Source organism: Cottoperca gobio, chromosome 3, assembly GCF_900634415.1.
Source record: "Cottoperca gobio chromosome 3, fCotGob3.1, whole genome shotgun sequence".
Lineage (NCBI taxonomy): Eukaryota > Metazoa > Chordata > Actinopteri > Perciformes > Bovichtidae > Cottoperca > Cottoperca gobio.
Window position 1 is genome coordinate 13,856,670 of NC_041357.1, and position 72,089 is coordinate 13,928,758.

The 72,089-nt window shown below is 39.5% G+C and overlaps 2 protein-coding genes across 2 annotated transcripts; one reads left to right on the forward strand and one right to left on the reverse strand.

Moving 5' to 3' along the window:
* Positions 1 to 519: 519 nt before the first annotated feature.
* On the reverse strand, positions 520 to 30,440 carry cdkl5 (cyclin dependent kinase like 5). The gene is given in 22 exon segments (XM_029462383.1): positions 520 to 1,610; positions 2,511 to 2,567; positions 2,570 to 2,773; positions 5,628 to 5,789; positions 6,447 to 6,552; positions 6,915 to 7,050; positions 7,752 to 7,857; positions 8,172 to 8,273; positions 9,466 to 9,806; positions 10,585 to 11,618; positions 12,330 to 12,505; positions 12,604 to 12,684; positions 13,378 to 13,464; positions 14,003 to 14,105; positions 15,982 to 16,072; positions 16,935 to 16,994; positions 17,208 to 17,328; positions 17,771 to 17,907; positions 17,992 to 18,037; positions 25,902 to 25,936; positions 27,816 to 28,173; positions 30,200 to 30,440. Coding segments are annotated over 21 exon segments (3,627 nt in total). The 5' UTR covers positions 27,853 to 28,173; positions 30,200 to 30,440; the 3' UTR covers positions 520 to 1,205.
* Positions 30,441 to 32,917: 2,477 nt separating this feature from the next.
* scml2 (Scm polycomb group protein like 2) lies at positions 32,918 to 59,173 on the forward strand. Its single transcript, XM_029454502.1, has 14 exons — positions 32,918 to 32,991; positions 36,988 to 37,065; positions 37,301 to 37,366; positions 38,431 to 38,501; positions 39,215 to 39,449; positions 41,318 to 41,406; positions 41,935 to 42,178; positions 53,696 to 54,006; positions 54,314 to 54,443; positions 54,627 to 54,833; positions 56,710 to 56,883; positions 57,007 to 57,222; positions 57,607 to 57,761; positions 57,959 to 59,173. The coding sequence occupies exons 2-14, from the start codon at positions 37,044 to 37,046 to the stop codon at positions 58,082 to 58,084; spliced, it is 2,046 nt and encodes a 681-aa protein (XP_029310362.1). The 5' UTR covers positions 32,918 to 32,991; positions 36,988 to 37,043; the 3' UTR covers positions 58,085 to 59,173.
* The last annotated feature ends 12,916 nt before the right edge of the window (positions 59,174 to 72,089 follow it).

Here is a 72,089-nt window from a genome sequence, read left to right on the forward strand (position 1 = left end):
ATCTTGTACACTTAGATGATGTATTTGAAATAGTCAAACCTCATTTCAAGAGGCTAACTTTTCACCACCAATGTCTTGAAGTCCGTTACTTGCTGTTAAGGCTGTAGACAAAACCAACATGGCAGCTTAGAGCTGGAAAGCTGTTGTCACTGATACAATGAACTGAGAGACTGAAAATGGGGCTTTTAAAAAAATAAATGGTGACGCCAAGAGTGGGACATAAAATGAGCGGATAATCACTGTATGTGAAGCACAGAGCCTAACAGTCTCAATCTGGCTGTTCTGCTACCAAACCCTGTTGACAAATAGCCCGACTTGTCACAAAACATCCACACTGATGTCATGAGGGTGATGATTTGTTCTAGGTGTCCGGGATCTTTTTTTCCACTTTGGGCAACAGTAGTCATCAATATTTCTTTACATTTTGATGATAGAAACAGAAAAAAGGATAAAAAATAACATGATATAATGTGAAAATCTGTTAATAACATATCAAATTGAACAAAAAAGGACATTCACCATTATTAAATATTTATTTTGACATATTGTATTATCAACACATAAATATCTATGATTTTCTTTGTGTTGAAACTAAAGCTTTTGCAAGTACACATTTAATTCTATATTACCTTATAATATTCCCATATAGCCTACATACTGTGTCATTTATAGCTTATATCCTTGAATTGAAAACAAATAAATATTTAATAAATAATGTTGATATAAATCTTTTTTTTTTTGTTCTTATCAAATATCAGAGCTTGAAAAACATTTGACTTTATTGGCCACCGGTGTGACAGCGGCTGTCTGATGTGTTGCTTTGCTGTAGAATCCTGTGAGCAGAAGATGGCAGCAAAGAGGCCACGTGGGCAGTGTCTTCTTGACAGGAAAGATCAGCTTATTCTGATGCTCCCACTTTGTTAAGTAGAGAGAGAATAACATACAACTGATACAGTACTGGCATCCCAAGAGGGAGTGAGCCCTTTCCTGTCTTTGATTCCCTAAACAACACTGTTACTGGTGTTTGTGTTTCAACGTCTGGTCTTTGTAGATTTCAGAGATATGAGCATCAACAAGTAACTACGTTTCTGAATGAGGACTCGATCCAGTGAAATAGGCTTTCATGTAAACTTTTACTACAGTATCATGATGTCTGCATCTGGCAGGCGCTTCTAGGGGTAGAGCCATACTGGAGGTGGGGGTGTTTACAGCGCAGTTTCCTTCAGGTCGTTGAGGTTTGGCATCCTGGTGCGGGAGGCTCGGGTAAAGGTGGGTCCGTTCTGCCCCGGTTTGATGCCCAGCTGTTCGGGGGTGAACTGAGCGCCCTCCGCCCGCTGTAAAGCAGACACGTGCCAGCTGGACTCGATCTGTCCGGGGAGGGGGTAGCTGGCCTTGCGGCTCTTAGCCTGGGCGGTGCTGCTCACCCCGGAGTGCCCCCTGCTCTCGCCGTGCCCTCGACCTTCAGGGTAGCCTGCTTTGGAGGAGGGCTGAGGGGGGTTGGGGATGGGGGCTTGGAAGCGAAGGTCTGGAGGAGGGGGAGGAGGCTGTCCTTGATTTGAGGAAGAAGGGGAGAGGTGAAGGAGCCTGCGGAGTGACTTGAGTGGTTGACTCTGTGAGGAGCGAAAGAGATACAGTTGATGAATGATCTTAAAGGAAAAGGTCCCACACAAACATCAAACCAAACAAAACAAAGTGTTTGTCCCTCTTTTAATAATCAATACTTTGCTACCCTGTCTGTGTTCTTTCCTGCTGAAATCTCAAAAGTTAAATGGAGGAATAATTGTTGCAGTAATTGTGTACATAATGAACACGACCAAAGCCAATTCTAGTTTGGTATAAGGACCTGTAATGGACTTGGCCTTGATTGGCTTTCCCATCCCACACCTTCTTTGTTACTTATTTATTCTATCCTTTTTTGATTTTGCTCTTTTTTAACAGGCTGATAACAATAATAATAATAATAAATTGAATTTATATAGCGCTTTTCGAGACCTCAAAGCCGCTTTACGAGACCTCAAAGCCGCTTTACAATAGTAGGGGAAGTGGGGGGAGGGGTTTGGACGAGGGAAGAAAGGGAAAGAGAAAAGGAAAAATAAAAATAATAATAATGATGAAAACCTGGTAAGTTTTCTGTGCACACAACTGTCTCTCTACAATTGTACACATTCACGGACGCTGGCATTGAAATGTATGCTATATATATATATATATGTTTTTTTAATGTAAAATATTTCCATTAAAATAACTCAATGAGATCAGGCTCAACACCTTCTTTGCCACACTTCCCGGTGGTGACGCCTGTATTTCTGAATACAAATACAAAGTATTTCACATTTCATAGGATATTATATGCACATAATTATGTGACTTAAATAACATGATTTACATATAATTATTTATTTATGACTGATACTAAGGAGCTGTTCTGGTTAGAAAACAACATGGTATTATGTATAGGTCATTTTGGTGACGATCTTCAAACTAAAGTCTCCAGTATGCAGGCGACATACCTGAGAGTGTGAGTCTACTGGTTTGTCTGGTGGCCAGTCATTCACTCTCTCTCTCTCTCCCTCCCTCTTTCTCTCTCTCTCTCCCTTTCTCTCTCTCTTTCTCTCTCCCGTTCTCTCTCTCTCTCTCTGTCCCGGTCTCGGTCTCGGCTCTGTTCCCGCTCCCGGTCTCTGGATCTCTCGCGGTTTTTCCGTCGACTGCCGTGGTGAGAGGACGACTTAGAGCTTCTCTGCAGCGACAGGTGTTCTTGTCCGTTACCAGGAACCTGACGTTTCAGAAACAAAAATACAGAGACATTATTATTAATTATCCAAAATATTTACTTCATGTAAATGTTGTTCTCTCTATTGTGATGCTACCACATTCATCTTCATCACACAACACATCCGGTGAGGTTCCTCATGCACCCCTCAGGCAGCAACAGACTAAACACAAGGAGGTGGTGATGGGGATGACTTTACACCAGTGGTTCTCAACCTTTTTTGGGCCAGCGCCCCCCTATCCATTATCCAGGTCCCTTACCGCCCCCCATCAAATAAAATGTATGCTAATTGTCTCCCCTGAATTGTAATGTTGATTATTATTCTGTTTGTTTTATTCTGATTATTATTCTTAGTATTTATTATCTATATTACATATTGATTATATTAATTTAGTATTTAAATATTTTTCTTATCATTAGATTGCTATATTATGTAAATATAAATTAAATATATTATTGATATATTTTTTTTTGTTGTTGTTGTTTTTACCTTCAATTGCCCGAATACGCCATGTTCCCAGGGAGCAAACAAAGCCATTTTATTCAGGAGTGTTAAACAAATGCAACGGTAAGAAGTTTGAGATTCAAACTTTAATCGGTGTCACAGACTGCAGCCAATCAGAAACGGGTCAGACATTCAAACTGTAATTGGTGTTAAACACAGCAGCCTCAGAAATGCGAAACAAGTTGCACTCTTACGTGTTTCAGCGGAAAACGAGCAGCCAACAAAGGAACAAGTCTGAGACTCAGTTTTTTAAATATATATATATATATATATATAAATATAAATATATAGCGCCAAATCACAAGTCACTTTTCACATTGAACAGGTGCTCTTTTATTAAATAAACTAAATGCTTATGTTATTTATGCATGTTTCCGTGTCTACTGCGTTGCTTTGCGCATTCACATTCTCTCCTCTGTTCTGTTTCGCGAACACCTCCAGTCAGAGACAGAGCGGAGGAAAGGTGAGGAGAGAACTACAAAGTGCAAAAAAGTAAAAAATCCAACACATTATTATAAATGGAGCGACGTCGATCCCAACGTTCAGAAACAGCCTGAATCAGCAGCAGTGATGCAGATGTTAGCTCTGCTGATGTTAGCTCTGTTACTACGAGCAGCCAGAGTGCAGCTCGGCTGCTGCTGGTCCAAGTCCCGACCAGAGCGTCAGTGTTTTAACATTAATTTAGTTTTATTCATGGTGTATATTTGGAATAACATTAATGCTTTCGAGCTGGGGCGGCTGATGGGGGCAGCGCTTGTTTGTTTTTTTCAAGCAGCACTTTATCGCTCAGCAAAATAAAAATAAGTGTAAAAGCACACAACGTCAACTTTATCCAAACGCACTCGTCTTTTCAGCTCGTCCAGTTTGGCATTTTCATGCTGTAATGATGCTCGAGAGCCTTTTTCATGACCGCAAGCGCGTCCGCACAAACACTGCCATTTTACTTCCACAAAGAAATAATCGTTCGCCCATTTCTCCTGGAACATTCCGCATCCACCTTTCTCTTTGTTACACTCACCATGCTGCGTTCGCTGATGTCAATGACAGTTTAATATTGACGTTTTTTGACATGACGTGGCCACGTGATGACACGTTCCGCTTGTGTTGTGTTCAAGGACCCTGACCTTGGCCAGGAACAACACACAGTCGCCTGTTTTATTCTATTGCTGACTAGATTTGGATTCATTTTTTTGGAGTAGAATTTTTGTGTGTGTTTATGAATTACCTCGCGGGCCGTACACACAAACGCCCCCCAAAGACACGTGAACGCCCCCCTTTTTAAAATATTCCTTCCAGCGGTAGCGCCCCCGACGTTCTCTGAACCGCCCCCGTTGAGAACCCCTGCTTTAGACAGAAGAAGGTTCTCCAAAGGAATGTGTTTTCACAAACATCAATATACAGTTGGGCTGCAACTGAAGATTATTTAACTTATTAATTAATTGTAAATAAAAAAAAATATTAATGGATTGAACGATTAATCATTCATTTTCCAGAAGTCAATATGAGTTCTTCATGATGTCTTGTTTTGTCTGACAGTTCCAAAACAAAAAGAGATTAAATTAACAATAGTATAAAACGAGTAACAGCAAATTATCATATCATATCTTATTATATTATATATATATATATATATATATATATATATATATATATATATATATATATATATATATATATATATATAATACAATATTTGGCTTGATATGTATATTTTTACTTGATAATTGACTTGAAAGATTATTCAATTATCAATTACTTAGATGAGAAGAAGCTCTTTAGAATTGCTGCTAAGTAGATTTTATTACCTTTGCTAGCTGTATCCCCATTTCCGGTCTTTGTGCTAAGCTAACCGGCTGCTGTCTGTAGCTTCATGTTTAATGGACAGATATGAGAGTGGAATCGATCTTCTCATCTAACTCTCGGCAAGAAAGCGAGAAAGAACATTTCCCAAAATGTGAAACTATTCCTTCCTACAGCACAGAGCAGAGTCCGTAAATGTGGACAGAATGAGTTTGGATAATGAGCTATGTTCACGGCCCTCATATCATACAATGACGTTTGATTTGAAAAGGATGAGTCTCGACGTGCAGAAGTGTTAGCCTCACAAACGGCACACGTGTCTCACAATGCAATGTGAATACAAGGTGACTGCATTTGACATACATTATAGCAACGACATAATGAATGCACAGACGCCGTGCAGTATTAGACTCAAAATGTATTTGAAATCCTTTCAATTTGGAATATTTCTCAGTCACTCAATAATGAAGCACTTGAGAGGATTTCAAAGCAGGTCATTCTGGTGAGTGCGGTGTGAGGTAACATGCAGCCGTAGTGTTGAGGTTAGATTACTGGTGAGGCAGGGTAGGGCACGGTAGGCTGGTGTTGTACCATAGGCGAGGCGACTACAGGGAGGACTTTGACAGCTGAGTTGTGCTTTAAGCTATTCTTAGAGCTAAAGAGGGGGAAAAGGCTTTTCTTGATGCTGGGGTTCCTCCCGTCCTCCATGTCCGTCTGTGGAGCAGAAGACGCACAGCCACAACTCTCAACACAAATCTCTGACAGCAAACAGAAAAACAACTGCAGCACCTGATCCTCAACCATCTAAAGAAATACCACTCAACAACAGACACAGAGAGAAGAATCAATAATAGCTTGAATATTTGGTTGTTAAGATAAACAGGGAAGAAAAACAGAGGGTGGAAATTCAGACCAGCATTAAAGCATCATTCAATTTATTTTGTGTCCTATTTTTGTAATTTTGGCCATCATTTATATCTGTTATAATGACACAGGCGACATCACTACAATGAAGTCCAACAGGGCAAGAAATGAGTAATAATAAACTGAGCGGAAATACTGAAAATAAGAATACGTTTTTTACACTGAGATAGAAAAGTTGTCGTATCTATAAAAAGAAAATGCAACCAAGTGCAGTGGAAAAAAACAGAGCTAACGAATCAATCATGACGTACATTAAACATGTGATTGCTCCACTGGAGAGACGAAAAATGGCGGCAGGCTAAAACATCTATGTGGACGAATGATCATCTTCAAATGCACCGGTCTAAAAAAGCCTATTGATCAGCACTTACTACACTACATAAACTTTATAAACAAGGGAAACCAAAGGAAATATTGCTAAATGTGTTGTATAAAATGTGATCTTACTATTTGTGTCTTCTTCTTTTTCTTTTTCATGGCTCTGAAGAAGCCTTGTTTTTCCTTCTCTTTGGCGGGCTCTGGAGGATTCATGACCATTGCTTCTGCGGCGGTCCTACGTGGCAAATGTGGAAATATTGATCATACTGTGTGACTCATGTTTGTAATTACAAGCTCAGGAATAGATGGTGACTTATTCTCCGGTGTGTCTTAAAGCGCTGCTGCGTCTTTGCGGTGATCACATACAGTGAGTAAAATATGTGAGGTAGTTTGAGAAGCACAAATGTTTCTTCATCATTTCATCACAAAATGTCTACTTTTGAGGTCAAAGCACGTTGTTTTGTACAAGCTCAGTTCCTGACAGTATAAACTATAAATGTGGACACTTCAAACGTCTGTGTCCTTGACACAAACGTATGTGTCCTGAAGTCACAGTTGAGAAATATGCCATGCCAGTTAAAAAAACAAATTTCTCACCAGTCAAAAGCAGTCTGCCGCTTGGAGTGGTTGACCATGACAACAGGGTCTCCGGGTATAACGGGTACAACCGGCCCTCGACCCTGACCGATACCGTCATGGAAAGAGGAGGAGTTGTCTGGTCTGGGGGAAGGAACTGAGGAGACACAAGGAGAGACAATTATTAAAAGTGTATGTCTCTGGAGGAGTGCTGGTTGGTAAATCTGTCTTGTCTATTGAAGCCCAAGTTGATATCTTTACCTCTTTTAATTATTACAATTATAATCTATTGGTTATATTTTTTCATGTGTAATTGTTAGCAAGTGTAGGAAGAAATACTTGTTCCTTGATTTAAAAACCTGACATTTACTATTCATCTGTTAGAAACCCAACACTTTTGTTTGAAGTCATCTTTATAGAAGGATACACAGCTAAATAAAAACCTAAGCGGAGTGATGCAAGTGTTAACACTTGTTTTAAAACTTTAAAGTGTGTTTAAATGGGTTTTTCCTTTAAAACCTTCCTTTTTTTCCACCTTGGTTTATTATTATTTTATTTCTGCCTTGATTTATAAAACACTGAATAGTTTATACGCGTCTGCTTAGTATCCCCAGGGTCAATAGGCATATAGAAGCAATTTCTCTGCACCATATTTCTTTTAATCCTTTTTTTATCCTATTTATATATATATTTTTATGTTGCCTTGTATTTCTCTTAAATCTCATCTAATTGTCTAATTATGTAAAGCATTTTGAATCACCTTATTGTTAAAAGGTCGTGTTAACATGCCTTGCCTAAATAATTTCCTTTTCCACACAACTACACACAGTTTGTCACTTGGTCATTCCTGTTCGTTACCTCGGTAGAAGCTGCCTACTCTCCGAGGCATGGACTCAGTGAAGATCATCCGGTTCTCCTTGGAGGAACCTCCCTCCTCAACATGAGGGTCGTGATACATGCCGACCTAATAAAACACACACATCAGGCGGACACACAAACGTACACATGGACACAGGACCAAATAATTTTCCTCAGTATCTTCATATTTGTGATTGATCATTTAATTTAAGCTCACTTAATTTCTTATCGTTAGCTATCACATTCTTCGCTGGTTCACATCACAAGACAATCGGGACAATCTTAAAGCTTTTCAGCGAGGTTACATTTATACCAGCGACAACGTGCAGTGAAGCTGTTGACCTGAGTTGAAACAGAAACAAAGCTATGGAAACCAGCGGAAAGAAGAGCTGAGTTAAGAGAGGAGTAAGGGGGTCGGACCTCGTTTTTAGAGCGCTGTGTATGAAAAGCAGCAGTGTTGTCCCGCGTAGAGTCTTTGATGGGTGCACAAGGGTGGCTCATGTCTTTAGGGGACTGCTCACTCTGTTGAGAAGACGGACAGGTGCAGGTCAAAGCAGACTGGAAAAGCAGCATGAAGCAGTGGCAATGATAATGTGAGACAGTGACAGTCCCTGTACACACGCATCAACTCGTGAAATACACACAATTTCAAAACATGTGTTAAAGAAAAGATTCACCCCTAGACACTCATGTATGTCAGGAAATGTGCTATTTTTTGCTTTGTATGCACCCATTTTTCCTCCTGCTTCATTCATTTACAACCAGCTTCAGTGATATAGTAGGCCTATAGGTTTTCCAATCCTTCCTAAAAAAACTCAACATCTTGTGGATGCATTGCATTGTGGTCTCTTGGGGCTACTGTAATGTTGTGGAGTATTTGAGTTAAATTGTCTGGTTATAGTGAAAATACATAATAATTGGTGCCTCCTGCTGCCCACACTGTCATTGGTATATTTATTTCCTCTTGCCTTGTGCTTACTTATGATTTGCAATTTATCAGTTGATCAGTTGTATTTATACAGTTTTCTTATCTAGATGTGGGGCTCCTGAGCTAGCATGAACATGCCAGAAGAGAAATAATGATATGAGTCAGGATTTAAGAAATACTGAGGTCAGAAAAAGTGCTTTATTTTACAATCTGAGCTATCAACTCCTATTTTCTTTATTTACATAATCTAAAAACATTTAATTTATCTCGTATACATTTAGATGTTTAGTTGTTAAAAACTCTGTTTTACAATAACAGATAATTCTGGTTAATTTCAATGCATCTATTTTTATTATTATATATATATAGTTTAAAAATGTGTATTCTGAAAAACATCATAATCATTCTTAGACAAACTCTTGATGGCATTAAATTGTTGAAGATGTAACCTGAGAGTTTTCAGTGTCAGACATCATGTGTTTTCTTAAGGATAAATAATGTTGCACTTTAGTCAATGATCTCGAGCTCATTAATCACTCGCAAAACAAAAGGCAAAACAGATCTTTGTGTATATGAATCATCTTCTTCAATTAAGCTGATCATTTCTTTTAAACAAACATTTTTTTGTCCCAGTATTTGTGGTAGAAGACATATATTACATATTCCCTTTTTCATGGGAAAAATAAAAATACCCTAATGGTCTCTTTTTAAAGTGTTAGTGTCGGTGTTTCAGGGTGAATGCTTCTTTTAACTACCACCAGGCTCTCAGGACTGTCTGCCACTAACCCTCGTCATGTCATCAGTGCAGTCCTCTCTCGAAGAGCTCACTGAGTGTCCGGTGAGGGTGGTCCGGTGCTGCAGTTGGGGGGAGAGGAGCTGCAGGCTACTGGCACGTGTCGGTATGGCCTGCCCCGGCGATGGCAAGACCGCCAACCCACCCTCGTTCCCGTGTGGTCGGTGCCGCTCCCTCCTCACGTACATAGAGTGGCGTTGAGGCCGTTGCTGAGAAGAGAAGGGCGAGGTGTAGCCCAGGCCGTAATGATAAGACTCATGTGGGGAAGGCAGAGTGTGAGTGGAGGGTATCCCTGCTCCTCCCGGGTCTAAGAGCTCCGGAGCACCGGCCTCCTCTGGAGAAGAGCGAGAAGATCAAAGTCATTAGAGCTTTGAGTGATGATTTTTTTCATTAATGATTAAACTATTACTTTGTTTGATCAGTCGTTCAATCTACAAACTATAAAAAAGTATTTCATTTATAGAAACATAAAACTGAAAAGAACCAGGCATTAACCAGGTAATAATGGCAGCACTACATGTCAAAGTTGTCATGTGTTCCACGTCAGCCACTATAATAAAGTTACAATTACACAAACAGATAATATATTGGGAAATGCTCATAACGCTGACGCCATTTTTCACTGTTATTTTTCTATTTATGACAAAGAAATGTGCAGGTAGTTTAAGAACTAGTTGTATCCTCAAGATGCTTGTTGACATTCTTTAATGTATAGAAAACTCTGACATTTTGTTATGGTTCCCAGCCAAAACACATGCATTTGTCCCCCTGTTATTTATTAAACTTAGTATAGCTGGAGAACATTTGCTATGATAGAACTTAGACTTTCAGCATCTTAGTGTTTTCTGTACAGACTGTGAATGTAAAAGGTGATGTTGATCATTTTAACCGCTGTCTCGCTTTGTGTCTTTTGTCATTTTTCTGTTTTTGTTGGGTGATGATGGGTACTGAGATCTAGTGTTTGATGCACTGGATATAAATAATTTTAAAGACCTTGAATATTATTGGAAAAAAAGGCTGATTGAAGCCTGAAGCCAAAGGCCCATTTCATTCTTAATTCGGTGGACAATGACGTTGAAACTTAAGCATCCAAATGTTACTCTTAGACCTACCTGGTGCTAAAGGTTTATGTCTGGATTTGTGTCTGGATGAGGAGTCCAGTGTGCTGCTCTCCATGCGGACATTGCCGCTGCTACGAGAGGCGGGGCTGTGCCCGGATCGATCACTGTGCCGAGCAGAAGGGCTGCCAGGAGGCCCCTGGGGAACTGAAGGGGCATTCAGGTCTAGACAGCTGGCAGGGAAGAAGCGGGCCCCGGGTCCCACCCCTACTGTCGTGTTGGAGTTTGGGTCATCTGGGTGGAGTCGACCGTCGCTGAGGTTCCCTACAGATTTGGCATCACTTAGCGCACTGTGGCTCTTGGATAGGCTGAGATAAGACGCTGAACTCTTCGAAGAGGAGGACATGGAGCCGTGAGAAGAGTCTGCCATACTGTGGGCGTGTCGGCCATGTTGCTTCTCTGCTCCAGACTGCAGTGTGTTGTTCTTGCCTTCCAGGAAGGTGTGCCGGCCGGTCTGCTGCTGCTGCTGCAGTTGCTGCTGCTGCTGCTGCAGTTGCTGCTGCTGCTGCAGTTGCTGCTGCTGCTGTTGCAGTTGCTGTTGCTGCTGCTGCAGCTGCAGCTGTTGCTGCTGCTGCTGCTGCTGTTGTTGCTGCTGCTGCAGTTGCTGCTGCTGCTGCTGTTGTTGCTGCTGCTGCAGTTGCTGCTGCTGCTGCAGTTGCTGCTGCTGCTGCAGTTGCTGCTGCTGCTGAGAGCGAGTGGAGCTGGGTTTGCTGTGGCCGTACTTCGCCCCGTGGTCCGGCAGCTTTTGGGAGGGTCCCATGCTGAAATCAAACTCTGTCTTGCCTTTGGCTTCTTTGGGACTAAGGAGGTGTGGCAGGTTGTTGTTAGCCAGGTCTTTGTTGGATGAGACAGAACGATTGAGGGTCTGGGACATGTACTGGGCCTTGGGGTGCAGCGTAGGACTTAAACTGGACGGGGCTGGTTTGTTACCATTGAGGAAACTCTTGTTGCCGAGGTGATGGAGGTCGCCATGGCGAGGGAGGCTGGAACATTCTTTGGAGCGGCGGCTCGTGCTCTTAGTGTGACTCCTGGAGGGACAGACATCACTTGCATTATACTAGGCTTCATCCTAAAGTCCTAATCTTTGTAAGTGTTGTACAAACCTGCATTAAAGATCATTCCCTCAGCTCTAACTCCAACAATCCTACAACAGCTTGAACTGCTCAGTCTTTTGAACATAAAATACTCTCTTAAATTGTAATAAATCTTTGGAGGGGACATCTTCTCTCAGGAAACAATGCGTGTTTCAAAAAGTAATGATTGCAGCCATTATAGTAAATTGCTACAATTTATTCACTTTAATAATGAAAAGAAAGGGCTTACAACAGAAAAGAAAAGTCAGAACAAAAGCTGAGAACTGCATCAAGTATAACCTAGAAGTCAAATTGTTTTTTATAAAAAGTCTTCTTGTAAAGTGTGTGTTTCTCGTATACACAGCATCAAGATGATGATGCTGATGATGCTGATGATGATGCCTCTGTACAGGGTGAAGAGTAAATATGGGACTTGAAAGGTTGTATTCATTTTAATTTTAGTACAAAACTATATTTTTAAAGGGAGCAAGCTCCAAAGGACATCTTTCTTCACTCACTGTGACTTTCACTTGCTTTTGAGTTAATACTTTCAGAGCTACAGCTCTATATGGATGCTATTGGTGAACTAGGATCCCAGTTTGGGTCGGGTGACATGATGACTGCATGTAGAAGCTGTGACAGAAAGTACAAATAAAGGAGTCTGACCTTGTGGGAACTGTGTTCTCTCCATGATGGTGTGTTTTCCTCTTGGAGGAGCGCGGTGGGTTGGGAGACGCAGGAAGAGTCCTCTCTCTCTCTGCCTGCCTCAGAGGCTGGAAGGCTGGATGGTTTAAACTCTGCTCCGTCAGATAACGCTCAGTCGGGTTTAGCAGCAACAGGTTCTGATGGGAAAAGATGTGTTTAGTGATACAAATATAAATGATTAACAAAGGTTAACAAAGGTTTTCATGATGTAGATTTAGAGTTTGAGTACTTTTACCTTCATCAGATCCAACATCAAACCACTCAAGATGCCTTGGTACCGTCTCTCCAAAGTCTGAGGATGAGTAACTGAGGGAAACTGGCACACACATACACACACACACACACACACACACACACACACACACACACACACACACACACACACACAACAAAAACACACACAGACATACACAAACACAAGATCAAATTGGTGTCAAACTGAACTTTTTTGCGAATTGAAAATTACAGTACAGAGTATGTCCAACATACAGTAGATGTTCCTGGCAGTAACAAACTAGCTCTCCGTTCAAATCACACATAAATCAATCATTAGGTCACTCTAAACCAACTACAAAATCACACACACACACACGTATACCTATACCTTTGACCCAAACACACACACACACACACCCACACCCACACACCCACACACACACACACACACACACACACATACACACACACACACACACACACACACACACACACACACTTGTTCGGCCTTCTGGGACATTTTCTCTTGCTGCTAAACTGAACACCAACCACCTATCTCATGAGTCATAGCAATCCACTCAGTCATGGTGCTGGGAATACTGCCACAAGAGAGGGAGAGAGAGAGAGAGAGAGAGAGAGAGAGAGAGAGAGAGAGAGAGAGAGAGAGAGAGAGAGAGAGAGAGAGAGAGAGAGAGAGAGCTGGAGAGAGGAGGCAAGGAGGTAAACACTGGGATGCGGTGGAGGAGGGGTAAGAAGAATACTGTAGAAAGGATAAAAGAGAAACATTTCCTACTCTGATTCCATGAAAGCGAGGGTTGTTGTAGAAGAGTTTCATCTGTTCTGCAGGAAGTGACCCCAAAACCTTCTGAATGGTGAAGAGCTGGAGATACATAAAATGAAGCAGAATCATAGTTAACTTAATTTGTTCACCAACAAGACTCTATCTCTTTTAAAAGTAAAACATTTAATTATATGAATATTGAGCATCATCTCACCTCAAAATCTATTTAGTGCACACATTTAAAGGTGAGAACGGCTGTTTTCAAGGTCAACAATGAATTTTCAATCTCAACATTTAGGCCATGTTGGACAGGAAGTCCATAAAGTGCTCAAAAAAACAGTGCATTTCCATGGAAACTGGTCAAACTGTATACCTGATGATGAAGATCATGTGACACGATCAAAAAGCTACTGAATAGACCTTGAGGTGAATTCTTTGTCAACTATATTTTTATCTAAATTTCATTACATTACAAAAAATAATATTTCAAGCCCAAATTAGCTCTTTGTCGGGTACAAAGAGTCCATTTATTTTGTCAGAACAACAGTTAAAAAACTCCATATGAGATAAGCTGAAACTCCTCACAGTGGAGAAGCTAAGATCTGCAAATACTTGCCATCACTCTTTCATCACCTACCTGATCGATCTCACTTTCCCCTGGAAACAGTGGCTGTCCGTCACTCAGCTCCCCGAGGATGCACCCCACCGACCACATGTCCACTGCCTTTCCATAGGGAGCCCTGAGATGAAAAGAGAGAGAGACAAAATAATATTTAGAGATGATTATGAGAATGATGGTGATGAGGATAATGTTATTCATGGTGGTGGTGCAGTAAGACAAAAGGATGGATGCTGTGTTTCTGGTGGTCATAAAGAAGATGGTCATTTCTGAGGGAACGCAGCTGAGGAGCCTGGTGAGAAATGGCGAGAGATCTGGCAGCAGAGACGCAGAGGAGCGGTGGTGTTGGAGGGAGAGAGTATTTGAGTGGGCGGCATTCAAACGCTGTCTCAATAAATGTTCCAGGGCATTTACTAAATCAGGCTACAGCAGTGAGGCTACATGACATTCAGCTGTCTCTAAGCTAGAATGGACATTCAATGCAGCAAAAAGCAGCAAAAACAACTGCGAAGAACAGAAATGTGGGACACCGTACCCTACGGTGTGTGCACGATGGCTTGTGTCATAATGTTGAAGCAGGTGAATCACTGCCTCTGGAAGTAAATACAACTGAATAATAAGCAGCTCTACAGCTAGTGCTGTCGGTCGATCGATCCACAAAACATTTCCCCATCATTTGCCGGCTATATTCTTTGTCCTCGTGGCTGAAATTTGCCGTAATGGTCAAGTGTTTGTGAAGTTATGTGTGTGTGTGAATGCATGAACGCGTGGATGCACATAGTTGTCGCAGCTACTGCCAATTTGCGCTTGTTTAACATTGACTTAACTTCCCACAGACTTTGTAAACCTTTTAATATAAAAAACCTTCCAAATACAGTAGATCCATTTTAGAGATCAATAAAATAAAATAAAGTGTCCTGTTTAATTCTATTCGAGCTGAAACTCTATATTTTCATAATTAAATACTTGTTAATACTTTGGTAATTTTGTATTTTCAGATAAAGTAAATGATTAAGTGTTCCTCTACAGCTTGAGAAGATTCATAATACTTCTTAAAATAAAGAAACTAAATAAAAACACACTGGATAATCTGAAAATGAAGCCTGAACACAAGTCTATCTTTTTTAAAAGGTGATGATTTGGAGACACATAATTTCACCAGACAGTGGCAATATGTTAGCTGTGACTGGACACATATCCGTAGAGCTGTCCTGAAGGCAAGGTGACGTATTAACAATGACAGCCAAGAGCAGAGTAGTCGTTTCCTTGCATGTTCTTAGTGGAGTAACTTCTGCTGCCGATCATTTCTCTGGGGACTTCCTGTAATTCTCTCATGGACCCCTGGAGGTTTGTTGAACCCAGAACTGCGAATGTTACCATGGTAGCATATTGTTGTGTGTCAAACAACACTATCTCGTACTGCACTTAGGACTGCACTAAAAGACACATTTAGGATCTTTGGTCTCAGTTTGTTATGACTGGCACACTTTATTTACAGATTCTTTGGTATTATTATCAAATCCAGTGTTTTCTCTATCACTTACTTTAAATCAGTAATGGCATGCCGTTGTGTTTTTACTGCCACTGAAATCCTTGGTCTCATGTTACCTTACATTAAAAAAAACATCCTAATGACTTCTATGCAGTGAGTTTGACAGATTTTGATTTTGGGAGTATGAGAGCACTGATTTTGGATCTGTACTCTGTATCCTGAATTTAGTTATTGGAAATGATATCGGGGGAGAAAGTGATGGATCAAAATGTCCCTGTGTGATACAGAAGATAAAGCTAAATAAATGCTGAGAATGAATGATTTTCCAGTAAAGAAAGAGGTCCCTTTCTCTTTTTCCTTGAATCTCAAGTAGTCTCCTTTCCACACACACCCACGCACACGCACGCACACATCCACGCACACGCACGCACACGCACACACACACGCACACACACACACACACACACACACACACACACACACACACACACACACACTCACTCACCCCAGCAGCAGCTCAGGCGAGCGGTACCACCTTGTCGCCACATACTCAGTGTAATTGGCATCTGTTCCTTCAGACAGGTTACGAGCAAAACCTGAGCCAGAGAAATATGGAAATGAATAAATCACATAGATACTGACATTGTGTTTTAGACATCGAGTACTCTGTGATAAATATAAATGAATAATTAGTAAGAGTAAAGTACACTCAGCACTCTTGGAAGCTACAGTAACAACATGGCCAACATCCCATGTGACCAGACTCTAATTAGTTATGTCACTGCAGGCGGGCTGAGACCGTGGTGCTTTAGATAAATGGTGTACAAAAGTCCATTTTAAGCACAAAAAGTCACAATAAACAGAATGCCAGCTCCAACAGTGAATAACAAACAAATCTCACCCCAGCTGACTCAGTAGGCTTGCATTAGAAAAAAGTATGCAAAGCAAACTGACTGTGATTTTGCAAATAAGCAAAGAGATACACGGCTGGGAAACTGTGAAATTTAAAAGCGATGTTATATCAAATCAAATGAGTATTTTACGGGGGAAACAGCTAACATTAACCAGACTTTCCTGAAATATAACTTTGGTTAGTTAGCTGCTTCCCAGTGGTAGAATTGACCATTTACAAGGTGACAAAGTAATAGTGGGATTTTTCACAGAGAACTGAGCTCAAGAAACCAAACTGGCAAAGCTGAAATCTCAGATATTACTTCAGAAATCACAGATTCTTTGACAGCAATACGAAGAGTCAGCGCATACAGCCGAATGTCTAATAAATCACTGTTACAAGCTGATTCACTGCGTTGAACAAAGGCCTTTATTTTACAAGCGATTACCTTTTATTTGACAAGGCAAACGTGCTGGAGACTGCAGGGTTTTAGGGCAGTGCACATGTCAATCTCAACAACTCAACGTGACAATATGGCTGCAGTGAGGAGAAGACCAAAGACTCACCAAAGTCACAGAGTTTGAGAACATCCTCCGAGCTGATGAGGAGGTTCTCCGGCTTGATATCTTGAAAAGAGACGCAGACAAAAGTTAGAAACATGTTTCAATGATCGAAATTCAATCTTAACATATGCCAATTCACTGTTATGAAGCATATTTGAAATACATGACAACAACGCTGGGTTTAAATGACAAAAAGGGTATTTTGTGGTATTTTGTGCCAGGCTTAGTGACATTGATGTAGAGATATACATCTAGCAATAAAGATAAACTCCTCACCTCTGTGTACTATCTCATTTGTGTGACACCAGTTGATGGCTTTGATGAGCTGGTAGATGTAGCTGCGGACTTTATCAGGCGGTGCACCGTTTGGCAGTTCCTCTAATAGCTCCAGCATGTTCTGAAAACCACAAGAAGGAGCTAAGATGTGTGACTGCAGGTTTAACGCTTCGGCTTGGTGAAAATGTGCTTTGAAATATGAATGTTGCTGAACTTTATCCTATAAATACTTAAAGTGGGGATTCGTCTCCCTGGTCTTGCGTTTCTTTTTTAAACCCTGACCAGGGGAGCGAGAGGGAACACCATGCTAAAATGACTGGAGTAGAGTAAGAACATAAAATCCTGTCATGAAATAAACTCTTGGCTGGATACCCTGGCAACACAGTGGGGAATACCATTATTCACCAACAGCATAGTTCATATGTTGCCATGGTGATCCTTTTTTTATGCTTAACTGAGCAGTCTCAACATCCAGTAACTTGGAGCCTAGATACAGCAGAGTGGAGATATGCAAGAATCAATGTGTGGATGGCATGACATAATAATGATAGTGTTGCGCTGACCCTCTCCACATATTCAAAGACAAGGTAGAGTTTCCCCCTCCTGCGAAAAGCCTCCTTCAGCTCCACGATGTTATCCTGCTTCAGTGTCCGAAGCATCTTCAGCTCCCGAAGCGTCGTCTCCTTGACCTCCTCATTTTCTGTGCGGAAATGAAAGAGTCCGACTTAAATTGTTTCTTTTTTTTCTCTCCCTCCTTTTCTCCCTACCTCGCTCCTTCACTCACCTTCGCTGTCTTTGAACTTCTTGATGGCCACCAGCTCATTGGTTTCCTGTGAAGACATCAGGATGGGAGTTGCGTTAAGACGAAAGAAAAAAACCTTGAGTTTAACAAAGGCCTCAGCGACTTTCTAAAATATAGAGACGGATACAAAGATGCATGAAACGTCAGAAATAGAAAGTATTTGTAGAACGAAAGGTGAAAAAGACAAATAAGAGAAACGGTGAAGATATTTAAATTCATTTCCTGTCCACTCTTAACATGAAAAAATAAAAAGTGTGCCCAAGTTGCAGGCAGTGGCAAGAGAAGAGCCTTGCTGTGTGCTCTCATTTGAATTATTTTACCACAGGGCGTTCGCACACAAAAAAAAAAGCACATCCTTGGCATAGTTAATATGCATGGTAGGTTTCCTTCAGCCTCTTGCAGGTTGCTTGATTGACCTTGCTGAATTTTACAAGCTGATGTGGTTGCAGATTCAGAGGTTTACACTAGCGTTGTTTCAAAGGCTGTGCTGCCGCTTTAAACATCAAGTATATTGTACAGTTTTACTGGAAAACAATAAAAAGGTAGGTTTTGTTACAGCTTTCCACAGGTCAATATGATCAATTTTGGTCTTCAAAAAACATCAGATATGTTTTTACAAACAGGAACTCGGATGATTGCACGTCTTTATATATCAGGTTGCTTCTACTGGCTACATCCATGCTGGAGTCTGAACACAACCACATATAAATCATGCTTTCACCAACCTTTTTTCAGTGGAATATATAAAGAAAAATCAAGCTTTAATATGAGCTCTTTATTACGGAACATATTAAAACAGGTTTTGAAGGCCTATATAATTATATGATTACCCCACTGGACTGTGTTTAACCCTTCAGCAAAAAGGAAAATATTCTCAGAACTAAAGCAACTGAGGGGATTGAGCTCTACATGTTTGTAACTGATGTGAATCCACATTTTAATGCCGTGTAACTTGAGATTTAGTCTAAAGTACACTGAAAGGACTAACATTTCGATGCCAGGTGCGTCTCTAGGCGTGTGAAATTGACTCTGATGATAATCTCCTTTATGCTCCAGTGAAGCACGTTCAACATCTTCCTTCATTACAAACAGTAACAAGCAATCTGGTCAGAGCCCTGGACTTTGATGAGTTTTGCCAAGAAACTAGTGAGGAAGAAATATCTGGTTCAAGGTGAGATTACTGTGTTTATGGGCCTTTTTTTGAACAGTGCAAAAGTTTGTGAGGCTTTACATTGAACTTGGTAAATGAGGAGGGAGACTGAAGGAATGGAAAATGCTTCATGTTAAATAAAGGTCACACACAGATGCAAGTTAGGCAGTTATTCACAGGTGAGTCTCTTTTCATTTTGAGTGAAGCTTTGCATACATACACTTCAGACATGAGCTTTTCCCAATACATCTAGTGTCGGGCACATTTTGCTGACAACAGCAGCAGTGTTATACATGCTTCTAATACTAAGAGCCTCTGTGTTTCTGATCGCTGCCGCTCTTTTCTTATGTAAGTAAATGTATTCATTATGCAAACAAATTGCTTATTTGATGGTGTTTCATGCATATGTGAAGATAATCTGTTGTTGCACTAAGAACATATACACATTTCTTTTTTAACTAAACCAATTAGTTTAAAATAGCCAGAAAGGAATTTATGTAGCTTGAAATAAGAAGAAATACAACAGTTTGCTTCACTGGAATTATGACAACTTATTTTAATTGTATTTGCATTAAAACAGTTTGGAATATTTTTACAGCATTGGGAGACTTTGTCACTAAAAACAATATAAGACATAAAGGACGCAGTTAGTTATTATTTTATTGCCTTGGTCTGTGTTGAAGTTACCGCCACTAGCTACTATTTCTCACTGTAACTCCATGTGTCAAGTTTGAACTAAGGCTGTCGGAGGTCATGTACAAACATACTTCTAAAATAGTATGTTTTATTGTTTTCCAGCAAGTTACAGTTTATGTCTAAATTCTGGAAAATGGGAATATATTTGCCCACATTCATTTATTAAAAGGGCAACCTGTGTATAAAATGTTAATGTTGGACTCTGAGGCTGGTGTGGGTGAAGACAGCGGTCCAGAGGGAATTACAAGGTCAGGCCGGTCTCCCTCTGTCCTCTGCTGCTCTCATGTTCCTCTATTGTCCTTTTGTTTACAGAGGGTCAGACAACAGAGGCGGCCTCAGTGTCGAGAAGAGGCCACGTGGTGAGGAGCTACATGTCACTGCCAGCGCTCCTGCTCACACAAGCCAATTGTTTAACTGAACAAGCTTTTTTTCAAATTCAAAGTTGTCTCTTTAGAGATTTTCACACGAGTGACGACTGAAATGAAATTGGAGTGACAGTTCTAATTTACACTGAATCCTGAGAGTAAAGTTACAGTCTCCAGTGAAGGGAAGTACATCTGAATAGCAAACTTGGAGATTTACTATGTTTACCAGGTCAAATAAAATAATAAATGGGTACAGCCCATGTGACAATTTTTAAGCTCTGTGGCAGCACCCTGCAAAGTGCTGATGAAGCTTGTGCTCATGTGTGGCGACCTCCACTGATTTACCTTTTGAGCCATTGTTAAGTCAGCACACCTAAAAATAACCTTAGGCTTGCTAATTTTCTGCTGATGACACGAGCAGCCGCTGATTGTCACATTACACAAAAGAGCAAAGCTTTCACATCGGCCATGGCACAAGAAAATATAAAATAAAGTGATGATGTTGTTGCACTTATCTTTCATATCAATACATGTCTTTTAGATAAAGGTCATCATTATTATTCTAAGTGCAAAATAAGTGTCATTTATTAATGGGCCCCATTGGGGAGCCAATAGGACTATTTTTTATAATTGCACTTAAAGCACTTTTCTACTTTTCTGGCGCTTTAAAATTGGACTTTTTTTATGCAAGGTCCTGTATTTTACTCATGCAGTCTCACCCTCAAACCTCCTTCTGTTGAGTGTCCTTCAACATCTGTTTTCTTTTGGCTCTTTTATTTAACTTTATGTCTGACAAATTGGTCCTTATCTATTTAAGTATTTACTTACTTTGTTTTTCCTGTGCAGGTCTTTATGGTTATCTTTTTTTTCTTTATGTATGTGTATGTATATATTAATACATATATAATATATTATATATATTGCTGCGTTGATGAAATGCAGGACATCTATTTGGACGGAAAATAATGAAAAATATAAACTGCAAATATATATATATGAAGTAAACTTTAGTAAACAAGAAATGACATAAGGCAATCAAAAGTAACTAGAGCCCAAGTTGATATTCTTACATTGTTTTTCCAACAGTCAAAAAACACACAAGTATTGTTTTAAACTTTAAAAATTCAAGCAAACTGCTTAAACAATTATCATCAAAGAGTCACTGATGAAGTTCCTGGCCCAAACACCGGTAATTAATTAACATCGCTTAAGCACTACAATACAGCAGATAATATATAAGCACCAGGAATAACCGGCTAGCGTGTAGGTTGAGCTTTTGTCACTCCCAACACACAAATTCAAGATAACACATAAGCCTCCACATACACACACCCACATACGCTAATACAACACTTCCATAAAGTGGCAGAACATTGCACAAACGCGAGCACACATTCGCTCAGCTAATTAAATGTTCCACCAAACACATACTGTACTGTGAAGTATACATAATTTATACATGGGCACGCATCTATAATGCATTTCATTTCTTGGTAGTACAGTTAGAGGCTCTTCTGAGTCACCTGCTTGGGTTATAGCCCGGTACCTCCCTCAACCATAGTCTGCTGTCGACTCCGAACAGGGTGACCCATTTACTGTCAGCATAGTCTCCATATTCAATACCTCCCTCTGAATCTGCTCCTCTCCATCTCACACACACACACACACATACACACACACACACACACACACACTCGCATTCTCTCTCCCTCTGCCACCCTTTTTCTCTTTTGCCCTGCTTCCAGCTGAGAAAAGTAAAAATAAACTGCTCTCTCACAGCAAGGCTAAAAAGCTTTTATTGCCATGGTGTGAGTCTCTGGCTCGACATGTGAAAATGAATCCCCTACAACTGTTATATAAGTGGGAAACATGTCACATGCCACTTCTTAGTAAGTTAGTGCAACAGAAAGAATTTACCATTACCGCACTTTGACAGCTGGTATCGAAATCTTTATGATACAGCTGGGAACCTAATTTGCGGTCCAATAAAATGGAAAAGAACAAAGAAGATTGAGACGGAAAGAATTATGAATTCATGTTATTGGCTTTGGTTTATCTGTGCTATGCATGCATGAACACATATTGTTGTTCAGCCACATAATACACAATTTGTCATTTCTTTAATGATTGAGTCCTACTTGCTGGTTCTTTCTCCCATGCTCTTTCATTTTTCACGCAGTAGTTCAACAATATGACACATCTCCTGGCGCTTTTATGACACAGAACAGAAGTCATAATAACTAGAAGCTTCTGTCTCTCTCTTATTAAAACAACCAATGTTTGCTATTGTCATTCAAATCATTTTTATATGTGTTCCTTTCTAAACTAGTGTTGATATAGAGAACATTTGTCTCACAAATGCAGCTTTTAACAAAGACCTTAATCAGAGCACAAACACTTAACAGGCAGACATCTTTGGTAGATGAGATGAGAGAAATGTCACAACAAATTTCCGCATGTAGTCGGTCTCCATTTTAACATGTTCGATAATGTGGATTGTTTTGTTTACAGTTTATCTTTTATCAACTTCCTCTCTAAACGTCATGTTCTGCTAACCACCTTGTTCATGTCTCCAGAATGCCAGCGTTTGCAAATCTAGAGTATCCCTCAATGTATATAATTTATGGCTCATTTGAAAATTTCATGAAGCGTAGCGTTGAGAAAACTTGGTCAAGTGAACGGGTGAAAGAAACATGCACAAATGGCGTGTAGGGACCACAGGGCAAACACTAAGCACTCACAGTACTCCATAATGAATTAACCCATTTTAGTTTAGTTTCCCCTTCAGCTGTCACGCAATGTAAGCACTAACAACCCAGATTTGTTTTCTTCCAATCACGTCTTTGAATTGTACACATATTTGAGTGCATGCAGGAAACAATAATAAAAATACCATTTACTCTTTCTTATTTTAAAGGCTCTCTGAGAAACACATTAGAGTAGCAGCAGCATTAAATGTCTTTCTTCTCTCTCGTTGACTGCTGCGTCTGTCACTCCTCCCACAATAGTCCTCTCTCGCTCTACGTGTGGAGAGAGGTGTTTTTCACTAATAAATCATGTTCATAAATGTGCTGACAGAAGGAATGATACAAAATTAGACTGTAAAATATGTAGTCAAAAGAGAACATGTTGCTTTATCCACACAGATGAATCTTCACTACGCAACGTTTTTGATAAATGTAGCTCACTGTGGCTCAGTTTAGAAGAGTGAAAGTATTTCCACAAGTGAGAAATCTATTTTAGGTAGGTCAAGAAAATAAAAGAAAGAAATGTGTATATACAGTATATATTTATATATACAGTACATTTACACTATATATATATATATATATATATATATATATATATATATATATATAGTGTGGGTATATCTGTAGGATAAGACTCAATGCTGTGCCAAAGCTCTTTTAATATGTAAAATGTCTTAATACAGAGTGATAAATCATTGAAAGTGATGTTTTAACCCTGTATGAAATCCCAAAGCCCAAAGCGACCTTGTTTTAGAGAAATTACATGTGCACTAATTTTCAACAGAATAAGAGATTTGGCAAGAAACAACATCTTGTTAATCGACATCATTTGGAAATTTTGTTAATTAACGCGTCTGCCAAGTCACAAAATGTTGATATTGAATGTTTCAGCAAACTACATATTTCATTTATTGTAATTTCTTTTCTTTTTTTCATCACTTTTTTTTCCTTCATTAATTTCACTTCTGAAATGAAGCCTACACCCTTGGTAGCAACAAAAGCATGACAAAATCAATTACGTTTTAGATTTAGGCTCATCATAAGCACTTGGGTAAGGTTAGGAAATCATTTAAATCTTGGTTTAATATGGAAAAAGTCAAAAGTTACTAATGAAACAATACAAGTTTACTTTATAACGATTTAACCGAAACTACAAGGTTTCCTAAATACGGATTTTGAAACTAGAAACCCTTAAAATCATCCACCATACACCCAAACCAACTCACTACAACTCACATGCTGTGCTCTAGAACAACATCAAGCCGGGGAGCAACATGCAGGCAGCATGTTTCCCCTCAAAATATAATTGGTGAAACTAATTATAAGCATCATTTCTATAAAACAGGGTTTCCCAAACAACACCAAACCATCATAAACACATCTTTTCAGTTTGAATTTCTTAGAACTAACTAAAGATGATGTCTGGTATAAGAAAAAGGTGCTACAGTCCTGATCAGATGAGAATAGTATATGTATGCCGCTGTGACATTTTCCTCCCAGTAAAGGGCACTTCCAATTATCTTTCATTACAATTTCCAACTTTTTTGAACACATCGTTGAATAAAGAAAACTCTGAGAAGTCGTACATTCAGTCAGAGCTACATAATGCTGTCTTGAAATGCTACATTTATTTAATGTCTATTATTCTGATGTCCTAAATACATAACCGCGGGATTATCTCACATTTGTATTTGTGGGATTACTTTTACCAAAGATATTTGGGAGTTAGAGGCAAAAAGCCCAGTAGTTTCTAACCCTTTTTAATAAAAGTACAGACAGTTCCTAAACTGATTATTTGTCACCCCTCAAGTCAAGTCAAAATGTGTCATCACCGATCCTACGCAGTGTGATTGTTGATGGTCATCCTTACAGTAGCGGAATCTTTCATCCAGAATAAACTTAACATCACTTTGTTAATGAGGCTTTGATGGAGATGTTTTTAGCCTCTCAGATTGTTTATAAGTGTATAAGTGTGTTCCTGCTTTCTTTAAAACATCACACAAGATGGACAACATGACGATGTCAAAATGCCTCCATGGATCATTTTCATTGTATGCAAAGATCTAAATGAAACGTGGAATGGAAACCGTAAAGACACTCAAACTAATCTGTCTAGTTTGATTTTGGATTGTATTGGTGATACCTGGGGCCAGATTAATAAAAGTTATGTATCCCACAATTGTGACAAAGTAAAGCAAATCAAATACTACTTAAGAGCTTTTAATGATTATCAGACTTCTTTCTTTTTGCTTTTCTCAGAGCTCAGTTTAAAAAAAACAAACACTTAGCAACCTGAGCATCCGCAGCTCAGAACAGCAGAGGATGAAAACATTGCCTTGATGAACACACTGCAAAGTACAACAGCATTGTATTTTCCAGATTATATTCAAGATTTTTGAATGCAGAATTATATGAAGATTGGACTGCAAGTTTTGAGTTAAAGCCAGCAAACGATGTTGTGTCAGTAGAAATGTTGTTGATGACATTAACAAACAATTACAATCTGCTAGGGACAGTAAGGAAGGAAAGAGGTTATCGAATATCTCATTTTGTTGCAAATGTTGTGATTGCATTTGTCCGAGATATTAAGTACTTAACGAACATACCGTTTATATTAACTAGAAGCCGAATGACACTGAAACATCAGACATCCTCTACCAAGTTCAGTTTCGATTAAGGTTGCGAATCCTTATATGAGAAGCAGGAACTACAACATATTTGACATTTTTGCTTGAAAAATGACTCAAACAATTAATCAAGTCGGAAATCAATTTTCGACTTATCAACTTATCGTTGCAGCTCTAGTTTCATGGTCTCCATATTTCATCATCGTCTGCTTTTAACACCAACAATGCACTGCAACACAAATATTGCTTATAACAATGTTTTCAGACAAATGACACAGAAATGAGAAATCTCTCAATGTCTTACCTTATGCCTGCACTTGAGCACCACTCCATACGCTCCTGGACAGAAAAATAGAGAGAAAGACACAAAAGATCAATAAAGTTTCAACATTTTAATCAATGTTCTGGTCTCGTAAACTGCAAACAAACATTAAGTGAGAAGCGCTGGAGAAACAACAGTTAATAGGTGAGGCGGACGCACTCACCCACACACTCTACACACACGTATACCTATACCTTTGACCCAAACACACACACACACACACACACACACACACACACACACACACACACACACACACACACACACACACACACTGTCTCTGTTTCTGTCTTTCGCTAAGCACGCCATGTTCTCCGTTGTTCATCCATATTTTAGATGTCTGGTCTACATTCGGCCTATGCTTTAGGCATGTCAGCAAGACTTGCATTGGCTGTAAAAAATGTTTTACAATCTGCTTTTGTTGCCATTCAAATCCCACGTGCAAGATAATAAGGTCTACTCCCAGTTGTGCATGTTCCAGTTTAAATATTTAATTCAACCGGGCAACGAGGCCAGAACAAACAAATCGTCCCACTCCCACATTAATAAAACTAACAGCGTTAACATAAATTGAAAATAAAGTTAAATTATCCAGGAGGCTGCGTTGTTTGTACGTTGAGGATGAAAATGATTGCCTTTAACCTGTGGCATCAGAATTACTTGAAAGATACACATAGTGACTTTAGGAAAAGTAAAAGCCGAGAAAAATGTTGTTGCTGTGGCTTCAAATCTCCTTTTGTTTAATCGCAGTTCTCACGTGTCTTACTTACAGATTTATGTGTCCTGACAAGCACTGATGTAGATCGCAGTTACTGAGGATTATCTACAGAACAATAAACACTCTGTTTCTCTGTCTTCTCACATTAGATTGAAGCCAGGGATACATGTCAGTCGAACTCACTAAAATGAGCTACAAGTGACTGAAATAAATCCTTCCTGCTTGGTTTGATGTGTGACGGAGAATCATTGGCAGCAAGTCTTAAAAGCAACAAGTCTTTTTTCTCTTTCTGACCAACCATCAATGTTGAGAAAGAGTTGATCAGCTTTTTTTATTTTTCCGCAAAACACACGGAAGCACACCGATGAAAACAATCCAGGCTTACGCTCATGAACTCTGCATTTTAATATATTTCCTGAAAGTGTAAAAGTTTCACTGTGAAAGGAATTACAATTCTGGTCAGGAATTATTCAATCTCTTATATTTTAAACTTGTCCTCGGCTTATGTTGAGTGTGGAATTTCGCTGATGGTAACTTAAACATGCTTGCAAAAACTGTCAAAATAGAAGCAGCTAGAAATAATTAGAGAATAAACAGTATATGTGTTAGAACAGAGAAGCACAGAGCAGCAAAGGGGTGAGTATGACATGAAAACTAATGCTGTGTACACTATCAAGAAAACAGGTAAACATGGTGTTTACATCAACAGCAAATAAATCAGGAGGGAGGCTTCTTACTAAAATCTGATAAGATATAAAACAGGGAAATATAAGAAATAAAGACCTGTCTGATATAAGCCTGTTTCAGATGGTTCTATCAGCAGTCCAGGTGAATAAAGGCCCTGGGAAATATTAGAGAATAAATAGTAAACAAATGGCTAATGCTGTTGTTTTCCTTGTATGTAAAGTCTTACATGCTACTCTATGCGAACCTTTTGCAACCTTTCAGGCTCACAAGCTCCTTTAAATCCTTCTGAATTTTGTAAAAATGAGAAAGACATGTTGGAGAGACAAGAACAAGGTTTCAGCTGTACAATGTAAACTGCACCACCCAAATCCACACGCAGTGGATATGACCTCATCTGATCACCAGGACCAGAGTTGAAGGTCAACAACAAGTACATACTCCTCTCGTTCTACAAACATGCAGTAAAAATATATTGTGTAAAAACCACCCACCTTCTCCCACAATGCCAAGGACTTCAAACTTATTCATCACATCACCGAGGGTGGGGGCTCCACCAGCAGGCGAAATGAGCTGCTCTGGGTTTTAGCGAGGAGAATCCTGCTTTGACCGGCGGCTGACGGAGTGAACTGTAGAGTCTAAACACTAAACATCGTCTGAGCACACCCCATCTTCATGACCTCTTCTACTTCTCTCTTCCTCACTCTACAGCACTCTTCCAGCCTCGCTGTTTTTTTTGTTAATGTCAGGTTTCTTTTATGGATCTGATTCAAGTAGTTTCAGTTGTCTCCCTTTATTCCATGTCTTGTCTTGTCCTTCTCGCACTTATATCCAAACTCCACACAGTCGTACCTGCAGGACCAGAGACAAAAAAGAGAAGCAAGGTGTTAATAACAAATACTGTTGGAGGGTCACTCCAAGGTCCAACTTCCCAACATGCCTTGCACAGGCAGTAGCATGCTGGTAGTATTCCTGGCACAGATAGTGGTTAACTAGGGCATGTGCATGTACAGAAAGGCAGCATTTCTTTGAGGACACATTTAAATCATGGATGACTTAAGCATGACTTCCACACACTCATCCCCTCCCATCAGCCACACATTAATTCTGGAGAATTCAGCGAGGGTGGCGTGATGCCCATCCTGCTTTGCACATGTCTAACTTTGTAGTTTGCTGTTGTATGGTGGTCCGTTGGACAACCACCCAGGGGATCATTAGAAGATTAAACCTATGGATAATCCCCCCTTTTTTTGATGAAATGTCTCCACAACTATTGGCCTGATTGCCATAAAATATTTGGTACAGACATCCATGGTGCCAAGAGGATAAATCCCAAGGACGTTGGTGATCTTGGGATTTTTCCTCTAAAGCCACTAGCTGTTCAAAGTTTTGGCACAATATTGGTACAAACATTCATGGTTCCTAGACAATGAATCCAACTGATTTTGGCGACCCTCTGACTATTCCTCTTGTGTAACCAGCAGCTGTGTGGATACCATGTCCACCTCAGGATTAATTGTAACAACTTTGGTGATCCCCTGACTGTTAATTGAATGCCATCATGAGGTCGAAATGGATCCATCTCTGTGGTTTGTATACATGCAAAACTAAGGATATTCCCATCAGCCTCCCCTGCACTTTATGTTCAGCCCACTGTAAAATGACATACAGCTTTCTGTTGCTGCCATATTCAACTGCATGTGTTGAAATGATGATTTAACATCCTCACAACTTAGATTCTTCCTGTGTGCTAATATTTAGTCAGTACGTTGCTCTCCCCTCATTATCCAAGAGCATATTCTGCATTTATACACGCTCAATGATAAAGTGTTTTGTTTTTAAGAAGAAAAAAGACTCTGAATAATTATATCCAAAGGCTTAGATCTACTCCTGTCACACATCCAAAAACTGACCACGATTATTAAATGCCTCTTTTGTAATGCGAATGCTGTTGGACTGGAACCATCAAAGCCTCTTGCAGTATCAGTCCAACTTCATGTGTTTAACACTTGATTTATTCAGCAGTGCAAAAACACTTTAATGTTGATTTGGCTCATGTGCCTGTGTGGGCGTTTTCCTATGCAGTGTACACTCCACACAGCTAAGTCTTTCCAGGGGAAGTGATAAGGTGGATGTTGAGGCCATCACTGGCTAGTCATTTAAGGATATGGTGCTGCCTCTGGGGAGTGATTAGATCCATACGGTTTCTCGCTTGAAAAGACAAATATACCCCAAAACCCTTCAACTAGAGCAGCCTATGATGCATTATTTCCTGTACTCGAGGAAAAATGTTCCTAAAAAATGGGTTCAGCACAGAGTCGGTTTATTGATAAGCTGCTGCTTCTCCTTGCAGCCATCAGCCAGACAGCTGGTAAATGGAAATACGGTGGAAATGTCAGGAGAGTCCAGCAAATATTGATAGACTGGACTGAAACATTATTCTGGCAACAAACGCCTGTTGGTGTCAGCATGCAAAGACAATCACGGGAATGAGTGAGTTTGCGAGTGTGAATTTAATAGGCTGGTGCGTGCGCCCGCGTGCACGAGGGTGTGTGTGTGTGTGTGTGCGTGTGTGTAAGAGGTGTGAGAGAGAGAGGATAGTAATGCTGCTCTCTCTGCATCGAAACTGCGTCTCTCTCATCGCTGCGTTGCGGAGCTCACCACCATTCCGTCGCTGTCCACGCGTTTCTCAGCCTACACAGCAACCAGTGCATTCATTATAACGTAGTTCACGTTAACCATGTTCACGACAGTGTTGCACAACAGGACCCGCAAAATAGCGTTTACCCATAATTAGACATCATTTCACACACGCTAAAAAACATATAAAAGAATCCATCGCATCCCGTCCATCATTAAGCCAATGAACCCTTTTTACCTGCAGATGAGTGAGGGGAGAAAGCTCAATCTGTGAAGCACACAGCATCATGCCCATGAAAATATAATGTGGGAAGACGAAGAAACATCATGTGGCGCGATAGGGGGTGAGGAGGGTGAAGAAGCCCGGGCCTGTGCGTCGTGACACGATCAAATATCCTACTCACTCAATCTCTGGATGGAGACGAGACCGAATCTGCGGGCATAACGCCGATGACAGGGTATCCATGGACCGTCAACAGTTCTTCAGAGGCTCCGTGTTCATAGCCCCAGCATCAGCTGGTTATAGCAGCAAAATCGTCATTCCTCTGAGCGACGCTGCGGACAGCCAATAGAAACACGGACGTCTGCGCGTTCCAGCAGTGGTTTTTATATCCAGTATGAGCTGTGATCAAATAAAAACTTTGGATGCAAATTCAATCCAGCGCATAATTAGTTACATCTTTAAATATGCCTGATATGAATCACCCAGATTTCAGACTGTCAGTGTCTGGCAGTGCTGTCCCCCTTTTGGTCAGTCCATGTTGTGGCACTGATTAAAAATCTTCCTGCAGCTCGTCCCCACTCTCTCCCACCTACACCTCCCCTTCATGACTGCACTAATTGGCGAAATCAGTGTGAATTCGCTCTTAGAACAGACACTGGGTCTGTTTCATAACGAGCAGGTGTATTCTGTACATTAAATGCAGCAAAAACACCACCTTCTTCCCAAAGACCATGTGTTCTGTGTTTGACCTCCACACCATCCTTTTGGCTGATGGTTCTTACTGCAACAACGTTATCCTGCAGTTGTACAAACAGGGTGTTATTATTATGTTTTTAAGCAGATGTGGTTTAGAGCAGCTTTATTCTCTGACGAGAACATCGATGTATTTAGAAAATAAATACTTTTTGATTTTGTTTTCCCTCAGCCAACGTAGGACCATTTCTAATACCACAATCTCAATAAATACTCCATTACAAGTATCAATATAACTACGAACCACAAGAGACCATAATTATAATAATTATTTTTATGTATCATGACCCTTTTCACAATGTTATGATATTATCATATAAGTAGCTTTTTAATGCTGTAACTGGTTGAGATGGAGCTAATATAAGCACTTTATATGCTGTTAAATAGATTAATCTCATAATTTATAAGATTATCATTTATTGTGTTTTAAAATCTAGAGTAAGAAGCTGTGAGACACATGTTAAGGTAACTTTATCTTGAATGCAGTAGAGATAAAGAATAGCATAACATATTCAAGTTAAGTTAGATAACATTGTACAGTACTTCACAAGTGGCTTGTGATGGGACAGTGACTCAGCATTACTGTGTTGTATTATTGTCAGATATAAAGTTACATTTTGTATTTAACTCTACAGTCGTAGTGTAGAGCTGTATTTAAAAACATGGAACATTTGGTCCGACTCGTCGCCAAAGAAAGACTTTCTCACCTACATTTGTGCCACATTTGTCACATTAGAGAGAAGCATTTGAATATTTAGAGCTCGAGAAAAAGAAAAGTAACATTTCACAATTTCTCAAATGGAACATTTGTAAGAGGTTCTTAATTTTAAGCCTAATATTATGGAGTTTTGAAGCAATGAATAGATTTTCCTGTCACAACGTTTCTTAACAATAATGAGCAGTTGTGCTATGTAACTTTGTACATTTAATCAAGTACTAAGATACATTTGAGAAACTCATACTTTACTACATTTACGTATTTTAGAGGGAAATACTGCATTATTTACCCCTTTATATTACACTACACTACACTGGATATTAAAAGGTTGTAGAAACAAAACACATTATCAGCTTAACATAAAATAACATCAACTTTACTGGTCGCTTTATTTTATTTAAGTTTTATTTTGTCTGATGTTAAAAGATGTTTTAAAAAGCTGCCTAAAATAGATAAAGCCTAAGGCTACTTTACTTTTAAAAACAATCATATAAGATTAAAAATATGCACAAAATATACATCCACCAATAAATAATGCAGCAGACTATTATCTACAATCCAACATGAATACATTGTATGACATATAACCTTACAGATCAAACTATGCAACATAATATAAAGTTACTCCACCTCCACCAGCTGCTTAGGCTGTAAATGCAACACTATTTATAATCTAATAAAGTACTATATAAGCATTCTGCATAATGACTCATTTTAATGTACAATTTGCTGATAATACTTGTGTACTTTTACTCAAGTAAAGATATCGCAGGACTTTTGTAACAGAGTATGTTTACACTGTGTTAGTACTTTTTAAAGAATGAAAAGTATGAGGGTACTTCATTCAACAGTAATAGTTAATCAATAAATCCTGCAATAATCTCCTTCAATGGGGAGGGCTCAGTGTATTATTACACATATTTAATTCACGAATGTATTTGAAAATGGTCACTTTTTTATGTATTATTATTCAGTGATTTTCTCTTCATTAGCAGCCACTCACTTAAATCTGACCTTCCACGGTGTGCAGTTATATCTCCACCGTGTCACCCTCATCACCTGCTCCTGCATGAAAAACAGGAAACAGACACATTCAATGTTCATGTTTTCGTTTCCATGCGACATGCTGTTTATTATCATAAGCCAACATGAAGCAATATCCGTCTCAATAAAACGACTAATTGATCATTTCCCACTACTCTGCCTGGTTTTCTTTTAACCTCCAGTGAAAAAATGTGAATTACAGCACTGCGTGGTGGACATGCGCGGAGCTGCAGCGAATATGGCGGCTTGCATCTGATAGAAAGTGAGGATTCTCCCATCAAAATACAAAAAGGTAGGTACGGTTCATGTCTCATTATTACTCTCGCGTGCTGCCGGTTTCTCTCTCGCTTGCGATGAAAAGCGGTGACGTTTCCTGCTGTTTGTCCCTGCAGGGATACACAGCAGAGCGTGTTTATACTGGTTTCTGTTCAGGCGGAGAGCTCGGTGCGTACAGTAGCTACGTTGAACTCTGCAGATTTCCCCTTTGCTTTTTGTTTACTGGATTCCTGCAGAGGGTTACACTGCATCTAAGAAGACGTTTATAATCCTGCAGACTTGTTGTATCACCCTCGTTGTTGTACCGTAACGTTAGTGGTGTTTAGCTCTGTATAATAACCACTGTCCCGCCCACTAACTGTGATCATAACGCTAATGAAAAATGCGTCACAGACTTTTCTTCAAATGCTATATCATCTTCTGGTGATTCAGTGTTTCCCCTCCGAACCTCAAGAGTAAATCACTGAAGTTTGTTTCTGTTCTTGGTCAGAAAAGAACAAAAACCAGGGGAAATGTTTTTGGTAAGTCATATGTATTTTAATTCACTATCCTACCAAGAGAAAATAAATACATTATTTATCATCCACACGTGCAACATGAAGCCACAGAGGTGTGGTGTAACCTACATTTCGGTATCAAGAAAACTGTTTATATCAAACATATTCTGTAATAAAAGTTTTATTTTTGGATATGAAACCATTTTTTAAGTCACCACCATGGAGGTGACGCCCTGCAGCGGCTCACACCCCTCAACCTCCCGCCAGTAATGTGATCCTTTTACCCTCCGGTCTCCAAACTGAGCCGCCTGACAGAGAAAACACCAGGCGAGGCTGTGACTATGGCTTTCAGACTGGATTGCAAGGTTGATCTTACTGTTGTAAAAAAAAAAGAAGCTGGTCGATTAATCAATCAGCTCTATTTTGGCAGTCGATTATCATTTTGGCCTAAATTATTTATCGGGCAAGAATTTGCTCTTAAATTTGATGACTGAAATGTTTTTTAGTCCTTTTTAAAGCAGGAATGCCAAATATTACCTACCTACCTTTTAGTTGTTATTGATTCAATTAATCAATGAATGTTTTAATCTATACGTTTTTTTTTTTACAATTTCCCAAAGCCAAAAGTGACTAATTTAAAGCCACAATATATCCAGTTTACATTCACATAAAACAAAGAAATGCAACAAAAAAGAATTGGAGAGGCTAGAACCAGCAAATATGTGCCACTTTGGTGATTAATGTTTTATCGATTAGCAAAAAAGTTGTCAATTAATTTTCTGTCAATTTTCAGTTCTAGAGTTGCTTTCTTCGTCTTGTGTGATGGTGAACTGAATATTTTTGGTTTTGAACTTGTTAGTCAGACAAAATAAGTAATTTGAAGACATCTAAACTAAGTCAACTTTATTTTGGGTATTTTGACTCCTTATCTCAAATCTAGGTCAATAATAATTGTTTTACTTTCTTTAAGTCGTACAAAAACATCCACTAATTCTGCATGGTTAAAATTAACATCTTCATTTCTTGACCGCATCTCAAATGTCAGAATTTGCTGATTTTCTCACGTAAACTGAATGTTTTTAAACTTTTAGTTTTGGCTGGTCGTACGGTACGAGGAATCTAAAGCGGTCACCTTGATCACCGCGGACTCTGGGATATTAATTGATTTGATTCATTAATAAATTAAAAGTATATAGATAAAAGTAATAAATTGATTATTGATTTGAAATAACGTGATGAAGTAACAGTATTTCTGTGAGCATCAAATATCCAAAAAGTAAAATGCCCTCGTAATGCAGTCTAAATATGTGTATTTCATTATTGTTTTCAAATTTGGCACCATTACAACAAAACATCTTTGAGTTTAAAGTATAACATTTTACGCAAATATATTTCTCACAGTATAAAAACTACCATCAGTCACACTTTGACAGCTCCTCCTGTCAAGAAAAAGTTACAACCTCTCCTGAAACCAGGTCACAGGTCGTTTTTCAGATCTTCTCACTGTTCACGTTTGTGAACATTACACTAATCCCATATAAGTGGGTGCCTTAGTGGAAATGGGGGTTGTAAAATTAAGTGCTTCCTGGTCTGCTGGGTGTTTTTTGTGTGACCCTCTTGAGCAAAAGAGGCAGACCCGTGCAAACACTGAGCCAGTCTGCAGCTGAGTGAAGAGCAGAGCTGGAATCCTTTTCATGTCGACCCGCAGACGTCCGCATCCACACGTCTTAATGGCTTTTTATGGCAGCTTGGAATCTTTATGGCTTCTTCTGACTCAATAGGATTCACTGCAGGGACAGAAGGATCTTCAGAGGGGGGGACAGCCACAATACATTGCAGATGCTAAGTTTTTTAAACACAAGTAAAAGGAGACATTGTCTGGCTTCTGGAGGGATTTTAACCTTTGAATTTCTGCATTTCATTTGAAGTCTATCATATTTTTGGATGCTCTGGTACCTTGGATTATTTTTCTGCTTCATGTTTGAGCTATCACTATGTATGGACTTTGCAGGGAGTGGGACTATGCTCAGAGTTTTTGTGAACCTGGATGTTTGGGCCAGACTTTCAGCATAAACAATGTGGTAACAACTTTATTTTATGAATAATTTGTGCAGTGCATCTGGAGTTATGTTAGTCTGTAGCAAAGCATCTAACTCATGGACTTTTGACACCACAATTTCAAATCAGCATGAGTGCAGTGTGATTATTTATTAAGCACAATGAATAGGTTTAGATGTTTTTATTGGGATTTAATGCATCCTTCGTGACTGTTGTAGTCAAAGTTTCAGTAAATTATTATCTGTGTGTATATCAAGTTACTAATAACAGATTAGATATCACAGGATTATGGTAATGCAATCAGAATAATTTTAAGAACTGACAACTACAGAATGAAACCTGTAAAAACCCTTTGATTGTGAGATTATCTTCTTTTATTGTTACTGTCAACAAATCCAATGAAAATACAACAATATCTTAGTCTTTCCAGCACTGTGCCCGGAGCCTATTCATTCATACTGCAGACATAAATCTTTTTAAAAATGTGTTACAAATATCAAGCGTTGTTTTTAAAAGCAAGCTAATGTGATTTTCCTAAACATCTGAGTACTTTGAGCAAACGTTACTCCAACAGGAATAAATAGTGCATTTGTTGGGGACTATTTTCAGTTTTGCATTAATAAACTGAATATTTAAAGTAGCAGGACGGTGTATGTGCGATTGACTCAAAATAAACTACAGTGAGTGTGTTCATGGTAGAAGGAACATTGTGTTTTTAATAGGCTAGTTTTTGGACAACAAACTTGGCTTTGACTACACAGACAACACTTGTTAATTGGATAAAAAAAATGTGTTTGGTACATTTATTTGTATAGCACCTTTCAACAACACTCACAGTGCTTCAGAAAAGACATAAAAGGAATTAAAATAGCATATAAAAGTAACGCAAGAAAATGACAAAAGACAGTTAAATAGGACTTAAAAGAGTCAAATTAATTAGACGATAACAATAAGCTAAAATAGAATAAGACTGACTAAACAGGAGAATATAAATTCCAGTGCAGTGGGATATATGAATAAGTGGTCCCAAATTTAATTTCATAAAATACAGTGGCAAACAGAAAAAGAAAAAAAGAACTGAAATTTTGAGCACTTTCCCAGGAGTTTGTTCCAGATATGTGCTGCATAAAAATGTGTCCGTGTGATGTTTTAACTGTGTGAGCAGACGTGTCCCTGACCACTGGAGAGGTCTGGATGATTTATAATGGAGAAGCAGATCAGAAATGTATTTTTGGCGCTAAACCATTTAGTGCTTTTTAAACCAATAGTAGTGTTTTAAAATCAATTATTTGAAACACAGGAAACCGATGCAATGTAAGTGGGGAATGAATGTTGCATGTAAGTTTAAAATCTCTTAATTTTGATGGGGTATGTATCAAAGACCTAAACAACCTGTCATCATTTTACTTGCATTGCTGTGAAACATCACCCTCAAAAACTCCTCTGTGTCTGTGCAGCCAGCAACCTGTCTGACTCCAGCTCCTCTGCAGCCGCACGTTTAACTTCGGTCATCATGGGCCGAACACCACACAGAGGTAAGCATTCACGGTGTTTTTAAAAAAAGTACTCGACTCCAACACCAATTTAATCATGAAACAAACACAGAAAGATAAAAATGCTCACTGACTCATAATTAGAATTTTTGGGATTTGTTTTTTCTCAGAACTATTTAAATCGCAGGTTTGATGCCTTCATTCTCACAGTAATTACAGTCTGCATGTCAGCAGCTCCCTCATTCAGATGAGCAGTTCAATCATCTTTTGATTTCAGATCAAAAAGAGGAGAAAGAGAGACAAAGCAGCATCACAGCAGGATCCCCCCTCGACAAATCTAATGGTTGGCAACTCTGATCTCTGGCTTTTTCCTCTTCATTGATCACTCTTTCATTGACGCTCTTACACTTAAATAGCTTTTTAAGATTTTGCCACTTCTGTGTCAGTACTTCAATGACCTATTTTGTCTTTTCTCAGTCATTTCTGCGGTGGGTTATTGAAAGCACTCAAATCCCATGTTAAGCTGTGTTTTCAGAAGATTTAAACAAGTACTTGAAAAGCAGTTCCCCCAGATTTTTACAAAGATTACCTTCATCTCTCTACAAACTTGTTTTTCCACATTTCTTTTAAAATTCCTGAACGGTGCAATTTAACAACTGGGGTATAAACAAGGATAACATGGCCATGTGCCACTCGAGCTGCAATCTATTACATCCAAACAATTATTTTAAGTTTCTAAATTTATTTGAATAATTCTGAGTTTAGTTCAATGAGGTTTTGGTTACTGCTTTGTGGCTAAAGGCCTATACTTTAAAATGTATTGAAAAAAATGCAATATTTCTATTGATGAAACTTTTTCAATAGCTTCTATGTAAAAAATATCAAGTGTAGTAATATTTGTTGGTATTGAGTTTGAGTTACATTACATGGAAGCTGTTGGAAAAACAAATAATGCATTTTCAATAAAAACTAATGTTATAAAATAGACTTGCACTAAATCTAATCGAATAAGAAGAGACGTGTAGTTTGTGTCCAGAAGTGGTGGAAATGCAAATAAGTACATTTACTGTACATACATTTTTTATTTAAGTATTTTGATTGTATACTACTGTAGACATCTACTCTATCTCGGATGGAAATATTGTACTTTTTACTACACTACATGTATTTGACATTTTACTTGTTTTTTATGTATAGCCTATATAGATACATTTATACTTATGCATATCTGTTACAGCAGTCAAATGCTCAAGTTAACCATGTTCAGCTTGTTTTACCTGTACATCTATTTCTGTGTGTACATTAAGCAGCAACAAAAAACTGGAGTCAAATTCCTCCTGTCCACATACATGGCCAATAAAGCTGATTATAATCTTTCAATAATCACCCGTTTGTTTTTGCTGTTAGAACCGTTCAGTTGGGAAGACTATCTGAGAGAAACGTCCTCCACTGCAGCGTCGCCTACGTGCTTCAAACAGGTAACGAGCAGATTATTAAGATGCATTTGTCGGGTCAAATTTCATTCATTGCCCTTATGTTGTTTTGCTTAAATGTTTTTATTATTGTTAAATACAGTCTGCCACCACAAGCATGTTCTTTCTGATGTTTTGTAAATGAGGGTCGTTTAATTAAAAGTCGTTGTTGAAGTACTTTCTCTATCTTTCTTATTGCTAACAAAAACCAAAAGCATAAAAATAGATCCAACTGACAATGGTTGATATTCAGTATGTCCTCCGTGTCATAGAGCTCCATTGTTGTCCAAAAACGATTAAAAACACTTCAATAAGCCACACCGTTGTAGTGAGTGACGTGTTTTTTCATTATGATGAACATGGAAGTTTATTTTTAGATATAGTAAAATAAACCGGTGCTGGCTGAAAATAGTCCCACACAAATAGTCTCTTTACTCCTGTACAGCTTTTTTAGGAAATAATTTAGTTTTATTTGTGACACATATTAAAGAACTTAGGTCTTCAGTAGGAACAAATGGGCCGAGTGTGACAGAAGAAGAATATTGCCAGCTTTATTATTTATTTTCTGTAAATTAATTTGAAGTCCCAGTGTGCGTAATATAACAATGTACTGTGTTTATTGTGTTGTCTTAAATTGAACCCCTGAAATTAAATCACAGTTCCAAATTTGATCATATTAGACTACATTTTGATGTGTGACTCTGTGTGTCCCTCTGCAGTCCAGAATCCCCCCCTCCAATGACTTTAAAGCAGGGATGAAACTTGAGGCACGGGACCCTCGAAACTCTAACTCTGTGTGCATCGCAACGGTGATGGGCATGATGGGTACTCGTCTACGCTTGCGTCTAGATGGAAGTGACAACACCAACGACTTCTGGAGACTGGTCGACTCGTTAGACATCCAACCAATAGGAACCTGCGAGAGGAACGGAGACATGCTGCAGCCACCGCTGGGTGAGTGTCTTTAAACTAGTATTTGTCTTTAAGACATTAAAGAGTATGCACGTGACGTCAACGTAGGCGTAAGTCACTGCGGTTCCGCCCTCTGAGAGGCTGTGTTCCAAATCACATACTTTTTCTTTGTACTTTTAGTATGTACTGCATGCAGTATGCATACAATTGGGACATACTTTGCCATAAGTACCTTGACATCTTGCTCATATATCCCCTGCGCAAAGGATTGTGGCTCAGAACAGCCAGAAAAGCATGCTGGCTTGTATACTGCAAAATGCGACTGGAAGCAGTAGTAGGACATCCTGGTATTTTTGGTATACTGCATTTGACATACTTTGTATTGGGACAAATATTTTTCTGGCATACTAAATAAAAAGTATTAAGTATAAATAAGTATTGTAGTAATGGTATTGGAATGCACACATATGTCCTGGCCTGCAAAGACCGCGAAGGCTACTGTCCTGCGCAGGCTGCAGCCCATGAATTGAGACACAGCCACAGCCAGAGCGTCAGTTAAAAGCATCCGGATCTTCTGGCGCTCTTCCACATCTATGGGCCCATAGAGCAAGCGCACTAGCGTTTCCTTTAGCCCTGCCTCCCAGCCGCTCACAGCTGCTGTGTCTCGTGCTCATTCTCATGACAGAGGAAGGAAAATAACTCTGGATTTGGCTATTAGTGCATTTTTACAACTATTAGAACCTAATTATTTAAATCAGGGCTATTTAAGTGTTTATACTGGGAAGTTGATTTACCTCAAAAACAGATTTCCAATATCCCAATCTTCCCAATATAAGTCTATTGAGGATAGTCTGCATTATAACTCACAAGGTTCACAGACAAAACTATTGTTGTTTGCTAGTCAAGTTTTCACTACAGGTAAAACACGCTAACTTATTATTAGCATAAGCCTATAGCATTTTACATTGACTAAATTAGCCTAGCTGCTAGCGGATTTATCCTCTTCTTGTAGCTTAATAAATAATTATTTATTTACACACTGCTGGATTGTTTCAGTCATTGCATTTCCCGGCAGAACAGCATGATTGACTTTCAGCCTGAATCCTCGTCTTTCCAGCCTAAACAATGTTGGAACAGAGCAGCTAAAACTGCGTGGCAAGAGAAACAAGACGGTTGTGATTCCTGGCCTCATGTCAATTTCCATGGACCGCTGGTTAAAGCCCCTACACACTCACACTCAGACACACTCACACTCAGACATGCTTTCACTGATTAGATCCCTTTCCAGGACTGTGTTGGGTAGAGACGGACCCATAGGACTGACCTTTTTGACATGTCAAAGCAGGAATAGCACAGGTAAATAATCAAATGAACGGTGGCTGAACGGCTTCAGTTTCAGGATATTGTAGATTACATAGGCTACTGGCTCAGTGTCGCTCTGGCTTACTGGGACAGTTGAATAGAACAGAGCCATCGTTAATGTTTTTAGTAACAACTGTGATTTTCTTACTATGACAAGCCAGTGTGAAAAAGGCCTCTCTCCCAGAGTCTACTATTTATTGTGTTGCACCTGTTAGGGTAGTACAACTTACACATTTATAATTTGAATGAGTACATGGACATCCTGTTGTTCTCAGCATGGTGAGGCCCAATTTCAACCTGAACATAGTGTAGACCTTTGATCTTCTCGGTCTGGTGTTGTGCTAATTTACGGCTGCTTTCCCAGTTTAGAGAAAGAGTTAATAATTTTGCTGTGTAAGCAGAATCCTCAACAAATACCAAACAAATCAAAGTACTTCATCACACCAATTCAAAATCCTGTATAAATCCAGTACTGCCATAAGGAGCTTATTGACAGGCACCACCACGACCTCTGTCTGCATTTTTATAAATCTGACCTTGTGTTCCAGGTTTCAGGATGAATGCCTCCTCGTGGCCTATGTTCCTCCTGCGGACGCTGAGTGGGGCAGAGATGGCTCCTGCCTCTGCTTTTAAAAAGGTAATGGCAACTGGAAGAAATACTGAAGCCTGATCAAACTTTGAAGTTGTCAACAATGAGTTGACAGATCTTTCCAAGTGTCTTAGTGCCCTCACAGTCAACGTTAAGGACTCCAGCTTTTAAATTAATTAAATAAAATGCATTACACAACATTTGAATCAAGTAATACAAGTGGATTATTGTCTATATGCTTGGGACCGTAATTAAAAAAAACTATAAATATTTACTTAAAAATATGACATTTTATAGAGTAGATTGAACTTTGAACAAGTATTTATTGCTGCTCAAAGTAGAGAAAACAGTGTTTTGTTTCAATAAAATATGATTAAACTTGTGTTTATGAATCTGTGAGCATGTTCAAATCCATGCCGGATACAGTAAGACATTTTGTGATTGTACAGTATTCATTTGCTTGTTTGTGTGTGTGTGTGTGTGTGTGTGTGTGTGTGTGTGTGTGTGTGTGTGTGTGTGTGTGTGTGTGTGTGTGTGTGTGTGTGTGTGTGTGTGTGTGTGTGTGTGTGTGTTTAGGAACCAGCCAACCCGGTTAAAAACTACTTCCAGCCTGGTATGAAGCTGGAGGCGGTGGACAGGAAGAACCCCTACCTGATTTGTCCCGCCACAGTGGGAGAGGTCAGAGGTCAGGAGATTTTCGTCATGTTTGATGGCTGGCGAGGGGCCTTTGACTATTGGTGCCCTTTCAACTCCAGAGACATCTTCCCCGTGGGCTGGTGTGCCCTGACAAAACACAGTTTACAGCCTCCTGGAAATTTCTGTAAGTGCTTTTATTGTTATTTTCATTCATTGTGGTTTGTAAAAAGTTCCATCTGGAAATTTGATATGTTTTTTATGCAATTTTGTGTCTCAATGACAATAGATGATAGAACTTGTATTGCAGCCAAAGGTTTCCACTATAAAGTCTATGTATGTTGGATCACCATGATGCATACATTTGCATCCAAATAAAGAATAACTTTTAGATCCATATTAATTCATTAACTGTGTGTTATGCAAAAACCTAATTGATGTTCTGATTAGCTAAACAAAACATGATGTGTTATAAAAGGACAATACCTACCGCTTATTGACTGAGACTAAGGTTCATCTAAAATTCAGAATATGGTTTAATCCCACTTAATCCCAAGATTTATGGTTATCATCCTAACAGTCAGAAGAGGAACAAGTATGACATGCAGGCCAACAGTAGTTTGTTGCACAGACTAACTTGGTTGTTTTTGTTTTGATGGAAGACAGCTGTTATACCTCAGATCTTCAAATAACATTATCCAATTGCCACCACTAGAGAGCAGCAGAGCACACCTTCTGGTGCGTGCGCTTCATCATTACAGGCTGAGAACTGAGTTGTGTAAACTCTGGAACTGACAGCTCACCATATTCGTAGAGTTTTTTTCTTTCATGGTTGATTGTTCGTTGCTCTCACTTCTCCTTAATCTTTCCCGATACCGGGTGTCATATTTCTCGGTTGCAGAATTGAGCCATTATCTAGACAGAGAGGCCTTGTTCGGAGCTTCTTGAGTCCGTCTAGATTTTGCTGAGACTTTACATCATAAACTCAAACTGTTTGTCAGAATTTGCTTCCTTTTTAGCATTTGACTGAATCTATGTCAAACTTTGACCAGTGGTGGAAGAAGTATTTAGATATTTCACTGAAGTTAAAGTAGCAACACCACAATGTAAAAATAATATAAATAACATAATAAATATAAATTCAAGTACCAAAAGTAAAAGTATACTCATTATTCAGAATGGCCCATTTCAGAATGAGATGTATATGATATTGTTGGATTATAATTATTATTATTATGAACATAACATAACATAACATGTAGCCTTATTTCGGCAGACAACAGCAGCCTCATGAGCAGAATAGCTCATTATTGCTAACAAATGTTAAATATTGTTGGAAATCTCATAGAAAGAAAAACGTTTTTGGTTAATTTCACATATTTATTTTTGGGTACAATAATGGCTTGGTAATTATTAAATGTAATCATGTAGTATCATGAAATAATGGCATAATGGGGTGAAGTGTAATTGCCTTGCAAAATGTTAGTTCCTGTAATTCTTGCAATTGGATAAATACTTATTGTGTAACATCCTGTGGGTAATTATGCAGTATTTATTTCAGTGAGTATGAAGCAGTAACATAGCAGAATATACTGAAGTCTTCAAGCTTTGTAGACATTTGACTGTTTTTGTTTTACTGTTAGAAATAACCAAGTCAGTTTTGGAATGTTGAAGTCAGATTTAAATTTTTATCAATGAATTTGTTTTTTTTCCTTCCGCTCTGTGTTGAGCTGGTCGTCTTTGTTGGTGGTGTTCTGACCCGCAGCTCTGACCTCCACATTGAGTCTGCAGAGGTTCCCTTAAGATTCAGCAAGCTTGCTTGAATAGATTCCAGTTTCTGATCTTTTTCTCAAATATCAATCTGCTTTACATAACCACAGGCTGTTTTTCAATGTGCGATTGTTTGGGCTGTATTTGGCTCCATTTTGCACCTTTGAAAGATGTAATAAAGTATCTTGGCATTTGGAGCCAAACAGCAATCACTGATTTTCTCACGGAGATACAGCTTTTAGTCATGTCGGCCCAGAAAGTTCAGTTTATGATCCTCTGAATGGTTTTGCTTGTTTGCTTGTGTCATGTAATTAAACCGAGAACTGCCTCAGTTTTCTTTAGGGACTTCTTATATGTCCTGTTTTTCTTTCTAAAGAAATGACGTATGTAGGATGTGACTTACTGTAGTAACATTTGGTTTCAATAGTTTATTTGGACAAACTAAATGGATGCTCATTCATTAAAAATGTCCTTTTATATCTCTTCGAGTGTAGCTTAATGTAGACGGAGAGCAGCCTGTCTTCATAAGACAGGCACAGGAGAAACGTGTCACTAGAAACGTCACAATTAATCAAATCAAAGGATTACATTTCCATGTTACATTATTTTAGTTCTGTTTATTTTAAAATAGTATTTTCTTATTAACCATAGATGTTAATGATTAATCTTTCCGTTTTGTTGACAAGCAGCTAATAGAAAGGTTGTAACTCTAATTGTTAAAAAACAAACAGATGCTTGTCAGATTAATAACATGTACTTTATCAGTTACCCACACAATTTAAAATAATTAACATGCACATTATTTTAATGTGATGCTTTGTTTATTTTTTCACATTTAAATTGCCTTTTTGAAATGCTGAAATCAATAATAATTGAATAATTGATTATTGATTTGTTATATTTGAATACCTTAAAGGCTTTTAGAAAAAGTGGCTATATTTATATATACATATTTATTATTGTCTTTAAAAAGAATCCTATATTACCCATATAGTTGGTCTTTATTTCAAAGAAACATACAATTATTTAGAAATTATTTATTTACCGGTGGTTTTGCCTGGTAAGCCCCATCAAGCTTGGAAACCTATTTTGCAAGGGACACCTCGCCAAGATGGCAGCATAAAAAGATGTAGACAAAACAATAACAACAATACTAAAAACAGAAAACAATACTAAAGATACCTAAAATAGACAGGAAAATGCTAAATTAAGAGTAAAATTTCCAAACTAGGTGATAAAAACAATGTCCAGTATTCTGTCTTTAGAAACTTTCCTGATTCTGACTGTCAAAAGAAGTTCTGCCTGTGACATTAAGAAGCCACAGCAGCTCAGCTCTGCTACAGCTCTGCACTGCAGTAAGACACATGCTACACTGACACAGACACAAGACGTGCTGGTGCTGCCATCATCCTAAGTGACATGGTAAAGCAGTAACCTCTCAGTTTACCTATTTCTATGTATGTTTATGTTAAATGTATTTGTTTTATTTATTTATATGTAGTAACTAATTTGCATGAGTTTCTGATTGTGCCATTTCAGTTCACTGTGACATTTGGCAAAACATATATAAGATATGAGCTGTTTAAATGATTGTAAAAATCTGGTGTGAAAATATTATTATTCAAATGATTTAAGTGTTTTAAGTTTTCTAACCATTTAAAGATTTAGCAAATGGGCAGATTTGTCTGAGGCCCCTTCAGATAACAAAAAAACAATACACCACCTTCTTCTGCATGTTTTTATATACTCCTAATTCTTACATGGACCCCATGCGGACCCTGAACCTCACTTAGACAAAACATTCACGGTACGTGTCTGCGCAATTAGAGCTCCAATTGATATTATTAAAGTGTGAAGGCAGCACTGAACTATTAATTATCAATCAGGATGTAATTATATGGTGATTACACTCAGCAGTTACAGGAGTATGTCACCATATGATTTGCACTAATGCTGAAGCTTAATGTTCAAGGTTTATCTATTTAGTTTCTTTGGCTGATATTTAGATGTTTTACATCCATCAAAATCACTTTGATAAATGGCCCTGGAGTGGATCTGTTGATTCTGAAATATTCTTTAGCAGGTGCAGTCAAGCTTTCAGCCTTCATCCAGTGTGTTTGTATCGATACACCAGAGAGACGTTAATGTCTGCTTCGGATGCAGTAGTTCCATACGAGACTGCCTGGACGACAAAATACTAATCCTTGTTTGTTAAGGGAGCCTGATGCAACATCCTTATATCCACATCTAGAGCTCACCAGGGGCCAGTTTCACAGAGATATTTTAGAGTGGTCTGTATCTGCATTTGCTGTTAGATAAGTCTAAAGACTGGTTTCATAAAAATAAAGATTGACTCAGACTACTTTAATCCTAAAAGGTTAGCTGCCCTATCCCCAGTCAGACCTATGTTTCTATGGTAACAATCAGTGACACCCGCTGACCAGTGTCACCCGATGACAAAAAAGGAGAGGAAAACGTGGTAATTTGTGGTTGTCTAACACATTTTTGCCTGAGCGATAAGGAAGGAAAGACTGCTTAGAGAGCCCAGTATTCTGTTTTTAGAAACTTTCCAGAGTCTGACTGTCAGAAGAAGTTCTGCCTGTGACATTAAGGAGCCACAGCAGCTCAGCTCTGCTACAGCTCTGCACTGCACTAAGATTGTATACTATTGGAAGACGTATCTTTTTACAGTCTTCGTTGAATTTTCCCAGTAAAATCTCCTGATAAGTGTTGAATATTCTTCTTCTGGAGTGAACGGAGCCGAGCCGTTTGACATGCTTACTCAGCCAGCCATGTTTGCAAGTTTAAAAAAACAGTTTGATTTACCCATAATTCTCAAAAATGAGTTGTACTTAAAGGAGACATACTTTGCAAATGTTCAGGTTTATTCTTATATTTTGGGTTTCTGCTAGAACATGCTTCATATTAAAAAAGCTCATCATTATTCGTATACTGTCTGTCTGAATATACCTGTTGTCCCCCCCTATACCTGTTGTGCACCGTTTTAGTGCTTGTCTCTTTAAACCCCCTCCAGATAAAGCTCAGTATGCTCTGATGGGCTTGAGAGAAAAATATAGTGCACCTTATTATTAGCAAGGTTGTCTTATTTCACAGTTTGTGGGTTGGTAGGCTCTCCAGATACCTACATGTATTAGTGGGTTTTGAATATTAGGCCCCCTTTAAGTCCAGAACTACAAAGCTTTATGCAGTAGATTCATTTATATGTCTGTCTGTTTGACCATTAGTTCAATCTAAGCCGTAGTCAAAGTCTTTGTGAAGCCAGCCCCTGGTCTGTGCTTGCAGAGAGACTTAGCACAGATTTACTCTTTGTGTGTGAGTGCAGTTTGAAGGGGAAAAAAACAGGATAATGATAATCACCAGAGAGCTATGTTTGTATGGTAGTAAGTGAATAAGTAGGGCTTGGTTGAGGTGTTAATGAGCTGATATACAGGAGCTCTACATGTGAGTGGAGGAGTGAGAGACTGTAATTACTACTACATTTAAAATGTCTTATTATCTTTCATCTAAATTGTCCGGTTGTGACCCTGTTACTCATTTTTTGTAAGAAGTTACAGAGGATGCCAAGATTGGGTGTCTAATATTTTTTTCCCTTTTGTGTACAGTACATCATCATGCAACATAGTTTTTTGTTTTACATTTTGTGTGATATGTCTTTGTCTTTGCTTGTCGGTATTTAACTGGGTCAGAATGCAAAATAGTGCTATCTGAATAATGCATAGAATAATAGAGCATGTCTGTATTTGAGCAGATACAGACACATGGTAGTTGTTTAAGTCTATTCAAGGCTACATTAAATTACATTTTGTCATATTTTATATTGTGGAACACAATTCTACTCTGGTATTAGTATTAAAAAAAATAATAATATCAGTGCAGTCTTTAAAACATATATCACGTGTATAAATGTATTGGTGCCTTTTGATGTAACTTTCAAGATCTTCTTTTATTTTGAAATTCTCAGCCATCAGTGTGATTTGACCAAACAAATCATTATCCCTGGCTGGCAAAAGTAGATTTGAAGATACATTGTGAATGCAAGAATAGAGTCAAATAATGATATATTTATAAACAATATCTCATTAGGAAAGACCATGCTGCACACACTCAAATAGTTTTTTCCTTGAATCTGCAACATTAACGCTCCCGCTTGTCCGTTCAGAAGCAGATTAAGATATCTTTGACTGAAGGGACTTTTCCCATGCAGGCTTCCTCTGACTGCTCTGCTCCACATTGTTCCAGAGCCTGGGTGATATCCGACTGGGCTACTGTTTCCTGACTCTGGACCTGACCATCTTTCATCAGGGAATGTCTGAATAGGCTAGGGTTACATTGGGGGGGCACCTCCTTCTGGGTCGTGAGAGTGTGTGTGCGTGCGTATGTGTGTGTGTTGAGGGAAAGGTTGCTTATGTGTTCACCAACTCCCGGAGTTTGCCCCTTTTCACCCGTTTCAATCGGGACCCTTCTGATCCAGTTTAACCTTTTACCTCCCCCCATCCCCCATCCGCTATTGGAGCCCCATCGTTAACCCCTCTCCTTCGTCATATCCCCCTCCCCCAGACGCTTTCTGAGAAGCAGGTGACTGATGTAGACTGTCGATATGGCCTACAGATAACATGAATAAAGGGCTCAACTCCCCCCCCTCCCTCCTCACCACCCAACACTACTCTTCCCTCCCTTATTCTACCCCTCCCTAGCCCCTATGCAAATCTAACCCCCCCCCCCCCCCCCCCCCCCCTTCCTCATGCTCATTCATTGGCAGGGAAGCTTTGCAGCGGCTTCAACCAGCAGCAGAAGCAGCAGCAGCGTGGGCTTTGTTGTGGACTATTGCCGGGAGAAAAGAGAGGGGAGAGACACAGAGACAACTGAGAAAGCAGCTGATAGAAAGACAGAACATAGACAATGAAGTGCAGATGAGGAAAGTATTTTAGAGGAAGTGAAGAAGAGGAGAACATAGTCAGAGAGGGGAAACAGATCAACACCAGCTAAAAGAGAGTTTCCTCTAAGAGAGAACCAGGAAGCAACTGTACTGAGTGACTAGTATTGTTACGGACATTACTACTACTATCACCACCACTACCTCCATTACTACTACTACAACAAAAGCCACAACTGTAGCAGTGGAGTTTTACATTTTATGCGGGGATTTCCTGGTGAGTTTGATATGTTTAACAAGATGTTTCTTTTTGCTCCTTTTCATAAAAAAACTTTTATATTTTCAGTGTTTAGTCTGGATTGTGTTTAAAATGATGTTTTATGATGACATATAAATGCAGTATATTGAAGTGAAGTGAAGGCACATTTATGTAGCAATAACATTTCTCATAATACACATTTTCTGTGGAAGTACCTTTTTTTTTTATAATGTGAAACATATGTTTCCACTAGAACTTCCCTCAAAAGTAACGAATCAACATATATGAAAACTGCACAAATTCAAACTAATTCATTCAATGATCCGCTCAATTCAGCAAGTGGTAGTAGTTAGGAAATTATTGCTGGTTCAAATTTGATCATTTCTGTCCCTAAGTAGCTAATAGAAAAAATGATTTGCCAAAAAACATAACTTTTCTCCATATTTTTTAGTTATTGTGTAGGTACAACATAAAACGATAAGTGAAAGATAAATCTGCTGTTCACATGAATGTTGCATGTCTTCTCACATGTGTAGCAGCCTCCTACTCTGGTGTTAATGATTAAAGCTGCAGTTTGACACTGTTTTCTTTGTTTAGCATGAAGACTTTTGGAGTGACTTGCATTCATTCAAATTCTTTGTAAGAGACTAGTGCCTTTTGCTAGTACAATCGGGATAACAGTTTGCAGTTTTAGCCGTATTGTTGCTGTATTCGTGTTTGGAGCTCCATGTGTTTTTGATCATGTGTTTTTTTTAATGGGGAAAACATCAGGAGTTACTTTGCAAAAGGCTCAGGCTAGGATTAGTGGATATCAAATATTTTCAATAACATTTTATGCACTTTTTATTACGTGAACTTATACGGTCAGTACAGTGGTGAACATCCACTCAAGTCACAGTAGAACAGCAGTGATTTTATTTTTGAAAGAGTGTTGAAGTTGACTTTGTGCAGGAAAACGTCGTTATGTTTATACTTTGCGCCTTGAAGCTATTTAAGTTACTTCCTCCTCTCTTCTGTCTGCAAACAGACACACACACACCTGAATCTGCAGTTCATGAGTTTTCGTACTGCTTCAGATTTACTCAAAGGAACTGCTGTGTGGGTGTGTGTGTGTGTGTGTGTGTGTGTGTGTGTGCTCAGCATGAGGGGGTGGTTGTAATTAGATGAGAGGCAACTCTGTGGATCCCCTCCCCCCACCCCCCAGACAGCAGACACACTTCTTAGCGACCCCGTTCTCATGCGTGCATGTACGCTCACACACTCTCGCATACACTCGTTTCCTTGGGCTGTGTCTTAGACGGGTCAATGGGTCGAGTTGGAATTTTATAGTCCTGATCAGTACCATGTGTCTGTTTGTTGCACCATATGCATGCTATGATGCCATGCTTAACATCTTTTGCAGCTTTTTCTGAGGACTAATAATTGTTTGTTTATCTGAATGTTGCAGATTTAGATTTGTACAATTTCATACACTTGTTTACCTTTAAAGATTTTACTTATTTTAGCCAGTTTACTGCAACTCACATTTTACATCAGATCCAGCCATTGTACAAACCATGCTGCTGTGTTTTAGAAATGCAAATGCATCTTTTCTACAACACCAGGCAGCTATTGGTTACTATTGATTTTCATACAGTACATAAATGATTGGGACCCAAGGGCTACTAGTAACAAGATAAATATATATTTATATATATATATATATATATATATATACATACATAAAAATCAAAAACTATATAGCATACACAGATTTGTTAAATGAACATTTATTTCCAACATTTTTACAGTAATGTTTTTAAATAGCAATAATAATAATAATAATGATAATAACACATTTTACTATGAATAAATAATACTAGACATTTGCTGGTTCCATCTTCTTAAATGTGAAGATTTGTTGCTTTTCACTGCTTTATACAATTTCAAATGTTTAACTTTTGATTTGAAAAAAACAAGCAATTTGAAAGGTTTATGCAAGGATAAGCATATTTTATTGGCCCAACTATTAATCAAGAAAGTGATAGATTGGCAAACAAACTTAAATAGCAGCACAGATTCTGTATCTTTACCCTTTTACAAGCAGCCTTCCAGTTGCGGCTCAGTTATCTCGTCTGTGCAGCCAAACATTGTTAAACGGACAGCATTTAAAATTAGAATTCAAGTGGAAAAGTTTTCCAAATGTAGGACTGTATTTCGGGGAAATAGTTTATAAAATGATACACAAGACATTTATAATATATCCATTTGATGAAATAGTGCAGCCATAAAATTCAGTCTTAGATTTGAATATTTCTCCCAGTGTAAATATCATATTGCTTTGATGAAGAGCTTGAACTAGTGGAAACAGAATATATATGATGCTGTCAGACCGTGTGGAATGAAATGTTTTTATAAGCCGATTTTCTCTGAAAGTTGTAGTGAAAAATGCAGAGGTGATTAGTCTTTTTTTTATCAATGAGATGATAAACTAATAAACGGCAGAATATGACATTAATCACCAGTGTAGAAATGGCACATGTTGCTTTGGTGGCTGTCACATTACGTGAATGGATTAGATATTCCTTTTTACAACAGGGAAAGATCAGAGAAGGCCCCCAACTCAGAATTCCCATGGCATATTTAAACCCGCTGATACTGATTGGTACCATGCAAACAATTTTTGATCTGCCTTTGTAGGGCTTATGGCTTCGTCCTCGGTGAATAAGCGTGCCTCTGTGCGTGCAGGTTGGTATTTCTGTTCCTCTGCTCTGTGAGCATGCTTTGTGTGACCGCTCCTGGTGAGCGAGTGAGACCTCGCCCTCTGAAACAAAACACTGCTCTATATACGCCTACTTTCACTCATTTCCCAATTAAGCAGCTTTCAGGGTGCACCGGCTGGCCCCTTGGAGAATACTGCAAACCTTCCACAGTGTCTCCATATCGCCTCAGTCAAGAAGGCTCTAATGAATGCCTCTGCCCCATGAGAGCCTCCACGTGCACTCTCAGGCCCCTGCTCTCACCAAGCAATACGTTTGTATTGAAATACGAGATGGTTATCTTTCTCTTTTCCTCAATTTCTTTCTTTCACACATCCGCTATGATGATATGCTCAGGGTTAATGAAGACAGAAGGGGGTGGTGGTGCTACTGCTTTTCTTTCTTTGTAACAATAGCTATTTTCCTCTTTCGCACTTCATTGTCACTGTTCTTCTATTTCAACACCTAAGCTGATTGACATCTTGCAATTACATTTCTTTCTTGCCGAAATACTTTTACGTTGGAGGTTGTCTGTGATCCATAGAAAGCATGTTGCTGGATCTTTTTTGCAGTATTTTTATTTCATTTTATTTGGATAGTGGACAGTAGTAGGGAGAGGGATGGCACACACCAAAGCTACACTTAGAGCTCGGCCATCATGACAACATGATCAGCGTCCCAGAATCCCCGTGGATGTGCCAGGATGATTTTAAAACCAGTGTACTGTACGCTAGGCTGATATTATCCATTTGTAGCTTATCTAAGATACAGTTCCTATAAAAAGTACTCGTCCACCTTGGGAAGTTTTCAAATATGACAACTTTCATGCAAAAAATATGTTGCTACTGTTAATATATTGTGCACTCCAGTATAACGGTATATGTGTGTAAGTCAGGTGATGAGTAATAAGAAATTGCAGTACAGTGCCAAATTCATGTTGTGAAAAGGCAATTTTGAAGGACATCTATCTGTTGACATACATAATGGTGTGAAAAAGCAGTAGCTTGCATCACTTGGACAGAAACTTAGCAGCAGCAGCAGTAAGTAAGTGATAGATTAATACATAAAGATTATTTAGTAAAGGGCTAATTCATAATACAGGTGTGCTCTCACCAAACATTACTTTGTTTAATGTTTATTATATCTCAGTATAATTGATCGTAGTTAAAAAATGTTTTTAAGTGTTATATGCTGCATTGAGTCCTATGTTACCTATCTGAACTCAAACATATTGTATGGTATTCTTTCTAGTAAGTTTACTGATGACTCTATTGACCTACTATAATTGTTCCCCCCCCCCCCATCAGTACACATCTTGGTCACGTCTCTTAATTCAAATTCAAAGAATCCAGATAACAAATATTATGTAATGCTATGTGTTTATGTTACAGTTAAAAAACAAACAATATTAGCTGATATATTGTTGCCAGATTATTAAACTCCCAAATTGACATCAGCCCCAAGAATCTAATATATTGAGCTGTATGTGGAAAATCTTATCTTATCATCTTATCATCATAATCACTGTTTGTGTTGTGTGGATGGAAGCAGAAGGTCTAAGGAATCGTCAAGCAGGCGGGTCTCTGGGGGTTTGTGACTTTTGACTCTGATTTCAGCATCGGCAGGGGCTAAATACAAAGGACCTGCCAATCTCAGAGGACTCTGGAAAATCAAAACAAATCTCCTCTGCAGGAGGACTCAGTTTTTCATTTCCCCTTTGTCTTTCTTCACAAATGTCTTCTTGACATTTACATTTACAAAAATGTTTGGAAAATTTGGGCAAACCCTGAATACTGTCTTAAGGGTCTAAATGTGACATTTATAATAAAGCACACCATGCCTCGCCTCTAGGACGTACAGCAAAGTTGATCCTCTGCATATGTCTTTGTTTGAAGCCTCTGTATGTGGACAGAGGGAAAATCTTGTTTTTGTTAGTGCAACACAGTGTAGCATGTAGATTGCAAGAACAAAAACATTATCTTTTTTTAATCTTTCCATTTCTTTCTGTCTCTCTTTCTCCCTCCCATATCCCATTTTGTCCAGTTACCCTCCCTGGTGCATTCCTTGCTCCCGGTTCTTCAACCTCAGCCTCCCTGACGACACGTCGCTCCTCTTCAAACTCCTCCTGCTCCTCCATGCAGACCTCATACCGACTGCCCAACCCCTTGCCACCCCTCCCTGTGCGCAAGGGTGTCCGAGGTCGCCGTCCCAAATCCCAGACTATTGCTTTGTTGAAGGCAGCGGCCGAGGCTGCGGCGGCAGCAGCAGTAAATGGAGCATCACAGAGCCCTGCCAGAACGAGCTCTGAGGCCCCCAGACCACACAAGAAGAGAGGGCCCAAGCCGTGGAACAAGGTGAGACGTCAGAAGAGTTGTAATCTGTTATGCTGCGGTTTAGAGACCCTGTCATTTTATGTTTATAAGTTATATGGCAGATTTTGATAGAGGAGACAAGGTCAGAGGTGGACCGTTTAAGGGAGGCAAGAGTTTGAGGATGTTTTAATAACGAAAAACTGCTTTGCTTTAAAAGCTGCCGAATGTGCTACAGTGCAGTTTGTGTGTAGTCGTGAAAGAGTTCAAATACTCCTTTAATAAATCAGTGACTAACCTTTGTAGGTTACATAGAGTTAATGAGAAAGGGTTTGTTTGTGTTTTGCTCCAGAGGAAGCCGGGGGTGGTGAAATCCTTGGGGGCACCAGCAGTTACAGTTCCACCTCCAGAGACCAGGCTGATCCCCGGACACGTCTCAGTAGACAACAACCATAGCAACAGCTCAAATGTAGTTTGCACAGGTAAATTGGATAACAGATACAACTGAGCCAGATACATGAATGTGTACTCATGTATATATGTTCAGTATCAGCCACTCTGTGGTTGTGAACACTAGCTTGATTTAAAATTCAACAAAGAATGGCAACAGTGTTTAGATTGGTTTATTTATAGCCAATGTTTTCCCTCTCTTTGTGTCATTCTAGTGTGTGTCTATGTGAACAAGCACGGAGACAATGGCCCGCATCTTGACAGAAAACTAGTGCAGCAGCTCCCGGACCACTTCGGCCCGGCTCCAGTCAACGCAGTGCTTCAGCAGGCTGTTCAGGCCTGCGTGGACTGTACGTACCAGCCCTCTGTGATGCTGTCGTTCCTACAGAGTCAGTCCCACACAGGAGGAGAGGTCATCAGAGGTAAATGCAGTGAACACCACAGGATAATCCCTCTGAAAGAAACTGTAGGTAAACAAGCTGACGTCTTCAAGTTGCTTGATCTGTCTGACTGACAGCGCACAACTTGTCTGTTGTCAATACGAAATGATATTAGAGATAAAAGAAGCCAAACCTAAAACATTGGAGAAGCAAATTAGCAAATGTTGGGCATTTTGGTTGAAAAACGATCATACTGTTTGAAAAATTAGTAGGTAAATCGAAACATTGTTTCAACACCACTCCAGTGGAAGTTAGAGCCACATATACATATTGTTAAAGGAATAATGCACTGTAGCTTAAGGCCCTGTCACACAGCTCCGTATGCAAGAAACATGTCAGCGTCCAACCTTTCCACAGCAGTGTTGTAGCTGACGTATACATAACGAATACATAACAAATTATTATAAGTATTTCGAACCTATTGATAGCGTATCACTTACTTATTTAAAACGTATCAGAGCGTCTGGCCAACGCAGCTGGAAAAGTGCTGTTTGGTTCACGTCATGCTGATGCTGGAGAATGGCTAGAATGCACTCTTGTCGCAGCCTCTCAGCATCCTCCATGCTCTCTAATGCTGGGTTGTATGCGTTATGCATTTATTGGGTATTCGTCTGATACATTTTGTATAAGTAAGTGATACTCTATCAACAGGTTAGACATGCGTATCTGTATGCGTTAAATTTTCCGATCCGATGAAAAGTTGGACGTATTTGGACTCTGACAAATTTTCATATACGCCGGCATACGTTGTTTCTGCCGTACAGATATGTGTGACAGGGCCTTTAGCTTAGTATAAAGATGTAGAAAACAGCTAGCATGGCTCTGTTGAAAGGTAACAAAGACATCTGCTCACCAGCACCTCTAAAGCTCATAAATTCCACATTTTATATCTTGTTTCTTTAATCTTTACAAAATTCAAAGTGTATACATTTTATGTTGCCGTGTTACAATGGGCTTTGTTTTGGACTACTTCTTAGCCGTTGGCAGTAACTTCTATTCTTCTCTATTCAAGAATCCAGGTCAAGATATAGTCCGAATTGTCAATTACACTTTTGTGCAGATTATACAAATGAGATATACCATGTTAACATGCCAGCTTTAAAGGTGCTGGTAGGCAGATTTCTTTGTTACTTTTGGACATAACCAGGCCAGCTGTTTCCAGTCTTTATGCTAAGCTAATAACCAGCTGCTTGCAGTAGCTTCATATTTGCCGTAAAGACATGAGTGTCTATCTTATCATCTAACTCCTGGCAAGGAAGCGAGTGTTGAACTATTCCTTTAAAAAGTCACTTCTTGAAAAGCAGTGCTCGATAAATTTTAATGTATTCCTAATGCCATGAAGCCTGGATAGGCAATCAGACAGGTGAAATTGGTTTAAGCACTCTCTCATGGGTCATGCATGTTGCATGTGTGTTTGTGTGAGGAAAAAGAGAGGATGAATAAAAGACAGCGCCTGTGGCAGCAGCTGATGTGAGCACTGTGTCTGTAATCAGAAATGACATGTGCGTCTAACCAGGTTTGGGATGCTGGGAAAGGATCTCCCTTGGGGGTCCGGATTGAGAAAGCTATGGGTGAGGTTGGGTGAGGAGAGGGGGAGGGATTAATTTGCGGATTTGTGCAGGCTTGGCTTGGATGGGAAGGAGGTGGGGTTGTAGTGTAGTGTGGGATATGCTGAAAATGGTGGGTTTGTGTTTATGAAGGGAGGGTGGTAACCCTAAACCATCTGCTGTTTTCCTTAAGCTGTGATGTAGACAGTGTGTGTGTGCGTGTGTGTGTGTGTGTGTGTGTGTGTGTGTGTGTGTGTGTGTGTGTGTGTGTGAGCACACCGACTAATAGGTGTTTGTGTTGTACCCACCAGTGCGGTCTGAGCATGGTATCCGCTACGTGAAGCTGCCCTCTGCCTCCAGTACGTCGTCTGTGCTGCGGTTCCTGGAGAACATGTGCCAACATCTGGAGAGTGACAGTTTGTTCAGCTCGCAGCCGTTCAGCCCCTTCAACAACAACACACGCTTCTACAACAGGACCAAGTCAGGTGGGCAACAAATTTAGGGAATTGTGCAACCTTATCAGAGATAGTATGTGTTGTAAGAGCTTTTTCTGCTCCTGAGTCTTCCCACAGCACTAACAGTATCTCTCTCTCCCTTGCTTGAAACAGAACCACTGTCCCACCCTGAGAACGGCCTGTCCAAAGAAGACTCCACAAAAGATCTCGCTCCCGGCACCCGCCCCCTTCACACCGCATCGGACTACAGAGTAACAAAGAAGGAGCGGCCATATTACCCTGGACACACGCACACGCCGCCACCCCTACGACGCGTTAACTCCAACCCGACTGAACTTGGCCAGATGTGTCCACCCAGACGAGTTGAGGGTAGAGTAACTGTTAAATATGCACACACACATCTAATTTTTGTTTAAAATGTATTTATGAACTATGAAACAATCAATTTTACACTGGAATATAACCGTAGGTTTGTATCCTAAGATTGCATTTTTTATTATGCCCCTCTGCTCGTAACTTTGGACATTCAAGAGCAAGATGGTGATTCCCTTCCCTAACAGTTCATTGCTCAATTGTTGAGGTTCAAATACAAACAATCCTTACTAATTAACATGGGACTCCCCCCACTTTTGTTTTAATTTGGCCTAATTTTATTACAAAATAAAATAATTAGCAGAACATATAATATTAGTATTATATCATAAAGGCATTCGTTTGATTTGGTTTTCCTTCTCTTACAATGACACTCTACAGCGGCCAGCTCAACAACAGACCCAGACCACTTGAAACAGGACAAGGATGTTTCAGGCATCGACGCCTCTTCCTGGTCTGTTGATGATGTCATGCAGTTTGTCCAAGAGGCTGACCCCCAAACTCTCGGTCCGCACGTCGAACTGTTCAGGAAACATGTGAGTGTTTCATGTATATAAGCTGTCTTTTTTGTTCTGTTTAAAGGTCAACAGACAACACTGGCTTTCATTTTCTGTTCTGTATCATGCGATCACTTTGTTAAATAAACTCACTGAGCTGATCACTGATTCAATTGTTCTGAGAGCTAGTGTTTGTGACGTTTCCTCCTGCTGACATTGCACTCCTCTCTCTGCAGGAGATTGACGGCAAAGCTCTGATGCTGCTGCGCAGTGATGTCATTATGAAGTACATGGGACTGAAGCTGGGCCCGGCGCTTAAACTCTGTCATCACATCGAGAAGCTGAAACAGACCAAACAATAGAGGATGAAGGCGCTCTCCTTTTTCTACAGGGATGAAGTGTATACCCACCTGACCTAGGGTCGTAGCTACCAATGAGGACACTGAGGTCAAGTCCTCGTATTTTTGTTTTGTGTATTTGGAGGCTGCAGGGAGTTTACAAGTACAAACCTACACATGATGGTCATTCCCAGATTTAAAAGATTCCTGTCCTTTTTTTTTTTGGACAAAGACCATAAATCAACTTAACAGAGTGGGCACAACTGAAATTATTTCTCATTTTGGAAGAAAACCTTGAAAATCCATTCCTGAAGAGTTAGTTCTCTTTTATTTGTGTCTGGAAGACTTTCAAGCCGAACAGTTACAACTTGAGCTGATGTGGCTTCATGATTGTATTATGATTGGACAGTCATGCTATCAAACATGCACAGGAGATATAGGCCTACAATGACTGGAGTACTGAACGTGTTGACATAAATAAAGAGAAGGCCATGAACTGTTTAGTTTGAGTGTTGTAAAGAACAATAGTGTTCTTGAGAGGCACATGGTGGGGAAACTGTTTTGTATAAAGTCATGCGAAAAGTTTTTTTGATATTATTTTGTACTGTAACAAAGCGTAAGTGTAATCAAATGTTTTCCTTGCCTGAAATAGTTTTTGCGTGCCCCATCAGATAACTACCTATATGACGATGCTGTGTCTGAATAATTATTTACGTCTCAACGTATTTATCTGTTTTCCAATGGCAGAGATACTCATTTTCTGAACATTTCAGAACCATTTTCGAACCAAATCATGTGTGTTGTATTTCACACTGTTGCTCTCCTTTAGTGGTCATGAGTTGATACTTTACTTGAAACCGTCTTGCTTTAATGTGAAACTCAGGTTTAGTAGGAGTTGTTTCTTAAAAGATGTTTTACATAATTAGCATTTTGCGTTCATTACTACGACATAGAGGAACTGCACAATAACCAAGTATGTACATTTTCTATGCCATCTGTCACTCCGCAGCCTTTCATGTGTGTATATACGACTTTTTACTGTAATTTGGACAAAAAAATGTTTGATGAATATGTTTGATATGCATTCACACAATTAAACATTTGTTTACATCATCTAAATGTTTGAGACCCCAGCACAAGGCCACCATGGTAGCTACTAACACACTTTTTATTATTATACCCCTTAAAACAAAGGAATTCCCATTTGTAACGGATCATCATAACAAATCATCATTAGCTGCATATGGTGATGAGTTATGACCAAATCGACCAGAGCTTTTTATTATTTTTTAGGCCTGAATAGGAAAGATCATTCAGTGATCCATGAGAAAGAAAGTTCAGAAAAAAGTCCTAAAAAAAGAATTTAATTTTGTGTAGCATAAAAAAGACTCTTGACTCTTCAGGGGGTTACGGCCGGTCTCAAGGTTGTGAACTGCTGGCCAAGTCAGTCGAATTGATTCCACAGTGGAGACAAGGAGAGAAATAATAAAGACATGGAATAAAATACATGAACACAAAATGCTGAAGAAAAAAAATTCAAAAGCACTGGCAGAGGATCATGTCCTTTTAGTTTTGGTGTGTGTGTGTGTGTCTGGAGGGTATGGGGGTTGGGGGGTCAAAGGATCATGGATGTCTTACTTAAGGAAAGTGACAGTCCAATAGGAATCATTGTTCAAAAGATCAGCCAGTTCAAATAGCTCACCAGCAGCGCACAGAGTAAACTGGCTAATTATGACCCATCTTGCAGATTCTTTAGGAATGTTGTGTCCTGAATCTCCTGAATCCTGAAACAAACTAGAATCTCAGGACAGTCCTCCCAGTTGAAGGCTCCATTACCCCACCACATGCCTACATTAGACTTTTTATGTGATTAACAATGTTTAATAAATGGAATGCGTAGCTTTAAGGAAATCAGCTCCTTGCCATGAGGCTCTGGGCCACAATTTATCTATTTAATATAAACGGGTAATGGTTTAAAGTTGACACTCTACTGGCCTACTCTCGCTTTACTCTCTGAAATTAAAATACATGTAATGATTATTTTTAGGATTACTTTTTAAGTCCTTGTGACTGAGTGTCTTTAAAGGAGATGTTAGTCACCCTTTTTGAATTTAAATGGGATTGGTCCTGTCTGCGTTATATTACGACAGACAGCTTTTAATATGTGATTATGTTGTGTGACATATTTTTAGTATGTTGTTTTCTGTGATCATTTTAATTTACGTTTAGTGTCTTTGAGTACCATGAAAAGACACATAGACAAATACCCTTGGATAAACTAGCATTCACTAAAGATAATCCTTAACTGTTTTTCCTGTAGTTAGAGAGATCATAAATACGACTGGTACCCAGTGCAAGAACACATACTCTTATCTTTACTTTAGTACAAGTAGCAATATCACACTGTAGAAATACTCTGTTACAACTACAAGTCAAAATATTTGCAATGTGGCCCAATTCTGTCTGCAAGACACTTGATTTAAAGTTCCTCATCACATTTAAATGTTCAATGGAAGCTAAAGCGTTCATCATGTCACATAAATGTTCTGAGCAAAAAAAAGGTTTTATTTGGTAGTAGGCTATTTTACTCGCCGCTCTTCCAAAGCAAAAGCTAGTCAATAATGCCACATGTGATAGAGCAGTGGTGGACAGTAAATACATTTACTCAAGTGCTTTACCTAAGTGCAATTTTGAAGTATTTGTACTTTACTTGAGTGTTTCCATTTTCTTGCTACTTCGACTCCACTGCAATTCAGAGGCAAATAGTGTACTTTTTACTCCACTACATTTATTTGATAACTTCAGTTACTTTTAAGATTCAGATTCAGATTAGTAATGTTTTTTGGCTACAAAATGAAGTCAACTAATAATTTACTATGTATTATTTATAGGTTAAGATAACATTTTATTGATCCCTACTCGGCAGTATAGTAAAAATTAGCTCCTCTTTTACCATCAGCAACATTAAAGTGCATCAATAATTATAATACAATAACATATTATTCTGGAATGGGTCGTTGTGTAGCCGCGAAAGGGCTGTCCCATTTCTGAGACTCCTACAAATGCAGCCGACAAATGCGCCCTTCTTTTCCCGGATTTGGAGGACACATCTGATGGATCCTTCACGGCCGCACGTATTCCAAGATTCATTGCGCGCCCAGAGAAGTTCCTTTCTGATGAAAAAATGCAGTAGCGGCAAATGGATATAGGCTACTTGTAAGTACTTGTAAGTATGTAAGCATTGGGTTTCAACTCGCTCGAATAGCTAACGATACAAATGTTAAAAAACCAAAGAACCCAACATCACAGTTATGCTAAAATTAAAAGTTACGGGACGTTAGCGGCGATGCTATTATATTATTATTACCTGCTTGGTTTTCTGGCAGTTGAATATCACTTAAAATGTTCAGTGCAATCGTGGGGATTAATTATATATATTATATTATTTCTAATATGTGTACTTATTTTCCTACTTAATCTGCTTTTATTTAGAGGTGTATAGCTAAACGTACTTACTTGTTTTAGGGAGACAGAGGCAGAAGAGAGGAGAGCAAGGAGGGGATGGAGAGGCTCTTCTCTTTGCTGGAGAAACTTGTAGACAAATTTGTCATCTCAACGGGGGCGGGGGCGCCCCCCAGGGGGCCTTCAGAGAACGTCAGGGGGCGCTGGTAGCTATATTTGAGAAAGTTCATGTGTTTTGGGGGGGCGTTTGTTTTATAGCAGGGGTGGGGAACCTCCGAACCATTTGATCTGGCCCTCGAGGTAATTCATAAACACACGCAAAAAAATAACTAGAATAAAACGGGCGACTGACAGAAAGTTGCTTTTTCTGCACAGCATGAAAGAAAGGTGAAATTAATGGGCGGTGTCTTAAATGTATTGGCAGAGGTTATGAGTTCAATAATTAGTATGGCCCTCGAAGGATGTTGTAAAAAATAAAATAGCCCTTGATAGGAATAAGGTTCCCCACCCCTATTTTATAGACTCTGCTATATTGTTAAATCTGAGATTTGAAAAAAAAGAGCCAGGCAAAGTCCTTGTATGTGTAAATGTAATAATTTAAGAATAAAACTAATCAGAATTAATGGTAACAAACTAACGCTCTGGTCGGGACTTGGACCAGCAGCAGACTGTCTGCTCGTAGGAGCAGAGCTAACATCTGCAGAGCTAACATCTGCATCACTGCTGCTGGATGTTTTGCACCTTGTAGTTCTCAACTCTCCTTTCCTCCGCTGTGTGAGCCCCGCCCTTCGTGAAACAGAGGAGAGGAGAGGAGAGAATGCATAAAACAGCAACGCAGTAGACACTGAAACGTGCACATAAACTAGATACATAACATAAGTGTTTAGTTTATTTAATAGCAGAGCACCTGTTCAATGTGAAAAGTGAGTTGTGATTTGACGCTATATAGTATATAAAAAACAAAAAAACAGGGTTCCGTTGGGGGGTCAGCGCCTCAGACTTGTTCTTTTGTTGGCTGCTCGTTTATCCTTGAAACACTTAAGAGTGCAACTTGTTTCGCATTTCTGAGGCTGCTGTGTTTAACACCAAGTAAATGTATGACCCGTTTCTGATTGGCTGCAGTCTATGACACCGATTTAACGTTTGAATCTCAAACTTCTTACCGTTGCATTTGAATGCAATTGAAGGTAAAAACAACAACAAAAATATTTTTATAATATTTATTATTTAGAAATGTTATTATGTAACTTCAATCTCAGAGAATTTGAGTTTTTATAATAACATAATATAGCAATCTAATGATAAGAAAAATAATATAAGAATTTAAATACATAATTAATATAATCAATATGTAATATAAATAATAAATACTAAGAATAATAATCATAATAATACAAACAGAATAATAATAATCAACATTAAAATTCAGGGGAGACAATTAGCATACATTTTATTTGATGGGGGGGGGGGGGGGGGGCAGTAAGGGACTTGGATAATGGATGGGGGGGCGCTGGCCCAAAAAAGGTTGAGAACTACTGAGCTACTGTAACGTAGATATTACAATTGTCATTATGTGCTGCAAGGTTTCAAAATAACCATTGTTACATTAATATGTATAGACAACATGTATTAATAACTGATAACATTGCTTAACTAATAGTGTTATTTGACTGTACTCATAAGTATACACTTGTTCAGCATGCCATGTTTATGCTCATACGTAGATGAAGCTATTGTTACCGTTATTTCCATGTTATCTTTAGATGAGCACTAAACCTAAAAGCCACAAGGGCATGGGAGACGGAGAGTGGATGGTGCGGCTGAGGGCATTTGCCAGCTCTGGGGTTTAGCCTCCTAGGTCGGCAATAAACCAGCCCCAAGTCCAATTCAGTGGCTAGGAGGTCCCCCAGCCCTTCTCCTCCTCCTCATTCCTCTGTGAGGACCCCCAGCCCTGCTCCATCCTCTGTGAGGACCCCCAGCCCTGCTGTTAACACCAGCCTGGCAGTAGGCTCTGTGAGTACAGTGTCTATTCATGGGTCTGTCTCTGTTGTAAGACATCTTTGGTGTAGCCTTTATTTATGCAATAATAATATTAGTTTTTGTCTTCCAAACAGAATGTGTCGGGAGGACTTCAATTGGCTACTACTGGGGCTGCAGCTTCATTCTGGTTGCCGAGTAAAATGCGCCAGACAATCCCTTTGCAGGACCAAAGGTGGATTTCCAACACCCTCTTTAACTCTGGCAAACTGCACCTAGATTTGAAGCTGTGGTACGAGCCCCCTGTCCCAGCCTTCATTTATCACCAGACACTTACGCCCGACCGCTTCTTCACCCATCTAGACAGCTGGACATTAGCATTGTGCTATATCTGGTGCATTTATTATACACTGTCCCTGTTTTAAATAAATAATTTAAATGAAATGGGCATTTCAGGTATGCTTGTGACATCTGTGTCATTCAGTTGCTTCGGGACCGGACCCTCAGCAACATTCCAGCACGACTGGTGAAGAAGCTCAGGGAGAGCCATGGGGAAGAATGGCTAAACCAGTTGGCACACTATCTTGGAGAGTGTGCTGACTTGTTTATCGGCCCATTCTCTTCCAAGTGGTCTTCCAAGAGCCCCCTGAGCCCACCTACATCCCCACCAGTCGCTGGCTGCTTTCTGTGTACAGCAGGGACATCCTCTCCCACATGGACCATATTAAGGCCAGCATCACCTCCATATTTAGTTCCATCTTAAAGATGGACTCAACCAAAAAGGTAATACATAAACTTACTGTGTATTGGATTTCCATGTACGTTATGCTCTCCTATACATAGTAACGTTGTTGTCAGTGATACCATTACTTATATTATAAATGTGTGCTGTGTAATACATCTACATAAACTAACTGCTATAGATAATGTGTAAAAAATGCGTAATCTTAAACATTACTGTTGTCACATTCAAGATCACAAAAAAGCTGGCCACGGCAGAGGGACAGCTCTCTGGGTGACCTCCATTGGCAATGAGGTCGGCCAGATCTTAATCCGGGACTGGACATGATGGCATTTGGTGTGATGGAGCGCTATCGCCAGGCAGCTGTTCCACCCTCAGTGCTGCTGTATGTGGACTGTGGCTGCTGTGTGAGTGAGGGGACGAGCAAGCTGCAGAGCAGGTTTAGTAAGTGGCCAGATGTCCACATGCGGCTGGATATCTGACATTTCATGAGGAGGCTGGCCGTCGGCTCATCCCCTCTACCCCATCTTCATGGGCTGCCTCTATGCATGCATCTTTGAGTGGGATGCTGGGGACCTCACTCTGTTGCGACAGGCAAAGAGAGCCAGCCCTTACTGATCATGTGGTGGACATGAAAATCAGTAAGACGGAGCTGAGCCAGTACTGCAGCGGGAGGATGCGTGGTAAAGAGGCCACTATCAGCCTCATGGAGCAGCTGCTGCAGAGACTTAGGGGGGCAAAATGGGAGAGACCTCATGGGCGTGCCACTGCTGGACCAGGTGCGCATGGAGCATATTTGGCATGTGCAGAGACGCCACGTTAGGTGCATCCAGGGTGTGGCAGGTGTGCACCTGTACACTGTGATAGGAACAACCACCAAGAGTGGCGTCGTCCTGACAAGGTTCAGTCTTTCCACCTCCACCTAAACTAATTTGTATGTTTTTCTTTATGACAGCATTATTCAGATTAAAAAGGAAAACATTTTTCATTAATATAAATTATTTAGTTGTTTTCCCAGGAACCAGTGCAAATGCACTGAATTTCCAACTGTACCTCCTGGAAGGCCTGAACAGGTGGAACCAGGATTGAGGGACTGTTGCGGTGACCAGCAAGCAGTCATGTCTCCTCACCTACTCTGGGGATGAGCCCAAAGTGTCAACACCAACAGCCTGAAGGTGTTTGGCTGAAAATGTGTGCCGACCTTTAGACCACCTGCCAAATACACTGACATATATAATTGATATCTGGCTACATAATACTTTTGGTGTGTGGGTTTTCAGTGTTCCTACTTAAGTTCAATGAGGCTTTATTTGTATCATTCCCATTGATATTAATATATCTCTGTTATTTTCCATAGGAGAGCTGCTTGGTGTTGAGTACCTGCTGAGTCAGACTGGAAAGCCCCTTAAAATCAACCAAGACTCAGGAGACTGAGAGCATGTTGGAGGATGTGGATGAGGGTGAGGAAGGAGAAGAAGACAAGGGCTTCGAGGAACATACAATGTCAGGTCTCCTCGATGACCCAACCTTGCCTTGTTCCTCCTCTGAACCACTCTCCTCCTCCCAGCCTGCTGCATCCTCTCTGCCTGGTGCCTCCCAGGCTACTGCCACCATGCCGCAGCCAGGTGTGTCCTCAGCACTTGATTCGGTACCTTCTGATGACTCCGGGGCATATAAATACATAATTATTTGTAAATAAACAAAATCACTGTATCTGTCCTTTGTCCCATCTCACTGTTGTCAAACTTTGTTGTTCATCTCTGTTACTTTGTGCAGGCTCTGGATGACTCTGGCATGGCAGGCATGGACAGCTTGGCAGAGTGTCTGGTGGAGCTGAGAAATCCACCATCCAGTTCAGGTCTCCCAAGAAGAGGCAGGAGTTCACTCCAGGGGTGGAGAGTGTGAAGAGGCACGCACTCACCACCACTGTTCCGCTTGTCCAGTGGCTAGATTGCTGCCGCCTGATTGAGACCATCTTTGTCAGGCTCTGTGACATCCACCAGCAGTCCCAAGAAGAGGAGGACTGGCACAGTGTCCAGATGGGATATCATCCTGAGACTACAGAAAAATCAGGTGACACATTCTGGCCAACGGGACAGTTATGCAACAGACCACCCTACAGCTGGTGGACGTGAGCCACACCACTCTGGTACAGTGGTATAACAAAAAGGTGAAGAGGGAGGACAATGCGGTGGTGATGCAGGGGCTGGCATTGTCCAGCCGCCTATCTGTGGTGGCTGACCCTCTCTCCCCTGCTAATGTGTGCCCCCCATGTGCACCCCCCCATCCAGGCCTGGCTCACCAGTACCACTTGCCTGGCAGCACCGTGGGTCAGGCAAAGTTAAAGAGGAAGGTCTCACCCACAGTTGCAACACCAGCATCTGTGAAGTTGCGTCCTCAGTGGCAGCTCTTCCCTGCTCCATCCTCGGGCCATGTTTGCTCCTGTGACCTCACAGTGTTAGAGTAGACCAAGGATGTAGTAAAGACACATGCACAAAATGCAAAATCTCCAGTACGCAGAGCACTGCCGGCATTAAAACCAAAACATGAAGCCACCAAGAAAAGAGCTAAAACACCAGATTACCAGGAGCTGGAGAGGAATTGGATTCAGCCAATCCAATCACCAGAGAGGAGGAGAGGTGTGAGGGCTCCCTGGACAGACAGACCAAGAGCAACAGAGAAGCCAGTAGTAAAAAGGGAATGGAAATATTTTCATAGTGAAGACTTGTGTGTAATGCGGTTTAAGTGCGCTAACCAAGAAAATACTTCACATTACCTAATTAGAGAATCAATACCATTTCCCTACCTTTAGATCACAGTAGTGTAATTGACATATGTTAAATGGGACACCGCGATAACTAAGACACTAAAACTAACGCATCTAGAATTGCAAATTAACATTTGCAACCGACACAACACCGAACCTTAACCAAAGATCCTAAAAACGAACAAACAGACAGAGTCATTTGAAAAAAATGTACCCATCTGGGAAGAGGAGCAGCTACAGCAGAGGAATGTCAGCGGTTTCTGGAGAGGCCTGAAAACCATCTCTGGGTACAAGGAGCCAGACTCTCAGCCAAAGGGGGACCTAAAGTGTGTGAATGACTTAAACATTTTCTTCGATAGAGTTGATCAGTAATGCGGCCTCCCCCGGCTCATTCACCCCTGCTGCAACCCTCATTGTACTTATCACCTGTCATCTCCACCCTGCCACCTCCCTCAACCCCCAGCTGTCATCAATTTCACACATCCACTCTGTTTCCTGCTTTTCCACCCACTACCTGCACTTTGTTCCTCACACTCAACCAGCTGAGGAGTGAGCTCAGAAAGTGTAAGGCAAGAAAGTGTAAGGCAAGAAAGGCTGACTTTACCCTCTGGTGTCATAGGTACCACCTCTAGCTCAACGCAGGGAGGACCACGGAGCTGGTGGTGGACTTCCGAAGGCTGCCATCATTCTTCCTCAACACCAGTGAATGTCCTGGGAACGGACATTGAGATTGTAAAATCTTGCAAGTAAAAACCTCAAGTTGTACTGATTACTGTCTTACATAAATAATGGTTAAGATGTGTTGAAATATATTGATACTCACAAATGTTGGCATTGTGTGGTGATGGAAAAAAGTAATCCATCTAAAAGTTGTCAAATTCTGGCAAAAATTCACAAAAAAGATTTGCATAAATTAAGCGTAATTAACGGAAAGAGATATTTGTTAATGTGTTGATTTTGTTGGCCAGTTAAGCTGTCCTGGTTTAACCTTTTACAAACAATAATTAACCAAAGAATTCAAGGTTAAGTTAAAACACATAACTTATTTTGCATGTTTAAAATAACCTGCAGACATTTGAACAGGTAATTATCTTGGTAGTTAAAACGGTAATGACCGAACAACACAAAACTAGAATAAAAATAAGCTTGGTAATGCTGATGATGGGCGAAACTGATGAAGAAGTGTTAAGACAGAAGAAAAGCCCATTTTAGCCCATTTACTATAAAAACATTTACTTTGCAGACATGTAGAGTAGACATGATGTTGTAACTGTAAAGCATGCAAAACACTAGCATGATTATTTCTAATTTACCAACATGTACTTTCAACACTGTAATTCTCCAATCCGTGCCTTGAGTGAGCACAGTGCTCTGAAGACTGTCACCTTGTTTGTCTTGGCGTCACTGGGGATTCCCTTAGGGATAGACTGGAACGCTGAGGCCTCGTCCAGGTAGGACCTGTCATCATCTAGCAGCAGCATCTCAGTGCATCCAGCTCTGAAACAACAGTCACACTGTCACTGTACACAGTCGAGTTAGGCATCAGGACAAGAACATTTAAGTTTTGGTCAGGGGCCCTTACCATCATCCTGGGCAGTTAATGTGATGCTGTGCTTAGTAGATCCAGGAGTGGGAGAAAAACTTGATCACTTCCCTGAGTGAACTTTTACAAACTTTTAGTTTGTAACACCTGTCAATGGTGCCATATTTAAGGAGCTGTATTGGCGAAAGTGTCCAAATGTAAGTTGTGGAGTGAGACTTAATCAATAGAACTATGTAGAAAAATGTACTGTTGCGTTTCAGGACAACTCACAGCAGGCTCTGTGGCGCATCATGTCATAAAGGAGTGTCTAGTGACTCTGAGATATTAGTATTACAGTAGCCAGAGTGTTACCCTCATGTCAACAGTTTATATACTGTCAAACTTCATCATTATGTCTGTTAATATTCAAGATGTGGAAGAGTATGGACGATCCATCATTGAGAATGTGGAAAAAGGAGCTTTTGGTTTTTATTGGTCTGGAAAGACTAATTTAAATTGTTGTGACCTTATGGCAAGCGGAAATACTTTGTTCAGCTCTGATATCGGTGCAAGTTGTGTGTGTGTGTGTGTGTGTGTGTGTGTGTATGTGTGTGTGTGTGTGTGTGTGTGTGTAGACTCTGGACTCAAAACGTATGTATTGTTACTGTAATGTTCCTTTGATGTGATGTTATAACAAAAGGAAATTAACCTAGTAAAAAATAACATTGAAAAATAAAGTGGTTTTGTCCATCAAATGCTACGAAACTAGGGGGGAAGATATGCAAATTAACACTTAACACAAAGCATAGCTGTGGCTGATGGAAATGTTTCAGGTATTTGGTTATAAACCAAAGTATTAGACACATTGAAATGTTGACCTGATGATGGCACTGGATGTAAAGATGAAAAAGTGTATTTGTTGGGGAATAATTATCAAAAGTTGATTATATTATTCTACTCTTTGTATTTGTGGTCATAAAAGTGTTTCTTACAGTTTCTGTATAAGCTAAGGATAAATATTTGGTAATTAGTATTTTGATTAAAAAGATGACTGCAAGTGTTGTACACATTGTATCTCTGGTGACCTCCACTGTCTAAAATATATCATGTGCTGGTGATAAAGCATATCTTCAATCAAGATTGAAAATGAAAAAAATAAAAGTATTATCTCTGGCTCCTTTCTCTGGGAAAAGAAATGCTAAAGTAAGCCTTCAATTGCGCTTGATAACTTCATAGAGTTGGTAGGCGACGGGAGCAGCGAAAGGTAGGGGTGGTGACTTAACATGAAATCCCCCATAGACCAGACGCAGAGGCTGCATCCTCCAAAGGCTTTTGTTGTTTTGTTTTTAACGGGAAAACAGATTACTTCACGGTCCCCCAAGTGTTAGGCTCCTACCAGAGTGAGTCTAATTTACACACAACAACCCCTTAAACATGTTAGTTAGAAAGTCCAAGTCAAGTCCCAAGTCAGGTCTCAGTTTATGTCCCTATATGGGCAAGTTCAAGTCAAGTTACAAGTCTTTTGAATACTTGTAGTGTATCTCAACACATGTATTAAATGGCTATGCTCTTGTGAATTGTGACATTTCACCTGGATTGCTGCTTTATTATGTATTCCACTAGAACCATTTTAAGTTAAATCTATGCATTTTTTTTGTCATTGGATAGTAGTGACATATGTAGGCTGTTTATATTAGAGAGACCAGCGAAGTCAATTAATGCATAGCCCTAGTAATTACATTTTCACGATGAGTGGTTATACAAAGCCTGCCAAATACTTTTATATTTCAAAACTTGAGATCGGAATTTTCATCATTTTCATTGTTTTCATGTCATTTCAAGTTTTTAGAGAGTCAAGTAAGTTACATTTGAGGGCAGGTTAGTCCCGTTCTCAGCTCTTCTATTAGTCTGACTTGACTCAATCCTACTGCCTTGTTTAAAAGTCACAATCATTTTGAGACACCCCCAATTTGTTTTGGTAGGGAGCAGGGTTTTCTGTTGAGAGAATTTGTCATTTCAACTATGACAGTGAATCTGAGTTGGATTTCATCAAATTATGAATGCTTTGTTGACAGAATCTGAGCAGTAGCTTCAGTTGAAGGAGAAATATTGCAGTTGAGACTGAAACTAGACAACATTAAAAGACTGCCCTCTAGTGGAGAGATTATCTCAGTGCACGTTGTTCTGATGGGGAGGAAATGAAGTGTCACACAAAAGGCCTTCCGTTTCAACGCAATCACATTTATTGGCTTTTTTTCTATGCACAGTTACTAAGCAGCCTGATGAGCTGATAAAATGAATTAGATATAGAATAATGGACTTTTCACAATGTTGTAACCCCCCACCCCAAAAAATAAAATAAATAAATAAATACAAGATTGAAGGTGGTGCACAGCTCCAAAATATACAAAGGCTTGGAAATAATCATGTAAACTTTGAAAAAAAAAACTTTTTTCTTTTTATTGATTTATTTTACAAAAGAAAGAATTTGAAACATTTTTTTCTTTAAAAACGTATTTACAGGTTTATACAAAAATACAAAAAAGATTCAAATCTGTTAAGTCCTAGCTAGTTTTAAACATGGAGCCTCTTTTAAATAGACAGTTACACTGTGTCTTCAACGTCTTTATTTTTTTCAGTTCTCTGTCACATATTTTAAAGTCTGTTTAGTGTTATTCCATACTGCAAACCTTTGAGAAAAATGACCCAGTGGTTGTTGTCACACTTGTCTTTAGGGCAAAATTGCGTGCAGACATTTGAAAACAAGTTGGGGCCAAGAATCTATTAAAATGATAGATTCTTGTTTTGTTCCCAAACTATTGAGGACTGAGGTTCGAGACGGACTAAATTAATGTTAACGAGAGTCTGCATGGCAACCTCACAGTTTGTTTTTCTAATCAAATTGTGTCAGTCAATAATCTATCCACTGCTTTTACAAATAAAGGAAACAGTCTTAAAATACCTCTATAGCATCACTGCCAGGTACAGTACGGAAAAATCCCACTAAACAAATTGTCAAATACCTTTCGAGTATTTTTGTTTATAAACTTTAAATAGCATTTCACAGTCAAATTGCATTTTTCATGTAATACTGTATCACCTTTACTAATTGGTTCATTGTAATTATTCAGTAATAATGGTTTGTGGTAATCAAAATATTTAGCTATGAGTCAAAAGTAAAGACAATAATGACTTTCTGATCAGATCAAACTAGGTTTTGGGTGTAATAATGGATATTTTCTATTTCCATTTCTATGTTTTTTTTGTTTGTACATTTTTTTATCCAAAGCGGCTTTTCCAGATATGCACTTTAAAACTAGATCAGCAGTTTCTTCTGGAAAATATTTCTCTCACTCCCAACTTTCACAGCTCCAGCAAGACTAGGACCCAGCACCAAAAATGTTCAAATTCTCCATCCCGACAGATTTCATATCATTTTCTTTACAGTCTCTTATACGTATGATTGTCCAGTGAGTAGATATACAGTACAAGATAAACCCCTGTTTGTGATCACGACTATACAGAACAGAATTAGCCAGACAGTTTGTACATCTATAGA

Excerpts from the sequence above, each read along its gene's own strand:
- scml2 (XM_029454502.1), top strand. The coding sequence starts at position 37,044 with ATGGGCCGAACACCACACAGAG. Across the intron at positions 37,066-37,300 it reads GGGCCGAACACCACACAGAG|ATCAAAAAGAGGAGAAAGAG; the intron begins GTAAGCATTCAC and ends TTTTGATTTCAG. Across the intron at positions 54,007-54,313 it reads GGCCCAAGCCGTGGAACAAG|AGGAAGCCGGGGGTGGTGAA; the intron begins GTGAGACGTCAG and ends GTTTTGCTCCAG.